At 42.6% G+C, this 72,089-nt stretch overlaps 2 protein-coding genes across 2 annotated transcripts; both read left to right on the top strand.

The window, feature by feature from the left end:
- Window positions 1–20,775: 20,775 nt before the first annotated feature.
- On the top strand, window positions 20,776–29,177 carry cyp26c1 (cytochrome P450, family 26, subfamily C, polypeptide 1). The gene is given in 8 exon segments (XM_082558048.1): window positions 20,776–21,024; window positions 21,759–21,899; window positions 21,902–22,116; window positions 23,400–23,624; window positions 23,773–24,048; window positions 24,172–24,330; window positions 25,149–25,556; window positions 27,474–29,177. Coding segments are annotated over 7 exon segments (1,647 nt in total). The 5' UTR covers window positions 20,776–21,024; window positions 21,759–21,880; the 3' UTR covers window positions 27,819–29,177.
- A 21,097-nt stretch (window positions 29,178–50,274) lies between these two features.
- On the top strand, window positions 50,275–54,340 carry LOC309721014 (uncharacterized protein). The gene is made up of 7 exons (XM_082558315.1): window positions 50,275–50,401; window positions 50,776–50,847; window positions 50,951–51,052; window positions 52,791–53,333; window positions 53,423–53,586; window positions 53,954–54,063; window positions 54,138–54,340. Exons 1-7 carry the CDS (start codon window positions 50,347–50,349, stop codon window positions 54,265–54,267), a joined length of 1,176 nt encoding a protein of 391 aa, XP_082414441.1. The 5' UTR covers window positions 50,275–50,346; the 3' UTR covers window positions 54,268–54,340.
- Window positions 54,341–72,089: the final 17,749 nt, after the last annotated feature.

Here is a 72,089-nt window from a genome sequence, read left to right as displayed (position 1 = left end):
GGTGTTTTTTGACCTAAAGGTGCAGTGGCGGCTGATTTTCTAAACGCCAGTTCTTCTGTGCTGTTTGTGGAACGTCGGGTTTTGCTGATGTAACGTCTGTAATGTAATGTTTGCACCTGTGGATGCTGATCCAGAGAGAGAGAGCCTGCACATGATGCTGGTGGAGGTATCTGTCAGCCACAAACACATCTCTGCCATCCATCACCCACAACATGTTTTCCAGTAAATTAGGAGTCTCTAAGGGTTCTTACTTTCTCATTAAATCAGCTTTTCTTGAGCTGGCCAAACTTCCTTCCTCCTCTTCTTTCATAGTGATGCCAACCCTCCCTCACCTAGCAGGGGAGAGCGCACACACATTCAAACACACACTCACGGCTTCCTTCTCCAATACAATTACCATGGAGGGGATTAAGGCGGGGCAGCTCCCCGTGTGTTTTGCTCTCTCATTGTTCTCGCCGTTTCCCTGCAGCTCATCTCATCTGTTTGTGTCAGTCTGAGCAGGGCTGGTGCTCCGTCCTACCTGACACCAGTTCATACAGTTAATCCAACTATCCAATTCATGTATTGATGGGACATCAGTCTGCTCCTGATGGAGGCTGTTTGATGATTAAATCTCCCATAGAGGCAGGAGGAGGCTCACTAAAAGTACAGTAAGTTTAACTGCATGCATTCCTAGATTTTGGGGTGGCTGTAGTTCAGGAGGTGGAGCAGGTCATCTGCTAATCTCCGGTCTGCATACCAGATAACCCTGTGCACGATACTAGCCCCAAGTTGCTCTCCGATGTATGTGTCGGAGTATGAATGTTAGATAGAAAGCACTTCTATAGAAAAAGCCTAGAAAATAAAGAGTGGGTGAATGAGGTGCTTTGAGTGCTCAGGTAGAGTAGAAGTCCATTTGTAGAGTGAATCATACGGTTTCAGCTTTTACTCCACAGAAATTCTCGGGAAAAGTCTGACTTTGACATCAACATCAAACCAAATGTTCCTGTAGCGTCTTTCCTGATCATTTCCTGAAAAAGGTGCAGAAATTACACGCAGTCATTCTGATGACGTCACTGCACATTTGTAAGCAAGAACATTCCCCTAACCCCGGGATCGTCCCGGATGTGGCTATGATTCGGTCCGATTGCAGCCCGTGATTCCACCGGGCGTGCTGCATCCTGTTTCAGAAGTTGCTCAAACTGGCGCTGCGTCATTTTTGAGGGGAAGCTGTTGTCATCTGTCGATCTGTACCGAAATCGGTTCTGCTAATGTGAGAAACTTTTCACGATTCCCATCCCTGTTACCTGTTACAGCCACCTGGCACCTCTAATTTATGATCCCATCAACATCATTTATATATTATTAAAAAACATTCAATTTCAAACAGCTGCAGACACAAACTGGTCGAGTGTAGGACCCTCAAACATACGGGTCAACTGGCTTGGGGCAACCGGTCTCCAAATACTCAGACTGCAATCGCTCGAAGGTCTGAAATTAACCCTTAAATGCTCACAGAGCACTTTTCTCTGAGTCAGTCTGCGCTGATGAGACTCACCTGCAGCTCATCAGTGATGCGACTCTGTTCAGGTGACTCACCTGAGCAGCTTGTGTTCTGGTTACATTCATACATGAAAGCAAGGTTTCAGTTTCTTTGAAGTTGTGGCTTGATACTGAAAATAAGTAGCTAATTTGGACCATTTCAAAGGTAACAGGGTTGTAAGTTCATCGCACACGGTTGGACTAATTTATTCATGCTGTCACCTCCAATAACTGTTTTCCCACAGTGAGTGTAGCACTTTAATAAATACACAAAACAAAAAAGACATTTTTACCATTTTATCAAAAAATTCCTCCATTCAAAGATTTTATTTAAATCCAAGAATTAAACTGATGATTTTATTCAGTTTCTCAGCACAGCAATCACAGCGTCCATGTTGGAAGATTTTATTGTGAAAGGTCAGAACAGGGAAAAAATATTTTTCACATTAGTAGCAAAATTCGGTTTCTGCTTGTTTTTTTTTTTTTTAAGTGTCGGTGTTAAACTGAAGCTTTCATTGGACTCGTGACTCCTGCTTCTGAGGCTGACGTGTCTCCAAAATATGTCAGAAGTATGCGGGCCGATGACGTGCCACTCACGGAAGAGGAGTTTGAATATCTGTAGGTTTGAACTTACAGGTGTGTGTCACAGAGCGACGCTGTGTTTAACCAGAAGACGGGTAGGAGCAGATAGGGTGGAGTTGACAGACGGTGTAATTACAGCTCTCAGATTTTACGTCCGCAGCAGAGGGACAGGATGGGACAGACACCTGAACACATACTGAGGCAAAAATACATTTATACAGCTTCTAGAAAACAAACACTTAAAACCGGACGGTACTGGTTACACAAATAAGGAGGTTTGGACGTTGCCTCTTTTAAACTGTTGAAACCTAAAAACATAAACACATGTACAAAAATGTTTTTAAAAAGCATTTTATTAAAAATAAAATGCCTTGAAGGCAGAAAAATGCCTCGTGTAAATGAGGCAATATTGGATTGTGCAGCGAAGCAATTTGCTGCTTATTCCAATAAGACTCAATAAACTCTTACCGTCCGTTTGTAATACTCTTCTACTACGTTATGAATTTAAAGTATGTTATTCGGTTAGGTTAACTGTATCTGAGCATCAGATTTGATCTGACGAGCAATGACACGACAAACGAGGCCTTATAAAATATTTAAATCAGGTTTAAAAACTTAAAACATCCAAATGTGTGAAAACAAAATTTCCATCAAGTTCACTTGAGGCCTGGACAACACGTAGGAGATGTTTAAAGGTCATTTTTCCAACAAATACTTGTATTTGCAAGTATCTTATTAGCATTTATTGGCTGCAATTATGGCTAGGTTGAAGCTGCAGTTCCACTAATGTCCACTGGAGGCTCCAGTAGCCTCATACAAATACTCTTCTGGCCTGTTTTTCTACTCTCACGAGTGTAGTTTTTTTTTAAAGGTGTGCTGTAACTGACACTCGGATTCAAACACCAGTGGACGAGCTATCTGCGGGTATGGTATGCATTAATAAAGAGCTGCCGGGTCATTGCCAAGGTGATTCTTGTAGAACAGTTTTACAGCAGGAAACACACACAGCTGTAGGGCAGGTAGCACGTTAGCTGATAGATGGAGGTCAGAGGTCAGCGGGGCAGGAATGAACAGTGTAGAGGTCTAGTCAGGTGTGTGTAGGTGTGGAGTTCAGATGTTTATTCAGTTTACACACACCTCGACATTCAGGTTGCTCATTGCTTGTACTGTATTCATTTTGGAAGTAAAATTTATGAATGAGACAGAGACAGAGCGTTACGACAGGTCGTCACGGATCTGTGACGTGAGCAGAGGTTTCTTGAAGGACTACAGCGACCACGTGTCACATTTGAAGCAGTTTGTCTGCATTCAGTTCAGTTTGAATCCACTCTGATTCTCTTTTCTACGTCACACCGTGCAACAGCTGAAGCAACGTTAGCTTAGTTTGTTAACAGAAGAGCATCACGAGTGAAAAAATGCAATTCCTCTGTCTTCGTCCACTTCGTGCATGTAGGGTCTACGACACAACGTCTGCGAGAGGCCAACGCTGTCCTGTTGCTCTGCAGTTTCGCTGCCAAAACGAGTTGGAGTTTCTAAAGTTGAACTGCTGAAAGTTGTTTTGCAAATGCAGGCGTAGCCCCCTGGTGGTGGGTTTAAGGTAAGGTAGCCTTCTTACCGTCTACGCTTCACGCAAGTGGAAAATATTTCAGCTTTTGTGAAAAATTTGCTCACTGCTTTGCCAAGCCATCCAACAGATTTGTGTTGAGTTGCAGTTCAGTCGGGGTGGAGGGACTGAGTGTGTGCTCGTGAACTCGTGTGTGTCGGGGGTGGAGCAGAGATAAGTCACCAGTGGCAGGTTGCTTCCTACAGTAAATGATAAATGGATTAGGGAGGAGAGGGAGGAGGGCACTGCTGAGAGAGAGAGGGGCAGTGAATTATGGTGAAGCGGCGAGTTGCAGAAAAGTTTAGGTGACGACTTTAAATCGCAGTTTTAATGATTACGTAAAGATAGCAGGTTTTACGTTAACCTTTACGATTGCAGACTGGTTTCAGTGCAGCAGCACTAATACTGAACATGATGATTTTATGGCTGCACAGTTCTTCCTCTTGCTGATTGGTCCCAAAGTAATTTGGAGGCATGACAATGAAACCACGGAAAGCAGCGACGCACTACAAGCTAAAATCCAAAAAAATCTGGACGCTGTGTAAAATGTAAATAAAAACAGAATGCAATAATATGTAAATGTAATAAATTCATGTTTTATTCACAATCAAACACAGAAGCCTGATCAAATGTTTAAAGGTTATATTAAAACTGTTTCAGTTTTCATGTGTGGGTATTTATGAAAAAGAGGCTTCATGAGGTTCAGCTAATTTAGCAGAACGTTAGCTAGCTCCCATCTAAAGCTGATAAAGAAGAAAACTGTACCGCACTGCTATGATGTCCACGTAAACAAATATGGAAAACTAAATACCAGGAATGTTTGGATCAGTGAAGGTGGGCCAGCTGACACATAATGACAGAAGACACAAACTAAAGGCGGTTTGAAATAATCACCATCTTTGGTTTACAACAAAAGTTATCTTCAAACAAAGTTATCTTCTGTCCGCTCTCATGTGTGCTGGTTTGTGACCATGTACATGTAAGTGGTGCTGTGCACTTGGTGGTACCAGTGAATTCAATGCCCTCTGCACAGATCCAAGTTCGAGTCATACTGTGATGAACTGAGGAGTAAAGGAAAGTCAGGCACAGGTTAAAGTCCAAAAAAACTTGGTTAATTTGTACAAATATTAAAATCTTTGGTCCGTAAAAGAGATCAAAGCAACAAACAATGTTACTAACTCAAACAAACTGACCTAAATGAGACAAAGAGGAAACTTAAATAGTGGCTGATCCGCCCACAAAGACACAAAAAGGGATAAAAAACACAAAAACCTGACTGAAACTAACTAACAAATTAAATTTCCCCCCCATGGTCCAGAGTTGTGGTATGACCCAATCTGAAGGTCTCCATATAGGCTTGCTCCGCCCCTTTTCCACCACCAGTGTAAACTAAAATGTGCGCACTTTTTTTATTACGTGATTGCATAAGTAAATTAATTCTAAACCAAAACCAAGGCTGTATTTCTCTGTAAATGAAATCCTGTATTTAAAGAAAGAAAAACACAAGTGTAGTGTTATGTGTAAGTCTATTGTCGCACTGATGTTTGGTAGATTATTACAATATGTGCGGCTGTAACTGCAGCCATCACACATACACATGACAAATGTTTACACACATCTGCAATCTTGTTATATTTTAGAAAAAGATCATAGTTTTGGTTAAACGACCAATGTTTCCTCCTTTTTTTTAAGCTGTTGTTTCATGGGTGGTCACTGCTACAAACACTGACCAGGGCTGGTTTAAATACAAATACAAGCTACCAACCTACCAATTGGTGGTTGGAACCATTGTACCTGCAGAGCCTGACCAGTTCTCAACAAGGGCTAATGCTGAGAGCTTCAGATGGCTCGAGATAAACGCCATCGTGAGGCAGGAAGAAGAAGATGAACACGGAGCAAACTTGAGCTGGGATGATCTGCTGTGACATTGTGAACATTGGCTGCAGTTAAAACAGAAAAGTGTCTCTGAACGCAGCTCCGTGCATTTCCACCACCACACCAGCGCAGCAGTACAATCATCTGCAAACTCGAGTGTTTTCTAACTTTATGAACTTTTAATATTGTCGCGTGAGACGTGTTTGACTTTGAGCGTTGAACTCAGGAGGAATTTAACAGATCCTCCTAACAGAGTCTGTGCCACATTTAACACACCTGTGTGTCTTTCTTTACACACACACACACACACACACACACACACACACACACACACACACACACACACACACGTTCCCACCCAAACTCAAACCACAGGGTAAATACTTACCTTGTGATTCACTGCGAACGTCATCTCAGCTTGTAAACTTAACTCACACACCTTAGCTGATCCAGCTCGGCACTGATTGGAGTCATTGTAGCCCGAGGACATGTCTTTGCCCTCAAAAGTGTGTGTGTGTGTAACAGGTGGTCCTACTGTGTGCCATGTGTGACTGCAGGGCTCGATGGACACTCTTCCCTCACAATAAAGGACACTTCCTCCTTCCTCTGTTTACTCCCTCATCAGAGTAAACAAAGAAAGCTGCCTCTAAACGCTCGCAGACGTAAGTAAGTGGAGTGGTCATTTCCCGCTGTCAGGTATGTCAGCCCCGAGGCCACGGCAGAGGTTCGGTGACACGGCGAGTTTGGTGGCAGAGATGTCCCCTGAGAGCCTTCGTCACAGCTCTGCTTGAGGACGGAGAGGCCAGACCACACAAGGAGCACGGTGAGGACACGCTCGGGATTTTTAACATTTCACATGAAGCCCTTTTCAAATCTTTCTCTGGACAGACTATGTTATTCTCATACTGAAGAAATGCGCAAGTTACAGCAGCACAAGCATCAGGAGGAAAGAGCACATTAGAGATTTTATAAAAAAATAGAAAGATAAACAGATAAATACAGAAATAATGTGCATGGATAAGAACAAGAGGCCAAAAAACTATACGAGTGTTATTTATATGCACAGAAAGTTGATATCAGGATGTGTCTGACCACTTGTTGTTGCTAAAAACACAAAATGACAGACACAATAGTTTGACTGTATTCTGATTTTTGTTTGTGTCACTTTTACTTTATTTACCTTTTGATTTAGAAATTTGTAGATAAAAAGCTCAAATTTCTTTAACTTTGGAACTGCAGACACACTGTACACAATAATAATTGATAAAAAAAGGTGTGCGTATTAGCTTCAAGGCCAGCACCACGCCGTTTTGCCTTCAGGGGTTTAGGGATTAACAGATTTAGATACAAGGGTGGATAATTTATCAGCTAATGCTAGCTTTGTTAGACATCACCCACAGGTTAGTGTAGCCCCGGGGGAAGCTTTGAAGTTAGTTTTAATCATCTTGCAACGAGTAGAAACATCAGCAACGTGTCTGCAGCACATCCTGCTTTATTAGCATTTTGCACGCCGTTAACGGACCACGGTTTACGAGATGAGCGCAGAGTTGTTTTCAATGTGACTTGAGATTAAGACCATAAACTAACCACGGGTTACTGAGGTCAGAGATCAAAGTAGAAATATGGCAATTTTTTCATAAACTTACATGGCAACCAGTGAAGTCGCCCCCTGGTGGCCATTAGAAAGGAAACAGATTTAAGGCACTTGTTTGGTGGCGCCACATTTCAGAAGGAGAGGCTCCGTCCATCTTTTATAACTGGCTGAGTGGGATCATCACATAGAAACCAACATTTGGGGGTTATTGCTTTTCTTCATTTTATTTTATTAAATAATAATATCTGTGACTTTATCTCATCAGTACTGGAGGACAGACTTCATTTACTCTTTGTTGGTACAGCTAGCTGCACATCAAGCCTCACTGTTTGTCTCCGAGCATGGACTGACTAATTTTTGGAGCCAGCCTCAAGTGGATGTTAAAGGAACTGCGGTTTGTGGATTTGCTGTTTAATGAACATTAGTGACTTGAAACTAGCTCAAACTGCTGTAGGCAGAAGTGAAAAGATCGGACATGCTGCAGTGCGGGATGCTGATACTTTAATAGTAATGGAAACCAAACATGCCCAAACAAGAAGAATGGAAACAAGGTGGGAGACACAGAGACGAGGTGTTCCCCAACTTCATCAACAGGAAATTACTGTTTCTTTTTTACTGTCATGATGAAATGAAGTTTTACTCAAACATGCAAAAAACCTGACAAAAGGTTCAGAGTTCTTAGAAACTTCTAGAAGTCCGATGTGCTAATGTTCAGGAGGTGAACCTTCTGGCTTCATCCTTATTACATAAAGACTTTCACTGTGTGTGTGTGTGTTCACGTGTGTGTGTGTAAAACATCCGACCAGCCGCCGCCGCCGCCTCCCCTCTCTGAAAACAGGCGTCTCTTTTATAAGCTCGAGTGGAGCAGAACAGTAGCCCTCGCTCCCGGCAGAGGTCACGACCTCTCGCCCTGGCCCGAACCCGATACCCCCGGCCTACCGGCTCGGCGGGGCGCTCCGCCTGAAAGATAAGGAAGTGGACCACCGGTAGTCCTGGTGCAGCCCCTCACCCCTGGGCTGCCCCGAGGGTCAAACCCAGTGCGCCTCACCTTACTCACCTTCCTCCCTCCCGTAGTCAGGGTTTCTACATTTCTCTATCGCAGATTCAATCTGTCCACTTTGCTGCATTTAACACCTTATTTTGGATAATTGTTTCAAAGCCGTTGAAACCAAAAAGCGATTACATTTCCACATCACCTCTGCTTTATACAAAACCATTAAATGTCATCATGAGACGCGAGAGCACGATCAGGTGGAAACAACAAGCACCACATTTTTCTGAGTACATCCTGAGCGATGGCTGCACAGCCAGTTACACATCAGCCAGATGTTTCCAAGCACTATGTGAAGTATGAACCATGATCATCATGTAAAACTGAGAATATTTAAAAGCTGCAAAGCAAATGTAGGTCTTTGTGTTTGACTTTGGACGGACTTTGTCATTACAGCCGTGCAAGATGCAATTACAAACCTGCACAGGTGTGTAGTTTAGATCAAAGTGACGGTCATTTCTGAAAATGTTTGTGTTCTGACACTTGGAGTGTAAGTAAAGGACACCAGGAGCACAGTGTCTACACTCCCAAACTACCATTACTGTTCATGTTGTGTTTTTTGGAGCCAGAATCATGATGTCTGCACGAAAGCATGGAGTGCTGAGGTACATTAACAATCACTAGCTTGGTTAGCAAGACCTTATGTGTTCAGCTGTACAGCTAATTTTGATCCAACCTGCTGACTAATGTCCAAATATAATATTTTACTCACCGAAAGTCATATAGAGAGACAGATAAATGCTCCAGGAGGCTCCGACAGCACAAACAGAGGTCCAGTTCAGGTACTGCAGTTAGCTACAGAGCTGCTGAACTACACCTCCATCTTTAAGCTTTAATAAAACTGTTTAATAAAACCGTGTGCTCAATATTTTCTGCTACTTTACGTACTAAACTCTCAGCGTTAGTCTTCATTTTAATGTTTTTTTCTGGGGCTAAAATGACACAACGCTCAGATTTCAAAGATTCAGACGCTCTCGGTGAAGTGAGAAGATGCAAGGAGGCAAACAGGTTCACAACATTTATTCTCCACCACACACACCAACAGCTTCCCCGGAGGGAGCTGCTGACGACAGGAGAGAACGGACACGGATTCGTCTCCTGCTGGAATCAAACGGCTTCGCTTATCTGCTTTAAATAATGCGACAGCATCCATGGGACGGATTCCAGACGCAGAATATTTTTACAGATCACAGCCCGATGTTGTGGCAAAACGTAAAAAGATGTCTTTGCTTGTGTTGCTCAGCCCCTCGTACATCCAAATTCAGACTGTTTAGTCCTTTAAAACTCGAAAATTGTTTCCAGATAAATCAAACACACGTAGGTGATATTTCCTGACTGAACAGCTGTGAGACTCGTGTTTGTGGACACGAGCAATATGTTGTTCTTCACGCACTGCAATTTAGAAGATCCAGTTTCTTCATGACCACTTTGATTTTCAGATATGTTAATTATCATTAAATAAATATTTGTTTTGTATTTACTAGATGAAATCTTCCATCTCTATGATCCATCTTCCTCAGACATCCATGTTTCTGTTGGTGTTTCTCTACAAGCTGCTTATTTGAGTTAAGATCTGCATGCTTCATAATCTTCACGACTGCACTTTGAAAATAAATCTACATGATGACATACGGGTGAACTCAAACACTGAGCGTCTGTAGACGACCTCGTTATCACCCCATCATGAACTTTTCCCCTTCTTCCCTCATTCATCTTCTCTCCACTCCAGGGAACGAGCGAAAACTTTCCCTCTCCTCCCTCCTGCTGTTCGGCTGCGCGTTGCAGTGTTGGGTTTCCAGGAAAGACGGTGTAAAATATCCGACCGCAGCTTCCGCTGTAAACCGACAGCTGCTCCGCTGACTGGCAGCTCTTTAACAGGACAGGAAGTCAGCGTCCACCAGGCTCCTGGTCCAGGTCATGGACCAAAAAGGCTTTTGAGACGAGGAGCTCTTTCGCTTCACGCCAAAAGATTCTTCATTTTCGCCAGCACTGTGATGTGGTGGTGCTGCTGGTGGTGAGAACCTAGAAAACATCCAACCTGAAGACCAGAGGAAGGTTAACGTGGTGCTAAACCTGCAGTTCCTCTTATGTCCTCTAGAAGCTCCAAAAGTGCACCAACCCTCTCATGTTAAATTGTTCAATTAGCAGCACAAATAAAACCCCTGATTTCTGTCATGGACCCTCGTGAGCTTGTGCTGTTTGCTTCTTAATGCAGATTTCTGACACATAACAAACCTGCCATGAAACTTATGTTTTGAGCACTAAACGTTCTAATTTTACTCATATATTCTTTAGATTTTGCTTCCCGAGTGAGCTCTTCCTTGTAGTCTGCTCGTTTTGTTTAATCATGTATGAATTTTACATTTCATGTTATTCAAAAACAGCAGCAGGAGTTAAAATGTTTATTCGGGTTCCAGCTCCCCGTGTCATACTTTTACTCGCACCAAGCATTAAGAATTGTTGAAACAACACCGTACGATGTATTAAGTGCTAAGATTTGTTGTCATTTGAGGCCAGACAAACAAGCGTGTCTACAAATGCCGTCAGATTGAGCTGCAGTTTAAAAATCAGCACAAGAGTCCGGAATATCCTCCTTTTGTTTCCCGTCCTTTGATGATGACGATGGAGCCGCAGAGCTGTTCGAAGTTCAAAGCGAGCAGGAGCGTGCCGGGACCCGTCTGTGTTGCAAGTGTCGGTTACATGTGGAGAATCAGCATGAAACTATAGCGAGGCAGATTAGTTTTATTCTGAATACCTTAATAATGATGTTAATAGAAACCGATAGCTCATGTCTGATTTCGCTGGCGAGTATCGCCAGTCACTTTGACCATCGTTGATCTCTGATATCCTTAGGCAGGACTTTAGCTCATCCTCAGCTGACCTGATTCTGAGTGGCTGTCCTTCGAAAACAAGCAGTTTGAACAGCAGGTGTGGGTCACTGTATTTCTGTGCCTGTAGTGACCATCGAGCAGGGGTGGACCTCTCCAGGCGTCAAGGGCCGGTGTCCTGCAGGTTTTAGACCTCACCCTGGGTCAACACACCTGAATCAAATGATTAGTTCATTACCAGGCCTCTGGAGAACTTCAAGACATGTTGAGGAGGTCATTAAGCCATTTGAATCAGCTGCGTTGGATCAAGGACACATTTAAACCTGCAGGACACCGGCCCTCGAGGCCTGGAGTTCCCCACCCCTGCCATAGAGGGATATATGCTCTTTGTGACATCATATACATCCGAGAGTGATGTTTAACACAAGCATCCACCTCTGGAACAGGAAATAGGTGGCAGAAAACAAGAAACCACCAGAACACATCAGAAGTTAATCCTATCAGTCCACTGAGGACAGCCTGACAAGGAAAGCTGCTTTGAGCAGATTCAGCCCATATTAGGGTTTTCCTTTTCTGAAAGCAATGCAGATGTTAGCTTTCATATTAATAATCTACGAGCTCTGCTGTCTGTGTAACCTCTTACATACTGTCTGATTTCATCCCATAAATTAAACATGACATGTTATTTTTTCCAAAGAGATTGGAGGTCGCAGAGACGACAGCGAGCCTGACTGAACACGTTCTCATATACGATGCTGTGCGTACTGTATAAATATGTGTGAGCAGGTCCTTATACAGAGTATGTGGTCCAACTGCAGATCAAAGATCTGTGAGGTAATGAGTGTAACAGGTATTAAACATTACAGTAACGCAGACGCAAACAACCACACGATGACATCAGCAGTTTCAGCTTTCACTCCTAATTACAACTTCTGATTATTTTGGCACAACGAGACTCAACATAATAAATGTCTCCTTCCGTTTCATCTAACGAAATACTGGAACATAATTATTGTGGCAAAGGGATCGTTTATAGTTTACTTGTCAGTTTCACTTGATTTACATTCACGAAGAAATTTAATGTAAAAAAATAAACGTTACATTTTTATTTTAAGACAAGTTTATCGACTGTGGTTTAGGATTAGCGTAGCACAAATACACCAAGGGTAAAAAAGTCAGTTTATTAATGAATGCAATAAATATTAAGTATCAATGTTTAATACTGATAACACTGAAATACTGATGTGTACATAATGTGTTTTTGCACTTCGGCCTTCGTTAAACCTTCTTTTGCTTCCAATGACAAACAAACCAAACTGTGTTGTAGTGTATGAAACTATGAACGTTACGTTACGGTAAAAATATCTGCAGCTCCAGCTGTTTGGAGCTCAGCATCCACTTCCTGATCTTTGAAGGACTCCGGTTCTGGAAGTGAAGTATATTTTTATTTTCTCTGATGATGTTTCAGGAAGTCCTTCTGTAAAGATTTTTAAAGCCTCGAGTCAAACTAACCTGCTACGAGGTGAAGCGTGAAAAGATCAGTGGAGGAAGTGCTCTTCCCATAATGCACTGCAAATCCACAGCGAACAACCTCCAGTTTATTAAAACATGTTCCTGCCTTGTAGTGTTGTACAACAGAAGTTATATGTGCTGTGATGAAACTTTGGTTATATTTTGCAGTGTGTGTGTGTGTGTGTGTGTGTGTGTCCCTGTGTGTGTGTGTGTGTCCCTGTGTGTGTGTGTGTGTCCCTGTGTGTGTGTACAGGCTCGTAGCTCGTACTCAGTCTACTCTGTATGATTGAAGCGCTGTGGCTCGTAATCAGAACAGGAATGGGATTTATAAATCTGGAACTGCACGGTTGAGCTCTGTTGGCCAACGCTAAGCCACACATGGAGCGTTCTCACTCAAATGTTTAAACATGTATGTGTGTGTGTGTGTGTGTGTGTGTGTCTCTCAGCCTCAGGTAGCACAAGGTGAGGCTGAAACACATTTTAGCACCTGTCAGAGTGCGTCGGCATCAAACCCAGGGAGACACCTCTGACCCTAAGAGGTATGCAGCTACGCCAATCTCTCACACACGAGTGCGTGCACACACACACACACACACACACACTTTACCTGCTGCTGACATCTACGTTCACCTGAATTATCTGCTGTGAGCGGCGTGCAGCAGTCGGGAGACTTTAAAGAACAACGTGGGGATTTCTCATGAAGAAGTTTTTTCAGTTACAAATGTGATTTAGTCGGTGAATAAAAGCAAACAAACTATGAGGACTCAGGAGGTTAAAAGGTCAGAGGTAATAACCCATATGGAAAAGATAAAATATATAAATATGTATATATATATATATATATATATATATATATATATATATATATATATATATATCTATTATAAATCTTATAAAGTTTGTATCTGTCTTGTGTGAAACTTGTATGAAAAGCATACAAGAGTGAAAACAGATTAAAGATCCCTTGAAAAATTATATAAATGAAAGTTGTATGTTTTGGATACTTCCTAAAACAATATATGAAAGTAATGAGAAAGTGGCCACTTTCATGAGTAAAGCCTTCAATGATTCAGTTTATGAAGCAGGCCACATCTGATATCTTTTATAAGTTTTTTCTATTTCTTTTCCGTATGGGGAGATGCACAAATCTGACAGCTGAACTGGTCGAAAGTTGTTCAGATTTCATTCTGTTTCCAGGTGACGTTAGGGTGTGCTCATCTATCTCTACGCTTTGAAATATGCACGTCTGAAACGTTGAATGCACGCGTTTCTGGGTTTCCTTGTCGGTGTCTGTGTGTTTAGCATGCTCCTACATGCCTCCCTCTGTCTCTACTTTCGTATTCTCTGCCAGGTAAAACATCTGGAAAGTTCTCTGTTAGATTCATGCATCCGATGTGTCCTCACTACTGGAAATGCTCCTCCAGGTTTGGGCGACAGGTGGCACCTGGGTGCTCACCGTGGACTCACTGAAAGCTTAGCTGGACACGATGCAGATCCAGCTGATCTGGACTTTTGGACCAGTCTAATGTCTAGAGCTGCAAATGTGCGATGCTGCTGTGGGACATCCGAGTCCCTGCCAAACCTGTGTGACTCGTTTGAAGACTTTGGACAGCTCGGCATGTGTTCCTCGTGTGTTTTTTACAGGTGAGAAAAATCCCAAAGTTACTTTGTCCTCCTTCATCCTGACAGCAGTCATCATATGTGGCATCATTGTGGTTCTTGTGATTCAGAGAGTCTCGACTTGGCCTAAACATCTGGGCCAACACTGGAGGATCAGGTGTGAGCATCATGCTGTGACTTAAACTCAGGCTTATCTTATCAGCTCATCAGTCCTCCGGCCTGCACAAACACACACTTCTATCCTCGGGATCTGTTCCAGCTTCTCTGTCTGTCACATTTAGCCATTTACAGCACGTCAGTAACAAACTTTACAACAATGACTCTCACTGAGAGGAACCGCTTCTCAAACGAACCCCGTCTGTTGTATTTTGGTTTGAAACCAGACCTGTGATCTGGACTATTGTGGATTAAAGAAGCCCGAGGCGCCGCCGGAGAAAAGGTCTCTGTTACAAAAGCTTTTAAAAGCTCAGGATTGGGATTAGTGGAATGGGCCTTTAACAGGATGAGACAACAGGGCAGGAAATGCATCTGAGAACGTGTGTTTGTGTCTCCGGAGAGAACAACGGTTGTGTCTCTTTTTTGCTGTTTCTTTTAATCCCACTGAGAAACAGATTCCCAAAGATGTTCAAATGGGGAACAGCTCTTATAAACGGTGGTTTATTGATTTACTTTTTACTGAATTGGTTTGTGACAGCCCCCTTTCACATATCAGACCGCTTCGACATGAATAAATGAATCCACCGTAGCTCCAGGACACACCACACCAAAACCACTTGAATCATTGGTTTCCTCCCGACGCCGCAGAGCTGTTGGTGTGTTTAGACGGTGGAAACGCCTCGACGTGGAAGAAAAATAAAGAAATCAGTAAAACTTTCAAAAATTCATTTGACTTGGCAAAGAATAAAAATACACATTTACGTAGGAACTATTTTGTTCCTGCTTTCTTGATCTACCATCTGCTTTTAAGTAACCGTGCCGTCATTTGAAGAAACAAAAAGAAATGTTAATATTTATTTATTTATTTATTTATTTATTTATTTATTTATTTATTTATGTGCACTTTGAGCTCCATAAGGTGTGTCAGTTGTTTCCATTATTTATAAAATTAGGTAGACAGTTTACTGTAAACCCATCAAGAATAAGGGGAAATATGTTCACTGGACACTTTATTAGGTACGCCCCAGGTTGGATCTCATTTTCCCTTCAGAGATGCTTTAATCATTTGTGGCACAGATTCAACAAGTCACTGGAAAAATTCCTCAGATATTTTCCTCCTTGTTGACATGACAGCATCACACAGTCGCTGCAGATTTGTCGGCTGCTTCCACGATGGGAATCTGTAATCTAGATGGACATCTGGTGACAGCGAACTCATCATCGTGTTGAAGAAACTGATGATGATGATCTGAGCTTTGTGACATCAGAAGATTGTGCAGTGCGGTCACAAAGGGATGGACACGGTCAGCAACAATACTCAGGAAGGCTGTGGAGTTTAAACGATACTCACATGGGACTGTAAGTATCCCCACATCATGACCACAAACTGCTGATCAGGACCATTTGTCCAATCTTCTGTTTTCCAGTTTCTGTGAGCCGCTCAGCTGCTCCTGTGCTCAGAGATGCTCTTCTGCATACTTTGGTTGGAACAAATGGTTATTTAAATTATCGTTGCCTTCCTATCAGCTCAAAGCAGCCTGGCTGCTCTCTTTGACCTGTGTATACTTGACCTTCCTCCGTAAACCTTTGAGATTTTCGTGTCACACGATTGTTGGTGTTTTCTGTATTCTTTGTGTAAATGTTGGGTCTTTACTTTGAGGCACCGGTTGTTGGGATTTGTCGCTATACAAATAAAACTAATTTGAATCGTCAGTTTCTGAAATATTCAGAGGCAAATAAGCGAGCCATGTCCAACACCACTTACATCACCTTCCCTCTTCATTCTGATGCTCAGCTCAACTTCAGGAAGTCATCTTCACCACTGAGTTGGTGCCGTGTGATTGGCTGATCAGATATTTGCTTGAACGAGCTACTGAACAGGTGCACCTAATAATGTGGCTGTGAGTGTATTTAGATTTGATCTGGAGATAAAATGTCCCTTTAAATTTCTGCAAAAACAAAGAAACAGGTGGTAGACGGCGGCGGGCAGTAAAACTGTGAGGCTGTGGGGTTTTTCTATGTTGGTCACGTGATTCACAAGAATTTGTGATTTTGAACTCGAGCCCTCACAAGCTTGATCCGTTTGGCTTCCACTGACTGTTGCAGGTTAGTTTGTTCACAAATAATTGGAGAGTGTATGTAGTAAAGATCAATGCAGTGCATTCAAATTCAGTCATATTTCAGGATCTCTTAATATTGAGAGTTTTTATTTTTTTCCAGCTCTAATTTGGTCCCATCTTTGTGACAGCACATATGAAAGAAAGATTCATTTCGATGTGAAACGTGAGCGTTGTGGGTTTGGGGCATTCCCCGGCAGTCGTGGATGTCTCAGATGTGTCTGGAGATTATGGCGCTTTGGATAACATGAAGCTGTTTAATTAACAAGTTCACACATGAAGGCAGAAAATGAAGCTCCAGTCTCCTTTCAGACAGGTTGTAGAGGTATTCTGGGGTTTTCGTTGTGTATCGATTGGTCGGCATGCTGATCAGCAGATGAGCACAAACCTGAGTTGCATGGCCACAGTTTGGCTTAGCAGCTGGGGAACCTCCAGTAGACCAGCTGTGATCAGCTGCTGGGTTTGAGGCTTACAGCTCTATCGTGGCTGCATATGGGCTTTTATTCTGTCTAAGTATCATCCAGAAGAACTTTCATTTCCGTGACTAGCAGGAGATGAGAGCTGCGTGTACACTATATCCACTCACAGCCTGAAGAGTTGCTTTCTTTGCCCCAAAATAAGATTTGAAAAAACTTTTTCCCTCCTTGTGACCTTTGAATAGAATGAAATCGTGATTTAAATTCATCTCTAAAAGTCTCTCATCTTCCTCTCCTATCCTCTGAGAACAAAGTTATCACACACTACAGGTTTCTGTTTCCTCCTTTGGAAGCATGGCTTCACTGCAAACTGCACAGAGATGGTTTTCTTGTATTCATGGAGCTCTGCGCTGTTACTCACTGGCCTTCAGTACAATATGAACCCGAAGCACGAGCAAAGCACAACAAACTGTTGAACTATTATCTTAAATATTTTGACTTTCTGGGATATTTTTTTCCTTTTTCAAGTAATTAACTATTTTATTTTTGGCAATTTGAACCATTTTGCAGGAGAAGCACTAACATTAACCCTCCTGCCATCCTTTAAAAAACTCACACCCATCACCCTAGGGACCATTCTCAGCCACGCCATAAAAAGACCATATATCCATATTTTATTCCACTTTAAATTAGCCAACCTTGTAAAACTACTTCTCCCTGAAATATTCATGTAAAGTTTTAATTATATTTTCGTTGTTTTAACCCTTCAAATCCCAGTGTTATTACATGAGCGCCCTGTGTTATAAGCCCCAAAAACCAAAAAACGAAACTAAATATTTCCACAAAAAACCAGTTGAAGTAATATGTGATTGTCATTATAAGTAGGCCTTTAGATGGACCAAAGATTGGCACCAACATACATTTTGACCTGCCATTATTTTTTTGCATTTTTTTTGCAATTTAAAAATTAAAACTTCAAGGCCCTGAGTCTTCATTGACATCCAAGAAAAGAAGAAAAAATAAAATCATATGATGATAATTTGGGGTTGAAAAATAGCGTTTATAATGGAAGTCAATGGGCAGAAAATGGTCCCCAGGGTGATGGGTGTGGGGATTTCTGCTGCTCAGCCATTTTAGGCTGATTTAAGGAATTCACACTGGAATATTAACATTGACAGGTAAAAACTATCCTGTGGCAAGTTTGGTTATATTCCACTGAACACAGTGGAAATGGCAGCCATTTAACACATAGCAGTGGCACAAAAAGGTCCCAAGAAGGCAGGAGGGTTAACCATTTCACAGTGCTTGTTTTCTGCTCTTTCAGTAGAAACTAAAGACAATGTGAGCTTGGCATGGTCGTGATGATGGCTGATGGGGAGCTTTGCCGTGAGCACTAAAGCTAAAATATTTTGCATGTTTTGTGGTCGTTTAGTGTTCATTTACCTTTGTGTCTGTGACACCAGGAGTGAACCGAGTTCAGTGTGAAAATAAAGATCTGCAAAGGGAACTTCAAGGTGTCTGCATTTCAATGAGGTTTCCTCTGCTGGGAAAAAAGGGTATAAGGTGATAAGGTAAAAACGTAAAAGGATTATTTGATCGCAAATCAACACATGAAAAATGACTAAAATTCAAATTTAAAAAGCCTCCACCTGATCGCAGATTTTTATGAATAAATTCCAGGTGGAAAGATGCGGTAGGAAATAAACAAAGTCAGGTCTGTTTTCTAATAAAGTCCTTTAAGGGTTGAAGGTTGAGGACTTTTTAAATGTTCATTTAATGAGGAGCATTTTGAATGATCTCATGAAGAGAACTTGGTCCTTCAAATGTTTCAGGGTAAATTTGTGTTACTGCAGCTCTGTGAAATATGGACTCTCAGGTCTGCAGCTCGGGTTAACACAGAGTGGTGGACGCTTGAAGTCCTTGGAATATTTGGATGTGTGATCTCTGAGAGCAGACTCACAGGTCCAGGACTCAGAGTGTTTCCCCCCTGGATGGTCACCCGTGGGTTAAATGCTCTTCTGTAAGAATAACAACTTATCAAAGAAGTGAATGAAGACGTCTTTCTAACTTTGCAGTGGTACTTTTTGAATGCACTGAAACACAAAACCTTGGAGTTCTTTTAACTTTTTGGGAGTTACCTTGCAGAGCTTCACCGGAAGAAGATTTTCAACCGCAGCAGAAAAAAAAGGATGCGTTTAGAGTGTGGGCGGGGCTGTGAGGTGGGGTTACGTCCCATCTTGTTGAGTGAGCATCTCCATGGCATCCACTGGAATCAAAACATAAACTCAGATCATCAGATTTCACTTGTCGTTCATCTGTCCAGCCCATTTTAACCCAGTGCACAACAACAAATACAATCCTGCGTGGAAAGCTGCACTGAGAGTGGAAAAACACTCCACGGGACACCTTTCAAATTTACAAAACATTTCATAATAATCTGCAGAAACTTTACTGGAACACGAGATGGTTTAAAACGATTATGATTTGTGTTTGTTTTATTTTTCTTTGATTTGTGTTTGATTTCAGAAATTAAAATCCAATCATTTTATTCCAAACCGTAAGTTCATGTCGGAGCTCTCCGGGGTTTCCCTCCCTCCCTGAGCCCAAATGCGACCAGGCTGTGCTTCTAAAGCGCTGAGTGGAATTCACACAGAACCGTCCTGTTAATTGTAGGTGTAAAAACCAGCAGCGAGGCCGTGTTTCCATCAGTCTGCCGGGGCGGAGCTCATCCACCTCTCCGCCTCAGTTTGGATAAAAGACACCAGCTAACAAACTCTCCAATCAGCACCAGTCAAATGTAAACGCAGCGCGAGGACACGCCAACAACAGCTGGAGATGATGTGCCCAGTTTTACAAAGGCAGGTTTAATGAGATAATCCCAGTTTTAATCCACCCCCAAAAAAGAAAGAAATTACAATTATAAATAAAATGAATTTTAAATAATGAGGAAATGTTTATGTGTGTTCAAAAGAAATGACAGCAGACTGGAGGTTTGGTGGATTGGCCCCGCTGTGACCCCACGAGGCTTTTTTTTGCATTAAAAAGTGCAGATTTTGCGCCGTTTTGCGCACACAGACTGCGACCAAATCCATCGTAAATCTAGACAGCAAGCTTCCAAAGTTTGTGTTTAAAATCGTGTTACCGGCTTCATTAATTTTTTAAGAAACGCCACCTTAAAATCACACGGATCCCGTTAACAGAGGCTTGAGTGGATGTGGTCAGAAATCCGTCTCAGTCTTTGTATTAATTGAAGGAATCTGCCCGGGAAATGAAAACTGCGCTGCTGGAGTGTCGAGGAGGGATTTGAAGTTCCCTGCTGAGGCCAAATTCAAAAACGAGGAAATATCCTGTTAAGATAAGATAAGATAAGATAACCTTTATTAGTCCCACACGTGGGAAATTTGTTTTGTCACAGCAGGAAGTGGACAGTGCAAAAGTTATGACGCAAAAATTAGAATACAATAAGAATAAATGAGGCTGTTGCTGTATTTCTGGCTCATAGATTTCGGGTGAGAGATTCTGTTTCCCCCTCTTTCTGGAGGAACAAGGATCAAAACTTATCGCTGAAATTTAAAGAAATGAATTCAAAAATATTGGGTTAAACTTTGGATCTTGCGCATTTAATGCCGGATTTCTTTGTTATTTGTTGGAAAATTTAAAGTCGAATGCAGTCGTGAATTTTTGCCTCTGATCCATTTTCTTCGCTCTGAATTTAAACGGAGCTCCTGTCTGAAACCTCTGCACAACTAATTGGACATACCTGCAGATTTCCCCTCCACTCGCTGCCACCCCCACCACACACACACACACACACACACACACACACACACACACACACACACACACACACACACACACACACACACACACAGACTGAGGACGCACTGCTGCGTCTCTCCAAACGTTTTCCTCTTTCTTGCTTCCCTCTCTCTCTGCAGCGCTGTGAATGAAACACCGAGCCCTTTTAACATATTCAAACCAACGTCACAATTGAAGGTGGATCACGCTGCTTTTTCTATAAAACCCCCTGCAGCCCGCTCACTGTGGAGGAGCAGGCATCGGTCTCTCTCAGAGGAGCCGAGAAAGAAACTTTCCCCCAAACCCTGAACGGATTTCTGTCACCGTGCGCTCAGAGGAAGCTGCTTGGAGGTAAGTTTGAATCTGAAAAGGACCGAACTCTCTAACGTCTTACTTCATTTACTGGGAAAATCAGAGCTAGAGAGCAATTTGCTGAACTTTTCCCCTCGCTCCGTACTGTAGTCAACTGTATTCAAATCCCTCTTTTATTCCTTCTGCCTCTTTTTAAAACCTGATTTATTGCCACTGCTCTATAAACTCTGTGCCGCCCGGGGGGTTAGGGTGGCTGAGCCCCCTCAACTGTACCTATAAAGGTGCATAACCTAATAGACAAGCTGGCGCACGCAAACCTGTAAAACTATTTGGAATACTTGACAGCTACTCCTCATTTTGAAGGAGCAGCGACAGCGGAATGAAGGGGAGTTTCCTCGCAGGAGAGGAGCACGTTTGTCATGTAGCTCGCCCAGAGTCAGAGTGTGAGTGTGTGCAGGCGCATCCATCCGCAATGATCGGCTTTTTATTTCTTTCAAAGGTGCGTCTGCCTGCGCAAACTCTTTAACATGCACGCAGCTTTAAAAATAATGTCAGGCTATAAGAGACGCACTCTACAGTTTGTTTTAATTGGAAAAAATGATCGCAGACGTGTGCGCCATCTCTGCATATTTCTGCGTAATGGTCGTCATTGTTTTGGTCTAACTAGCTGTAATAACTGTTTACATTGGCTCTCTCCGGAGATGAGCTGAATGAGTAATTTCTGGGGCAGCCGAGGGTAAACACACCCGGACCTTTTGTTTTTATTTGGGCAGCTTTTACAGGAGACCAGAGAAAAAAAAAGGAAAAAGGAGGAATAGAAAAAGAGTTCCGGACAGACGGACAGGGAGAAGCTTTACGCACAGCCCAGACAATTTCAGCGCGCAGACACAGGTGGATGCTGGGAAACGGACCAGCGCGGAGGAGATGTTGCCCCTGCCTCAGTTTGGAGTGCTGTCGGCCTTGGCCACCGCGCTCACTTCGCTTCTCTCCGCGGTCCTGCTGCTGGCACTGACCCGGCAGCTGTGGAGCCTCCGCTGGAGTCTGACTCGGGACAAAGAGAGCCGCCTGCCGCTGCCGAGAGGCTCCATGGGCTGGCCACTGGTCGGAGAGACTTTCCACTGGTTGTTCCAGGTGAGTAAGCTCGAGTTTTTGTTTATTTATTTTTAAGCCCCAAAATGCAGGTGTGTGTTTCCTTAGCTATGCTCATCTGTTATTGGCTTCTAATCCACGCGGGACTGCTGGAAGTTTGAATAATCACGGTGTCGATACTTTGTTAAGAAACGCGGGAAGTTTCGAGAAGCAGATTGTTGTGCGGGTTCAGTTCAGATGTTGATGCGACATGTGGGGACTTTATGCTCCGCGCGTAATTCTTTGTTATGGAGCAAAAACAGAATTCTGTTCAATTCTTCCACCTCGCTCCTTCCCTCTCTGTCTTCCCTACAGAAAAGAATTCACCTCTCATCCATCCTCTCCACATCCTTACAGCTCACGCGTATTTCCCCATCTCCAAATTTTCGCCTTCTTAAATCGCTCCCACCAACTCATTAGTTTTCACTTGTTAATATTATCTACATGCACTCCTGCCCTAAAGTTTAGGGTCACAAACTGTTAATCTAACCCGAGCGGGAGGAGTGAATGTAAGAGGCATTTCAGTAAAGTCGTTAAAATCTTTAATTTGTCAGCTTAATGCACTGCATCACTTGGTGAGCTGATGCAAGCATGACTGAAAAGGAGTAAAATGTATAAAGCTTACGGAATTTAAAAAAATATCTCTGCAAGCTGTTTGAATCGCGGAGTAAAATAAGCAGTTTACTTACAAAAAGTCTACATGTGAAGGTTTGGGCAGATCCACTGTCATCCCTCAGGCACATGCTGTTGAAAATGTTTTATAAAAGTATCTCAAGCTTTGTGCAAATGGATGGTCCATTAAATGTTCTTAGATCATTTATATTTAAAGAAATGTAGGTTATTATATTATGGAGCTGTTTTAATAGTCTGACCCACTTGAAGTCATATTGGACTGTATGTTGTTTATAATTAACCACAAACTATGTTACCTAATGTAAGTTTATCATGTTAAAAAGATTAACAGAGACAGCCTGTTTTTATGTAAAATAAAATGACAGATTAAAAAAGTAAAAGTAGCTGGTTTGACCAAAATGGTGCAAAAAGAAAGATTTTCCTCTGAAAAATGTTCTTGTTCTAAGAAATGAAGATATTACTGAGGAAAAAAACAAAACAAAAAGAAACCAAAACAAGTGACACAGCTGTGTGTATTACTCCCTGCACCAAAGGACAAAAACAGAGAGAGACTCCAAGTGTTTGTATAAAAAGTTGTTGCAGTTTTATTTGGCCTAAAAGTATTAATGAGTCATTGCTTCATGACAAAGTTTATATCTCTTTCTACCCTCCAGGGTTCAAACTTCCACATCTCGAGGCGAGAGCGTCACGGAAATGTGTTTAAGACCCACCTCCTGGGGAAGCCGGTCATCAGGGTGACGGGTGCAGAAAACATCCGCAAGATCCTGCTGGGGGAACACAGCCTGGTGTGCACCCAGTGGCCTCAGAGCACACGCATCATCCTGGGACCCAACACCCTGGTCAACTCCATCGGAGACCTCCACAAGAGGAAGCGAAAAGTAAGAAGGTGTAGCAGGAAGTTGAACTGACGTTTGGATTCACAAACTGTCTGTTCTGCTCCGGGTTTCACTAAAAGGTGTTGTCTGCTGGGCACAAGCTGTGAACTTTTCATGACCCCTTTCTCTCCATTTCCTTATGTCTTTCAAGATTCTGGCCAAAGTGTTTAGCCGGAGTGCTCTGGAGTCCTACCTGCCCCGGCTTCAGGACGTCATCAAATCTGAAATCGCCAAGTGGTGCTCAGAGCCGGGCGCCGTCGACGTGTACAGTGCAGCCAAGTCCCTGACGTTCCGCATCGCGGTCAGGGTCCTGTTGGGTCTGAAGCTGGAGGAGGAACGGATCGTTTACCTGGCTAAGATCTTCGAGCAGCTGATGAACAACCTCTTCTCTCTGCCAATAGATGCCCCGCTTAGTGGGTTACGCAAGGTGGGGGAGCTTAAAGACATTATGTGTAATCTACATGGATAACGTGGTATTAAAAGCCGATTAATGTCATTCATGTTGGCTTTCACATGAATTCTTTGCAATTTGTCAATCTTTTTCTGTCAGGGGATAAAAGCCAGAGAAATCCTGCACGCCCACATGGAGAAAATCATTGAAGAGAAGAGGGAGCGGCAGCACATGGACGAGGAATATAACGACGCCTTTGATTACATGTTGTCCAGCGCTAAGGAGAACGACCAGCAGCTCAGCATGCAGGAGCTCAAGGTACCAGAGTTAATGTCCACAGTGCGGGGAAGGATGTGCCAGCCTCACTTTCTGAAAGTCATGATAGGACAAGACAACACTGAGATGCAGATGTGCAGAGTGTGCACACACTGAGTGTTTTTGTGACCCACTCAGTCATATTTAACCACCACTTAGGCACAGTTTGTCAATGAGCAGGACACTCTGAAACCGGCTGGCGTCTAAAATACTGCTCCTGCACAGCACAGCGGCCGCTGCAATCTCAGGAAGTTTTTGTGATTTATGCTATCACTAAGCGATACTCGAACACCACTGTAGACATTAAAATTGATGCTAATGGTGAGAAATAAAAGGCTTTTTATGATTTTTGAAGCAATTACCAAAAGTAAAACATAAATCTGAGGCTATAAACAAACTAAAACCCAGTTTTGTGACTGAGCCTTCTGTGTTCAGCATGATGGTGGTGAATCTGTAGTCTCATTAGGTCGCTCGTTAGAAAACACCTTATATGGGAAATTTTAAAAGCTTCAGAATTTACCTGTAGGGGCAGTTACTGATTCATTTTTGGTTGTAATAAAAAACAGCCCGAGAAAAGAAGTCCATCAGTTCATACAGGTACATTTAATCATGCTAAAGATGTTTTTAATGGTCAACGCTGAGTGAAAACGATTGAGCCAGATAATTTGGTAAAAGGTCAGTCGTGCACCGATGGTACATTATTTGTGAGCAAGCTATTTGGCTCTCAGTTGACGTTCAGGGACCTCACGGGTCTGACTGTGAACCTGAGAGCAGTATGTTCAGGTGACATCCACCCAACCCATCCACCTCCCTTCTTGCAGGAAACAGCAGTGGAGCTGATCTTTGCTGCTCACTCCACCACAGCCAGCGCCTCCACATCACTGGTTCTGCAGCTTCTTCGCCACCCAGCAGTGGTGGACAAGGCCAGAGTTGAACTGGAGGCGGAAGACCTCGGCTATGAATCTCACAACAGCTGCATTCAATCTGGTGTCACCATGGAAACAGAGGAGGGCGCCACTGACGCAGAAACAACCTGCCTGCTAAACAGAGGGTGTCGGAATCAGAGAGACGAAGACGGTTTCCCGCGGTCGCAGTCTCATGTACCCTGGCTGAGCCTGGAGAAGCTCAGCCAGCTCCGCTACATCGACTGTGTCGTCAAAGAGGTCCTCCGCTTCCTTCCGCCAGTCTCTGGCGGTTACCGAACAGCTCTGCAGACGTTTGAACTAGATGTAAGTTTGAGTCTCTGGTAGGAAGATTTTACTTATTTGTATAGTTTTACAAAGAACTCAATATATTTTTATCAAATACAAAGGAATTTAAATCTTATTCATCCCAAAGGGATCATCTCCATGTCTCTGCTCCTGGAACTGACAAGGGCTGTGCGGGAAATTTATGAATGCTCAACTAAAAATACGCCAACGAGCGATTGGCTCGATTAATTGCTGATACATGATATAGAACTGTCAAATTTCCAACTAAAATACATTTAGATAACAGTCTATAACATTTAGTCCAAGCAGTATGGGTGGAGATGTGGTGTATGCAACAGGTTTGGGCTACAGTCAGCAACTGGTGCTCGCTGATATATGTGCCCCAGTAAATGTCATCAGCAACTCTCTATACTAGCTTGACACAACAAAAACTGAAGGAAGCACCGTTCTGGTGGTATTTAACAATTGTGCTTTGCAAGCTAATTATTTACATAGTTAACATGTCAAGGAGGCAGCAAACAAAACCCCAAAACAATCAGTTGCACAAAAAAACCCCCCCTATTGATAGACTTAGCCAATAATAGCTAATAATAGCTAATAGCCGATAGCCATCCAGTTGGTAACTACAGTATGCTTAGACAATATTTTTTGAACCTTAACCAGTACAGATGAACATATAGTTTTATCCAGTAGGTTTGGGCCAAATGTTAAATGTTCTAACTGGCTACCAGCCGCTGACGGCCCCATAAAATGTCTGTATATGTTTTAGCTTGAAACAACGAAAGTAACGTTTCTGTTTTACAAGCTCAGAGTTCAGTCCTCAATGAGGCAGACCATTAAATTAGCAAAAAAAAAAAAATCACAAACTGGGTTTTGTCCGGCAAGTCGTCAATAGCACAAAGACTTGCCCAGTAGCCAAAGCTTAATAAATAATAACAGCTGGTACAAATTCTTGGACACTTTTCATACTTCTGTTGGAGTAATACAATAACACAATGACCTTTTGGGAGGGTTTTTGTTGTTTACCAATCCTGTCCGTCTAAACCCAGCTGCCTGTAGCCATTATCTTCTTTACCGTAGAAGCAAAGCTAAAGTTTGACATGTGTCGAACGCCTCCTTGTGGACACTCAGTGAGTCTGAGGGTGATTTAATCCATCGCAGAATCGAATTGCTCTCAGAGAACTTCATGCTGGAGGCAGAGCGAACCTTGCGTCTATTGAATTTTGATTTTGGCTCTTTGTTCGGAGGCGTGGCTGTCTACGCTTTGACGGCCCCTCCTGGGAAACTGCTTTTAAAAACCCCTCCCTGCCCTCAGTGTGCCCCCAATTTGCTGCCTTCATTGAAAAAGGACAAGTGACGTTTAAAGCGATAGCAGAGGAATTTCCACCGTACTATTATAGAGCGCGTGATGCTAATTATTTCTCACGGTATTAACTTGTATAGGCACGACGTAATTGTGCTCCTGCAAATGTCTTTATGCCTGTTCGGTCAAGTGAGTGCTTCTGGAACCTAAACAAGGAAATCCTAACTCTGCAGAAATAACTGGGATTAGTTTATAGAGAAGTCTGGATTAGCAGGATAATGAGTGACTGACTGAATGAATGAAGCTGAAAACCAAATGAATGAAGAAGTTTTCAACACGCTAAAGCCTCCAGCTTTCTATGTCAGGCAGAAACTAAAAGGTCAACATCATAAGACTCTTGAATTAATTTGTATTTTTCACTTGTGAGTCTTTGATTTTGAGAATTATAATAATAATTAAAAATCATCCAAACAATAAAATTTTGACTTTTTCAATTTCAACATTTTCTCTGCATTGTTTTGTAAACCTTTGCCGACAGTGGCTATATTACCAAGGTCCAGAAACTGTTTTTGAACCCTGAGTCAGAGTTTATATCACTATCATCAAAATGAAATGCCTTTCTTATTCTGCAGGGCTACCAGATCCCAAAAGGTTGGAGTGTAATGTACAGTATCCGGGACACCCATGAGACTGCAGCAGTCTTCCAGAGCCCGGAGCTGTTTGACCCGGAACGGTTCAGCCCAGATCGGGATGAGTGCCGGTCGGCTCGGTTCAGCTACGTGCCGTTCGGTGGCGGAGTGCGGAGCTGCGTAGGGAAAGAACTGGCTCAGATCATCCTAAAGACTCTCGCTGTGGAGCTGATTGGGACTTGCAAATGGACCCTTGCTACAGAGAACTTCCCCAAGATGCAAACAGTGCCAATAGTGCACCCAGTAAACGGGCTGCACGTGCATTTTTCCTACAACTACCAGCTTTAGAGAAAAAAACAGACAAATAGACACTGAGAAACTCAACCAGGGAGGCAGTTTGACCTTTCCTGCTTCTGGGAACTCTCTAGGAAAAGAGAAAATGACCTCGCCAGTCCTGATGGTGCAGTTTAGGCCCCCTTTCATCTGCATGGACATGGGTGGGTGGGGGGTTACTTCATTTCTTCAGTGGTCTGACCCAAACCTAAGAAACGACTTTCTGTTGTAGCACAAGCACATTTTAACCATGTTACATGTTTCCCAGCATTTACTTACTTTTACACACATTTTAAGTTATTAAAATATGAAAATTTGCAGCATTTTTCCTGCTAGTTTTCAAACAGGAGATTAAGTTTTGCTGTCATGAGTGGACCGCATGTCACTAGCAATAGTTTCTATCCAGAGGACAAACAGTTATTCAGGGACTCTTAAACCCTCCCTTCACGCTACTTTAATAATCTTTTACCAGTATATTTTCTATATATCCAGTTTCAGGGATGTTTCTTTCCACTCAAATCCAGTGAAACAAACACGTGGCGTCATGATTTTCTGCTGCCTGTCTTTCCTGTTGCACTCTGCCTTGGCATCTTCGCCTTTCTGCACTCCTTCCTGATAAAATAAGCTTTTTACATCATCACTATGGACATATCCAAGTGCTACGTACTGTATATCTGCTAGCTTATATTTAGAACTTTGCCTTTGTTCACTTCTTAGGACTTCATGTTGCCTCTGAAGTGCCTCTGAGCATGGCACTGGCTGCGAGGCAGCTCCACGTGGAGAAACAAGCTTTGAAATGTGACAGTTTGATTAAGGCTGAAATGTGATTTTCTGTAATAGAACCATATCTGAATGCTCATAATGGACACTGGAGAGACCGGATGTGTGAGGCTGAACCGACAACCAGGAACTACCCGAACATAAAGTTCATTTTATACGAATGTTATCTATCCTTAACAGTGCTATTATATGTGTATCAAATGAAGTAGCATTATGAATAAGCTGTATTTAAAATGCCGATGTATCATATCTGTTGTACTTTTATCTGTAACAATTTATAGATAGAGACACTAACTAGTAAAGCCCATAACACCTTTATCACTGCTAGAACATAGAAATATTTTATTGTTTAGAGCGGCATATACTGAGAGTAAAGTTATACTTTTTATTATTGTTTTTACTGGTCTAATTCTAGGACTGTCTAATAGATGCGCTGTGAAATCTGAGGTGTGGATGGATTTGTGGAAGGAGATAGCACTTTCTTTGCTTTAAGGAGTCTGTGTAAATTTGTCCTGTTTGTGCGTTCATTGAGTGTATCACATGTAGCTGCTGTACAGTTGATGTAAAGAGTAAATTAGAAGATGCTAAACTAAATTTGTCACAGTTTGTCACATCCTGTGTCTGAGAAGAGGCCAAGAAAGCAGAGGTTTGACCCAACACGACTGTAGCTTATTCAACGTAAACTTCAAAGTAAAACTAAAGAAAAAAACATTCAATTAGACTTCTTTACAAATTTGAGCATCCAAATGGTGTTGGTATTTATGCTAATCAAGGTTGAGATGTCTACATTGTGATCGTGAGTCTTCATAAAGTGTGTTTGAAATGTGATCCCTATTACGACCTTTCTAAAACCCTCAAATATAGCCCTTCACTACTTGTTTTTTAAATTATAAATAAGAAAACTAAAACTAGCAGAGAAGGTAACTAAAAGTAAATGCAATTTTTGAAAGAAAAAAAAAATAAAAGCAAGAAAACTCACTCTGGAGACATCCTTCAGCCAACGTAGAGGTCCCAGATACTGCAGTTCCTCTAATGGCCACTCGAGGCTCACTTAAAAAAGTGAGTCCATCCCATTAAAGGCCATTTTACACCCAGTGGGCAGTGCCTCGTGATCGGCAGCATACGACACAGCTGTTGCTAGTCGGCTTCTGCTGGTCGTCCACCTCTTGACTTTTGTAACCTGGTGTGTGATGTCACTGCTGCTGCAGCTGTAAACAGTGTGTTTTAATGATTTATCAGTACAGCAGGTCAGAGATTCACAGATTATACAGAAGGAGATGTTGCAACAGTTTAAAAACGCAGGACAGTTATAACTTCTTCTCCTGTATCTGAACTGATGTGGCGGTTTTTGCCTATCGTCAGGACACCTATCGTCCAGGAGAATACAGCAGAATACCTGCGCTGTAACGTTAGCATAAATGGATCTGTGTGATGTTAGTGGTAGTGCAAGAAGAGACCAATGTGGCGAGCATACCAGGCCCTTAATAGCAGGCTGTAGCTTCCAGGTCTAAAAAGTGGTCAATGCAAATGTCCCTGAGATCTGCATTGTTTTTAATGGTCACCAGGGGGCGACATCTGTGGTTGCAAGAAAGACCTTTGGCCCTATGGAAGTTCATGGGTAAATGATGCTCTGCCTAAAGTTGTGCATTATTAGTAATGCTTCTTGTTTCAGTTACTGAATAATTAATCATAGACTGCTATACAAACACAGCTGTTTATTTTAATCAGAGAAGTCGCCTCCTGCTGGTAATTACAGGGAGCGTCGACTGAGCCATACCAGCTTCACATTTCATACCTGGAAACTATGTCCATCTGTGAAAAACATTTGAGGCAGTGAAAACTCGGCTAAAGTCCAGAATTCTGATTTTTTACATTTTTATGTTGACTGAAATTTTAAAAGTTCTAGATTAAGTTTGGTTTTCACTTCTGTTCAAACTGTTAAACTTTATTTCAGTTTCCACGAAATCATTCATGAAACCGTGAACTCATCATCATATTCCTAAACCTGGACAAAGTCATGTAACCCAAACAGTTGCTGCACACCATTCCACTTGCGTGAGTTGTATAATGCTTGACAGTCAGGATGTGTTGCATTGTCTTGTGTTTTGCTGCATCCCCACTCTGGTTCCCATGCACCCTCCCATCAGCTGACCGGTCACTGACCTGTGCAGCCGGTGGCACTGGCGTGAACCCTGGTTCAAAACGTCGCCAAGTTCACAGTGACCGAGCGTCCATCAGATAACGACCTTGGCAGGACTACGGGGTCCTGCAGCGGACACAAATAGGCCAGGCTGTTTGTGTCCCATTAATTTTCTGCCACATTGCTTCACTCTGTTCTCGGCCTGTCAGCGAGGGTAGTCAGGTGGTTGCTGGAAATGCCTGATGGGCACCGCAAAGTGACCTCAGGGGTGATCTCACTTTCATGTTTTAGTGCATGAGATGAAGATATGAAGCGGAAAATATTGAACTACCAAGTGTTTCTACAGTTTAAGTAGCTGAAGGGTGAGAGGGAGTTTCAAATCATCCAACCAAGGAATTCTGAGGTGGGAGAGTCGCAGTTATAAAACAAAATGACAGAATTTAATGTCTCTATATAAAGACTTACATGCCGATATAACCCAACTAGTTCTGAATATATTGTATAGGAAGTTTTATATTTTTGGTCAAAGCCTTTATAATATTCACTGGTTTGAGGGATTTTAAGTTCTTGAATTTATCACAACACTGGTATCCAATTTGTCTTTTTGGAATAACCAAACTGGAGCTGCAGATACTCCTTTTTTGTCCCCTCACCTACCAATCTGTTGAACTGGTCCAGTCATACAAAGAGACTGGAAACCTGCACTCACTGGGGATAAATATGTATCAGCCAACTAGTTGGCGAGTGGTAGTTGGAGGTTTCTGGGAACAATTGCAAAGATGATGCTGCACCAAAAACCTTTTGGTGATTGCTTTGGTCATTAGCAGATTGTTGGACGCAGAGTTCCCTTCAAACACTCGCTCACTAACGACCAAGAAGTAGTGAAAGAACTTTTTCCTCCAAAATAAAAGTTGTGCCTTACTGCTGAAACCACTGCCACAGAGAGAGTGTTTGGAGACAAGTTTCAATTTCAATTTTTAAATTTAATTTAATTTACACAGCACCAAATCACAACAATAGTCGCCTCAAGGCGCTTTATATTGCAAGGTAGACCCTACAATAATAGATACTGAGAAAAACCAACAATCATATGACCCCCTATGAGCAAGCACTTTGGTGACAGTGGGAAGGAAAAACTCCCTTTCAACAGGAACAAGCTTCCGGCAGAACCAGGCCCAGGGAGGGGCAGGGCCATCTGCTGTAACTGGTTGGGGTGAGAGAAGGAAGACAAGTTTGTGTCTTCCAATCTGCTACTAACCAAAGCAGTAAGAAGGAGGTTTCCTCTGTAGCATCATATAATTCTTTGAGACCAGTTTCACTCAGCACCTGGCAGTAAACTCTCACCAGTGCAATACAGATTTTTCTCTAGGACACTAATTACCACCGGGTCTCTACGCCTGTGTGACTGATGCCTAAGAAACAGCAGAAATCAAACGTTTTCTGTCAGCCAATAATGTGGAACTATGACTACACACTTCTCACACATGCATATCTGGTGTCTCAGTAATGTGGTTTACAAGTGAAAGATTCCTGCTTTGATCCCAGGAGCAGACACACAAATCCCTTTAGGGTTGCATGAGGAAGGGCATCCAGCTTAAAAACTCAGATCAAAACATTGCTACACCCACTGTGGTTACCCCCCTGTGAATAAGGGAGCGGCTTTGGCTTTTCATGTGCATTTCTCTGTCATCGCCAGCTTGTCTTCAAATGGTCAGAATGCAGCAGGTTCTTGACCAGAGTCTGCTCCATGTTCATATTTTATATCCACACTTTTGAATCTGTGGCACCTAAACTGTGGGACAGCCTTCCTCAGTCCTTCAGGCCAGCTGAGTAAGTCCTTCATCATTTCTTAGGTCAAATCTCATTTTTTATTTGTTAGCTTAATTTGTAATTTGTTTGTTACTGTGTAACAAAATTCTTTATAAAGTAATTTTAGGAGGAGATTTCTCGCTGCCAAAGGGAGTTCGTTCCCCCACAGTCATTGTAAGCGCCAGACGTCTGCTTTGTATTTTATTTACGATTGAGTTCATGTTTGTTTTATTATTCATAGATTCATTACATAAGTGCAGTAGTAGCATGAAACCCTGTGTGAGAGGGAAGGGGAGGAGCATGGACAGAGAGGTTAGGAGTCTCACGGTTTTCTGACCGTGTACGCAGCTAGTATTGGATAACTGCTATTTTTTGGAATTTTCATGCCTTTTTTTTTGGAAGGAGTTCATTGTTACACCCTCAGTTTGTAATAAATAAAACAGTCTTCAAACCATAATGCAACTGGAAGCATTTCTTTTGGAAACCAGGAACACGCGTCAGCCATAGACTCCCCTTTTTTGAACTTGGTTTATTGGAAATTACCCTACATTTAGTCAGAAAACCTTCTTGCTCCTTTTTTGGGAAAAGGAATACTGAAAAGGATCATGTTTAGCAACGCCGTGCACTGTGGATTGAAGGCAATAGCCTACTTGGAGGAAGAATCACGGTAAGCAGTGAAAACAAGCTTTGCTACTGTGGAAATTTGTCATAATGCATGAGAGTGATGAAGAACTAGTGTGTGGAAAAAGAGAACCAAAAATGACAGAAAAGGCTGTCGAGGAAAAGCTGCACAGGTTGACCCAGTCTAGAAAGGCTAAGCTAGGCCACCTAACTAGCCAAGCTAATCAGCTCGAACGGCTAATGGAAGATGATGCTAACGTGAATGCTGTTAAGCAGAAATTGCGTTTAGACTACCAAGATTCATTTGGAGAACTGTGTAAGATAAATGATAGTTTGAGAGTATTAATGCATGAGGAAGAATTTGAAAAGGACCAAAGTTCTTGGTATGAACCTAATGCTAGTCGTATTCGTGGATTTATGCAACATGTGGAAACGTGGGTTAAAGCAGCTGAGGAGCGCACAGAACAAGCTAGACAGTGTGATGCAGACATCCAGCCTTCCGACAGTGTTTCTGTGATGTCCGCTGCATTAAGCAGTAAAAGCAGGAGGCGCAGGTCAGCCGTTGGGAGCCAAGTGTCCACTGCTTCCTCAGCACGCCTCAAAGCTGAAATGGAGAGAGCCACATTGCTCGCACAAGCAACTGCTCTCAAACAAAAACAAGAGCTTGAACGACAGGAAACTGAGTTGAAAGCAAAAAGAGAGCAGCTAGATCTGCAAACTGCTATTGCCGCCTCTGATGCTAAAATAAAGGTATTAGAGAATTTTGAAAATGAGCGCTCGTCACATGTGAGTCCTGCATACCCAACGACTATTGATTCTGGATTCATACCATTACCTGTAAGTCAAACTCCAGTCACCAACACAGAAAATGGATATGGGGAATTCATGCCTTTACAAAATCACCCTATTGGTACGCAGCAGTCTAGAGTGGATTTTGCAGCAGATGAGCAAGCAGTTGAAACGCTCTGTACTGTTATGACACGCCAGAATAATATAACAGAGCTGATGGTGAAACAACAAAAAATGATGACATTGCCACCTTTAGACATCCCTACCTTCAGTGGTGATCCTCTAGATTACAATACATTTGTAAGCGCCTTTGAGCACGGAGTAGAGTCTCGCACTGAAAGTCCTAAGGACCGCCTCTACTTCTTAGAGCAGTTCACTAATGGACAGCCGAAAGAGCTAATAAAGAGCTGCCTTCATATGAAGCCAGATGTAGGCTATCACAAGGCTAAACAGCTCCTTAAAGAGCATTTTGGAAATGACTACAAAGTTGCTGTAGCCTACATGAACAAGGTCTCAAACTGGGCACCTATCAAGCCAGAAGATGCAGAAGCTTTAAATGCGTTTTCACTCTTTCTGACAGCTTGCTGTAACACCATGGCTGAAGTGAGTTACATGGAGGAACTTGATAACGTCGCAAGCCTGAAAGCCATTGTAGCAAAACTTCCATACAAGTTACGTGAAAGGTGGAGATCTGTTGTGTGTGGTATGCAAGAGCGAGGCGACAGACGAGTCAAGTTCAATGATTTGGTGGAGTTTATTAATAAACAAGCCAAAATTGCACTTCACCCTGTTTTTGGTGACATAAAGGATAGCACCACTGCTAAACCATTCACCATTAAACAAAACAGTAACAAGGATCAGAAAAGGGTTGTAATGAAGAAGTCATTCACCACCAGTGCCATACCATTGGACATTCAGGAGAAAGACACAAAGCCAATGGAAAACACAAATTATGTGAAACCCACTCCACAGGCATGTCTGTTCTGTAACGGTGGGCACATCATAGACCTGTGTGGTAAGTTTAAGGGCAAGCCACACAACGAAAAGTTGGAATTTTTGAAAGGCAAAGGACTGTGTTTTAGCTGTTTGAAGCAAGGTCACATGAGCAAACTTTGTAAGAGAAAGGTGAGCTGTGAGGTATGTTCTCTTGCTCATCATACATTGTTGCATATCAAGAAAAGGGACACAGACGCTGACACAGAGAAGAAAACTAAGAACAGTGAAAGTCAAACAATCTTAAGTGCCTTTGTCTGTGCAGAGTCTGAGGATTGTGGGCCAACTGGGGCCGGGGAAGATGACTGCACACTTGCAATAGTTCCTGTACAGGTCAAGGCCAAAAAGGGAAGTGTAGTAGTGCAGACTTACGCCTTCTTGGACCCAGGAAGCTCTGCCACATTCTGTACAGAGACATTAATGGACAAATTGAAGATCACTGGAAGGAAAACTGACATACTACTGAAAACTATGAATGAAGAGAAACCTGTCTGTACTCATGTAGTGTCAGGCTTGGAGGTCAGTAGTTTATCTGGTGACGACTTTATTGATCTGCCAGATGTCTTCACACAAAGGACAATACCTGTAGGAAAAGAAAACATACCCCTACAGAAAGATCTCGAAAAGTGGCCTTACCTTAAAGAAGTAAAACTGCCTCGAATTGAGACTGACATTGGATTGCTTATAGGAGCAAATGTACCTAAAGCAATGGAGCCATGGGAGGTTGTAAGCAGTGTAGGTAATGGACCGTATGCTGTAAGAACCAAGCTAGGTTGGACTGTGAATGGACCTTTGAGAGAAACTGGCTGTCATGCAGACAAGAGAAACCCAGCCAAGGCTAATGCAAACCGCATATCAGTGAGCCGTTTAGAGAACCTGTGGCTTCAACAGTTCATGGTGGATTTTCCAGAGGGAAGAAAACATGATGAAGTGGAAATGTCAAGAGAGGACCATCAGTTTATGGACATGGCCATGGAATCTGCAAAACTGATGGATGGCCACTATACAATATGTCTACCTCTGAAGAACAGATTGGTCAACATGCCAAATAATCGCTCAGTCGCTGAACAACGAGCACGTAACTTGAGGCTTAAATTTCTCAGGAATGACTGCTTCCGACAAGAGTACACAGACTTCATGGAAGACCTTCTTAAAAAGGGCTATGCAGTACAACTGTCAAATGATGAACTGGCGCACAAAGAAGGAAAAGTGTGGTATATACCCCATCACGCCGTGTACCACCCTGTGAAGCAGAAATTAAGAGTTGTGTTCGACTGTGCAGCATCCTATCAGGGCACATCCCTGAATGATCAACTTCTTCAGGGTCCAGATTTGACCAGCAGTCTCATTGGTGTTGTCATACGATTTAGACAGGAACCTGTTGCAATTATGGCAGACGTTGAAGCAATGTTTCACCAGGTGAAGGTGCCTGACGGTGACTCTGACTTACTTAGGTTCCTCTGGTGGACAGGTGGCGACTGCAATCAAGCTTTGACTGAGCACAAGATGACTGTGCATTTGTTTGGGGCCACATCCTCACCCAGTTGTGCCAATTTCGCTTTGAGGAAGTGTGCTGAAGACCAGAGTAGGCAGTTCAGAGCTGAAGTTGTTCAAACAGTATTGCAGAACTTTTACGTTGATGACTGTCTCAAGTCTGTCGCTACGGAGGAGGCAGCTATATCAATGTGTCAAGATCTAATGAAAATCTGTGCCAACGGAGGCTTCCGTCTCAACAAATGGGTGAGCAACCGAAGGAAGGTGCTTGACTCCATCCCAAAGTCTGAACTGGCAGCAGAAATGAAAAGCCTGGACCTGGATCATGGCAAACTTCCACTTGAGAGGGCCCTTGGTCTCAATTGGTGTGTTGAGTCAGACACATTCAGATTTAAGATCAACATCAAAGATCGCCCATTCACAAGAAGAGGACTTCTTTCTGTCATTGGATCAGTGTATGACCCATTAGGCATTTTGGCGCCAGCAGTCTTGCCAGCAAAGATTATCCTGCAGGAATTGTGCAGATTGAAGATCGGGTGGGATGACGACTTACCTGAGCACATAAAGAGGCGGTGGACTGACTGGTTAACCAGCCTTCCTGCTTTGGAACACTTCTCAGTTGCAAGATGTTTCAAGCCCAAAGATTTTGGAAATGATGTATTTGCACAACTACATCACTTTGCAGATGCAAGTGAGGATGCATATGGCTCAGTCAGCTACCTACTCATGCGTAACACGAGCAATGAGACACAATGTGCATTTATGATGGGCAAGTCCAGAGTGGCGCCTCTCAGGCCTCCTACCATACCCCGTCTGGAATTGACTGCTGCTACAGTAGCCATTAGGATGGATAGTGTCCTGAGAAGAGAGCTACAACTGAACCTTGCAGAATCAGTTTTTTGGACAGACAGTACGGTGGTGCTCCAGTATCTCCGGAATGAGACCACGCGTTTTCGTACGTTTGTGGCAAACAGAGTTGCAGCTATTCTGAAAGGCTCTGATGTGGAACAGTGGAAACACATCAGCACAGACAAGAATCCTGCTGACTGCGCCTCAAGAGGGCAAAGAGTAGATGAATTTATGAAGAACAGAACGTGGGTGTCTGGGCCAGATTTTCTTCGCAGTCCAGTAGAGTTTTGGCCTAACACTCCATTGAATTGTCCGGAAATCACTTCTGGTGATCCTGAGATCAAGAAGGCCACAGTAAACAAAATAGAGGTGGAAGAAAATGTTGCTCCATTCAAGAGACTGATAAATTACTTCTCATCATGGACAAAGTTGAAAAGAGCGGTGGCGTGGTTCCTGAAACTTAAAGCCTTACTTTGGAGTCTCTGTCAAAAACGTAAAGAGCTATGCGTAACCAGTGTGGAGAATAGCTTTGACAATGATCGACAGCTGAGGCAAAGTCAGATTGACAGTTTCAGGACAAGCTTTAAGCCTACACAAATTTCAGTGGAAGACCTGAATCAAGCAGAGCTCGATATAATCAGATTTTGCCAAAAGGAGAAATTCTCGGAAGAGGTTTCAGCTCTTCACAAGGGACAAAGTGTGAAGCGCAACAGCCATTTATACAAACTGAACCCTGTACTACAGGAAGATCTGTTGAGAGTTGGTGGAAGATTGAGCTGGGCAGCTATGCCGGAAATCGCTAAGCAGCCTATTATCCTGTCTAGAGACTTTCACATTTCTGACTTAGTCCTCCAACAGATACATGAAGAAACTGGGCATGGAGGGCGCAATCACATGCTCTCTGAATTGCGACAGAAGTTTTGGATCCCAAGTGCCAACACAGCCATTAGAAAGATCATCGCAAAGTGTGTGACATGTCGTCGCTTGCATGGGAGAATTGGGAAACAACTGATGGCTGATCTTCCACAAGAGCGAGTGTTGCCAGATGATCCACCCTTCACCCGGGTTGGTGTAGACTACTTCGGCCCATTCGAAGTAAGACGTGGAAGAACCATCTTAAAAAGATACGGTGTTATATTCACTTGTTTAGCGGTTCGTGCAGTACACATAGAGCTGGCCTCATCATTAGACACAGATTCATGCATAAATGCAATCCGGCGCTTCATAGCACGGAGAGGACAAGTGAAGGCGATTCGCTCAGATAATGGGACAAATTTTGTTGCTGCCAATCGTGAGCTGAAGGAAGCAATCGCTGACTGGAACACTTCACCGTTTCAGCATCTATTTCAACAGCATGGAATTAAGTGGACATTTAACCCTCCCACTGCTTCACATCATGGGAGAGGTTGATAAGATCAATACGAAAAGTGCTGAATTCTACTGTGAGAGAACAAGTTCTGGAAGAAGAATGCCTTCATACAGTCTTATGTGAGGCAGAGTCGATCATCAACAGCCGACCAATCACCAGGGCATCAAGCGACCCAAATGATTTGGAGGCTCTGACACCTAATCATCTTTTGTTGTTGAAAACAAAATCTTCATTGCCTCCAGGATTGTTTGACCAGAATGACCTCTACTCACGACGTAGATGGAAACAGGTGCAATATATGTCCAATCTATTTTGGAAGAGATGGACTAAAGAATACCTACCTCAACTTCAGGAACGTCAGCGGTGGGCCACAGCATCAAGAAACTTTGCAGAAGGAGATGTTGTTCTTCTTGTGGACGACTGTGCACCACGAAATTCATGGATTATGGGAAAGATCATCAAAACAGTTCCAGACAAGAAGGGTCTCGTTCGCCGAGTACGGATAAAGACAAAGACTAATGTTTTGGACAGACCCATCACCAAGATTTGTCTGCTTGTGGAATCTGAATGGGCTAGTGGTAAAGACTAAGCCCCTACGATGAGCCATGTGCTAGCAACCTCTGGCTCTTTCCTTCTTTCTCTCTTTCCTTCTTTTCTTTCTTATTCTTTTTCACCTGTTCTTTTGGAAATGGACAGAAACCAGCCTTAATATACTTTGCAAAGCTGATTGGCAAAGTATTGGACAATTCATTTGTCTATAAATAATATTTTGTCATGTGTTTAAACATTGGATATGTCTAAACGTGGTTCATATTAAGTTTGTAAAGTTAAAAAATGTGGTAATTGTTCTAAGGCAATACATTATTAGAACAATTAGGGGCCGGTAATGTAAGCGCCAGACGTCTGCTTTGTATTTTATTTACGATTGAGTTCATGTTTGTTTTATTATTCATAGATTCATTACATAAGTGCAGTAGTAGCATGAAACCCTGTGTGAGAGGGAAGGGGAGGAGCATGGACAGAGAGGTTAGGAGTCTCACGGTTTTCTGACCGTGTACGCAGCTAGTATTGGATAACTGCTATTTTTTGGAATTTTCATGCCTTTTTTTTTGGAAGGAGTTCATTGTTACACCCTCAGTTTGTAATAAATAAAACAGTCTTCAAACCATAATGCAACTGGAAGCATTTCTTTTGGAAACCAGGAACACGCGTCAGCCATAGACTCCCCTTTTTTGAACTTGGTTTATTGGAAATTACCCTACAGTCATCATGTGGACATTGTTGGGTTTGTACTACAGTAGGGTGTGAAACTTACAAAATGAAGCACCTGGTCCGAACTGAAACTATAAATGACATTGAACTGAAGTTATAAATCTGGAGTCCGTGAAATATAATTGACAAGGTTTATAAATATAATTTTCAGGAGGATGAGAATTGCCAACTGGCAGGGGAGCCTCCAGAATTTCTTCATAGGGGTGGCCATCTGGGGGTCACTAAAAGTATCGGGGTGGCACACCAAAAACAGAATTTTTAGTTCCATTATGCTGCTGTAAAACACAGGTTACTGAGGGGTTCGGCAAATTATTGGGGGGGGGTGGCCAGTGGGTAGTCACTCTGACAACTAAGACCATTATTACCCATCACTATCAGCTTCTTATTGGGGGTTTACTTACCCACAGAGGGCACATATAAGGGCCACTGAGATTAAAGTGTTGAAGCTCTTTTCATCTTCTTGCTCAAAAACATTCTTGTCTTTCTTTGTGAAGGCTTCAGAAGATTTTGTTTGCAGAAAAAATAAAGATAAAGATAAAGCATGACATAACTCTGAAGTTCAGTCGCACTGCTGACTCACCACGTGCATCAGCGTCTTCTCTTAATGCATCCTATGAAATCTTTTCCGCCTCCTCTGAGCTATAAAAATCTTTCTGCTGCAGAATTTTTAGTCTCAGTGCTTCCTCAGCCTTCTCCTCCTCCTTTTTTTCATTGGTGTGCGTTCTGGTTCAAAGGCAGTTCTTGGGCAAGATAAGGGACACCCATTTGCGAAATGAGGGGGAAAACGGGGTCAGATGTTGACTTGGATAGAGTGATTGGTGGCCAAGATCAGCTCCTCACATGTGTTTTCTTTAAGTCTATTTTAATCTCTGCTGCTGCTGCTGTCACAGAAAAAACCACAATGCAACATGCAAACTCGGTGGTTTGGTGTACATTGCCATTGATGTGCTGAGTCAGTTTCCACAGACTCTGCAGGCTCTATTGTGTGACTTTGGGAATAAAAAAGGACTGAAGTTAGAATCTGGCCACTGCAGAAGATCACCAGGAGTTCATCCATCCTGAGCCAGTTCAGAAATGTGACTGTTTTAAAGTTGTTGTAAAAATATCCATCCAGTGTATACGACATTTTCTTCTTTAGTTTAAAGACTGCTACACAAACAAGTCTTCAACTGGCAGGGAGTTTGTTCCATCCTTGCAGGAGAACACTCTGCAGGTGGAGGAGAGCCATAGGAGAGGTGGAGAATAAACTTAGCCTGGGTGTCTATTGTCTTGTGCAGTCTGGGAGATGATTGAATGTTAGGGTGGGTACAGTTTCCTCCTCCGGGTCCTGTGGGGCTGGGCGGTCCTGCTGCCGTAGGCCCTGGTCTGGATGGGCCTGGGCTCCCTTGCCTTGGTGGGTGCCGAAGGACGGGGGTGCCTACAGGGGTCAGCGGGGGAGCTGGCCCCAGGGAGGGGCATCTTGCTCCTCCCTTCTTTTCCTCCCCATCCCCGGCTGCCTCCCTCTTCCCGCTCCAACACACCCACCCACACAAGTAGGGCCTGTCCCCTTCTGGCCACCTGTGCCTCAATTTTATTCCACAACATAGACATCCACATTACTCACACTCTCATAACACATACATATAGGGCCTTGAGGGTGGGCACGTTAATGGCGTCCAGTGGACGGTCTGTGTATTCAACCCCACCTTTGGCACCGGTGCCCACCTCTCAATTTCAAATCCATGTAGACATTGAGGGTTCTCGGGAGGGGCCGTGCTAACACCTGCTGCCCTCTGGCAGCAGCACCATGCTCTCCCTTGTTTTAAATGCACCTTAGAACAACACACAGCAACACTACACATGAGCGAGAGGAGGGAGGTTTGGGGTCTTCACACACCCCTGTTCTCTGCTGACCATTGGGGCGGGGGGGCTGGGAGGAGGTGTTGGCTGTCTGATTCGGATCTGGGATGCGGGGCCTCCCTGCTGCTGCGGAGCCTGGGGCGGTCTGCTTGCCTCCACCCCGGGGGAAAGGGTAACATCTCCTGGGTGTAGGTGCCGTTTCCCCCTCCAGGGGCGAGGGTACCTGGACCTGGCGTATAGAGTCTGTTTGGAGAGTGTGATTGTGTGTACAGTGTCCATGTATGTCTATCTCTACATTGGGTGAGTGCTGAGTATTTGTATATGTGTGCATGAGGGTGGGAATGCATGTTTGTGTCTGTGTCTATATGTCAGGTTGGGTCTTACACTCCACCTCTCTGGGAACTCCCAGGCCCTCCAAAGGCCTATCTCCCCTCACCACACTCCCTGTCGGTAACTGATGCCCTCAGGGGTCGGTGCGTTGGTGGTTCTTGGTGTCCGGGGCTGGGCCCTCAGGTATGTACCAGCTCACTCCCGGTGACTACTTGGCGGGGCCTGGTGCCTGTTGCTCAGTCAGGCCTCTTCCGGGGCAAAGGGGGCCCTCGGGTCTCCGGCCTCTGGGCCTGCGGCTCGGTTTACTCTGGCACAGCTGGCTGCCGGCACTGCAGCCCCCTCTTGCTTCTGCTCTGTGGCTACTGGGTGACCCTTCATCTGGGGCTCTCCTCAGCTCTTCCCAGGAGGGTGGCACGGATGCCCCTCCGGTGGTCCTCCTTGGGCTCTCGCACTCTGGGGCCTCTGGATGTCTGGGGCCTGGATCTCCTCCATGCCTGCTTCATGCCCTGGGGGACGGGGCTATGGCTTTCTACACCCTCTTGCAGACCATTACATGGGGAAACCTTTTGAATACAAGCGCGCTGATCCACACAGGTGCACACGGGTGTTCACTGTCCATAGACATAAACTACACCTTTATTGGCTGCCATTTCCAAGCACATTGTGCGCTGTCGGTCCTGCTTGCTACACAACAACATTCAATATTTAGTATTTACTGCTGTTTACACTTAGCTAGATTAACATGGTGGTGTTGTGTTTAGTATGTTGCTCTGTTTTTGCTTGTTTTCTCTTCTTTCTCTTTTTAAGTGCCCTTTCTCACTGTCCCTCTTCCCTTCTGTTTTTCTTTTCCTTCATCTTTCGTTCTCCCTTTCCTATCCCTCAGTCATGTCTGTCCTGTCTGTAACAACTGAAAATAAAATAAAATAAATAATAACAACAAATGGATGATCAAATGGACCAATACGGCAAGGCCGTGATGATCCATTTGGCAAAGTAAATCCATTGGGTCTCCTTGTTGGTCTTCAGACAACAATTCTGACAGCTAAAGAACCAAATGGGACAGGCAAAAAACAACAACAAGTCTTTAATTGGTACAGGTATACCTTTATATGAACCCATATGTTAGTATGATGGCAACAAAATTGACTTGATACTTCATTAAATACAGCTAGCTGGCCAAACCCCCGTATCTAGCAACAACAATGCGTTGTTGTTTTTAACTGGAATCCCATTGAACTTCATGCATTGTTAGTGGATGTGAATGGCTCTACATTGCTAGGAAGCAAAACCAACCTGTTTTTCCAGCTACTACCACTATTGGAATGCAGTCAAACTGAGAAACACTGCAAGTACAAGAAACGCAGCATTGGTTGAACTTATGACTTATAATTCATCTGTCTTAGCAGGTAAACTAGTACTAGCAAACAGCCGTATAACTGAGCAAACGGTAAAAATCCAACAGATTAATTCGACCTGCTGATGTTTGCTTGTTTTAGGAACTTAAACAGATTACTACTGTAGTAGTTAGCTGGTTAGCGATGGCTGTTTTTGGTCCTCATGTGTTAGCTGCATTTGAGTGTGTGTCCTTTGGCCACTCGTTTGTTAATGTTGGCAGTTGGTGGAGTTTATTTCCAAGCTAACATTAGCTAGTGTTGCCTTAGTGGTTCTGTAGGGAGGAGACTGAATCAATCAGTCCACGGGCTGATAGAGGAAACTGAGAAGGTCAGAGGTTCTAAGTTGGGTCACACACTGGCAACAAAAAGGGTATTTAAAGCATAAGAATTCTCCCGTAGTGCACCTTTAAGACAGTGTTTTAATAACTAATTAAATACACAGTGGCCATTTTCCTTTTTGGGGATCAGCTGTTTATTTTTGTGTACTTTTTATCAGTGTAGTGCGCTTTTTCTGAAGTGGAGCTGGAACCAGTTTACAGCTTCCATCATCAGCTCATTAGCGCAATGAAGATCTTGACCATGAAATATTCAGAAATATTTTTCCTCATTTCCTCATTTCCTCGCCCGTACCCGACCTCCTCACCTCTCTGGACCCGTGCTGCCCGTGTTCTGGTTGAGAGTAAAATGTACACATCGATAACAATTTCTCTAAATGGCTGTTTCAGGTCATTGGGGGAGCACTTAATTATTATAATGAGGTAAAAGAGAGGTCTTTAGAGAAAAATTAACCCACAGGCCCAGCTCAGTGGTGCGTTACAGCGATCCGCTAAACTAGACAAATAAAGTCAGGTCTGGTTTATTTATGGTGAGCTTTTGAGAAGGAAAAAATGCACCTAACTGAGCGATAAAGTGCTTAAATTAGCTTTTTTAAAAACAAACTAACATCATTATAATGGTATGCCCTCGTTATATCTAGCAGGATATTTATTCTCAATCTTGTGAGGGAAGATAATAAAAACAGTAAAGTGGAAAAAAGGTTAAAGTGACACAGCAAACCTGATCTACTCAGCAGGTTAACAAGTTCGTGCAAGGTGCAGACTTGTGCTTCAGTTTCCTGTCTCAAGACATACCACAGTCCGTGCTGCATGTCTTCTGTAGGGCAGTTAATAGTCTGGCGTGGCAGCGTTGAAAATGATTGGATGTTGCAACGCAGCTAATTTGAGCTAACTTTCTCTATTTTTGACTCTGTGGTTCTGCATTCCCTCAAAGTTAAGCTCGGCCAAAAAACTATTTAGCTGCATTTCAAACTCACCAAAACTGAATCTGCGGAAGAAATCAACTCCCGAAAAACTGTTCTTAGATTATCTTTTTTTTTTCTGCCACCATTCGTGGAGAAACTATGTTTTGAAAGTATTTTTAATATATTTTAACGTCCTCTTGTCCCATTTTTGTGCAGCTGAGCTGACCTTAAGGCGAAAGAAGTGAGGAAAATGTGGTATTTTGGAGGAAGCAATGCTGTGTGGATAGCTCTTAAAGGTTAGAAGTTGAGACTTAAGGTGAATCTTTGCAGGCAGAGCAGCTGAAGGAAATGCAGACAGCTAACCAGTCTGTGGAGGATATGAAGGAGGAGGAGGAAGAGCGGGTATGGACATACAGGAGATAATTATTGGCTGTGTCAGACAACATCTGTTATGTCAGCATTCCAGCCGTCAGCCTCGAGGAGGACGAGCTGAAAAAGCGCCTGCAGAGCTCAGCGTTGTTCGGAGGCACCGAGAAGCTTGCGTTCAGTCGAAGCCTTTACACTCACAGGGTCACAAGTTCAAACTCCCCTCTGCCCCACTGCAGTGTCTTTGACCGAGACCGACTCCCCTCAGGCTGACCGTGACCTCTGACCTGGTGCACTAGCAAAAGGAAACTTCCTTTCCTTCAGCTCGATCTGTATCATCAACTTGACATACAGTTGCCTCAAATGTCATTTTCCTGCAATAAAGTGAGTCGATTGTCACAAGTGCATCATTCTGTTGAAGCATACTGTGACCTAAAGGACAAACACCAGCAGGATTCAGATATTTTCTTATATTTTGGAACTTTGTAAAGTATTGCATCATTTAATTCAGTTTATTAGCCCCTGAGGAAATTATGTGGTCACATAAGTCTGAATTCAGTCCAGTTTTATTTATATAGCACCAAATCACAGTCACCTCAAGGTGCTTTTGTATTGTAAGGTAAAGACCCTACAATATTACAGCCCCCTATGAGCAGGCACTTGGTGACAAGGAAAATCTCCCCCCTGGTTGGAGGTAAGGGGAGGAAAACAGAGTGCATAAAATATAAAAGATGGCTGTGATGACTGCATTTTGAACCTTTTTTTTAACCATATTTAGGTGGGAGGGCGATGTGCTCGTGACGTGTTCACACCGAGCATGTAGCTAAGTTTGTGCTGAGTAATGCAAATACGCCGGGTCTGTGCAAGCTCAAAAATACACTTCAGTAAAGAATTTGCTTCATTCTGTGTTTGTTAAAGTCAAGCAGGTGAGACTCTGTCCCAGAAAAATGCTGCAAAACGCCTCGACTAATGTGGATCAAAGGTCCACTTCAGTTATTCAGAGTGGAAACATCGCTAACTTTAGCTTTAAAATCCCAAACACATCATTAACAAAAAAAACACATCAATCAAAGAGTTTTAAAGACAAGGATCTTTATGGAAGCTATCCATAAAGGCCCAAAATATTTTAGTATTAGGCTGTAAAAATGTTTATTTCTCCCTAAAGCTGGATATTTTAACATGGGAGTCTATGGGGAATGCCTCTAGTGGAAACCAGAGGAACTGCATCTTTTTTGCTCTGGTGGTTGATGCATCAACACGCCAATGAGCAAAAACGATGATTTTTATCAAATCGAAGACTTCTGAAAGCAGCAGAAGTCATGCAACATTGCACGATGCAGCAGGTGTGTTGCCCTTAAGGGGTCATAAAACAAGTGAGAATAGGAAGGAGGAGGGCAGACAAGAAGAAAGGAACAAATGGGAAAAAGAAAGAAAGCGCAAACTGATGAAAGATGGAAAGAGGTAAAGGAGGAGGGGAAGAGAAGGGACTGTACTGAAGTAAAAACAGGCGGTAAACCAACTGACAGATTTACATGTTGTCTGAGAGATTGATGATATGGAGCAACATACCAGCGATGTTCATTTCCAAATCTTTGTGGGTTTTTCTTTAGCTATTTAAAAATGTCTAAGGAATCCAGAGAAACACAGCACACACACACACTAACCATCATATTCTTTTTTTCTTTGCAACAACCCAGCATCACAGCAGAATTTATCATAGATGAACTGCTAGTTTCACAATAAAGGCTCTAAATCGGTGAGATACGCACATTTTTGGTCCCATGTTTTCAGCTCACACTGGTTCTAATCTCAGGGTCAACAATATTTTAAGAGTTTGGCAACAAAATGTGTTTTACAACATGTTCCATTTTCTTATTGGTCACTAGCTGAATGAATATGGCCTTAGATTAGTTAGTTATTATAAAGACTCCTTCAGGTCTCAGAAGACTAATGTTCATGTAGACTGGACTCATAAGAATGAAGCTAAACAGAGGAAAAATAATTCCATCAGCTAAGAAAAAACAGACTGCATAAAGAGACTGACATAGCCCCACTGTGGTTTTAAACGCATGCATTTTCAAACCTAGCATTTTGGTCTCTATTACATTAGGATTTTGGAACAAGAGAGCTTAGAGGATGAGAGGGTGGAGCACCAAGTTATCAGATAATGTTAGGTTGGTGCAGGTGCATCACAGACACTGACAATTAGTGTTCAGTAACATCCAACTAAAACGCTCAAATCTGATTCAGCAAAACTGGAGCTCAGACTTCTTGAACAATGCAAACTTTCAGCCTTAATACAATTAAAACAGGTACGTAACAGGTTTTAACAGGTTTGACGATGAAGGAAATTATCTGTAGGATAATCTCATCTGCTGTAAAGATGACATTCGAGCACGGGGTGACTCAATGACAGAACCTCCGCTGGACATTAGAGGAAGTGCAGTTTTTGATATTGAATAGACGGATAAGGATTTATGGTATTACCTTGATTATGCACACGTAATACAGCCATTCAGAGCGTAGATGAATCAAAACAAGCGTCCATGTGTGGACGGACCAGCTGATTATGGTTGTTGCATTCAGCTGCTGTCAGAAATTCTCCACCGGCGATGGTTTGTGTGAAATGAGAATGGTGGACACAGTAAAGTATTTTGTAATGCTGTGATATCACAAAAACTTACAAGGAGATATTTTACGACACACAAGAGATGATAGAATATCTCACAAGCACTTCGAGATTGTGAAACAAGATCCCTGAGTGAAAGCGTATCGCTTTATAATGTCTTCTTGATGCTAAATGGGACAATAATCTATCCAGTGATCGCCATGCGCTGACTCACAAGAAGTAATGTTTGAGACCATATACTTATCAGGTCGATTTTCCAATACATAGGTTGCTTTTTACAGGCGCCCCCTGCTGGCCATAAGAAAGAATGCATTTCAAACATGTCGGCTTCAGGTGTCACAGCTCAGTTTGTATATGACCAGTGTATACAAGCTCCTGCATGAAGCAGGAAGTTCTGAGTGCCAACGTTTATGAAGGAAAAATGTAACTAATGACGATAGCAGGGTTCATTGTGAGTGGACGATATACGGGAGCTGAATGGGAGCCTATTAGAGTCAGAAGCTGATCCGAGAAGCTGCATAAACATAAATGATGAGCTTTTTAAAATTTTACAGCATTGTACCAGACGACTCACAGACCGGTCTGTGAGTTGTCTGGTACCGGGCCGCCAGAGTTGAGGCTCGGGTGTGAAATTTATGGTTTTCAGGGTTTTTATCATTATTTTTTAAATCATTTTTATCAATAACTTGGTTTCCCTGGGTCTTTTCCTGTGTGTTATGAATAAATCTTCTTTTTTTGGTACCAGTACTGGTTTCATTTTGTTGTATTTATTCGCGACACCTTAAAGGCCGGTCCGTGAAAATATTGTCGGACATAAACCGGTCCGTGACACAAAAAAGGTTGGGGAACGCTGCTTTAGAGTTCTTCTTTGGACATTGCTTTTCCACTTAATTTCTAATCTTTGTCAGTATGTGGGGAAGCGGTCAGGAGAGAGGCCCAGCAGTAAGCGTCTGAAGCCATGTATAAAGCACGGTAGGGGCTATGTCATGGTTTTGGGTTTTCAAGCTTGTCAGACGTTTACCACCTCCGTTTTTTGCCTTATTTCCATGTATGTTTGCACATGTGTCAACAAACTGCTGCACCTATTTCCAGTCTTCTTGGAAAAAGAAAAAGAAAAGACGTGTGGCTGGAGATCTGATCACAGTAGTGTATATCATAGGAAGAAAGCTCCAGAACAACACTACATACTACTGGAAATGTGCCTTTTATGGGGGAATTTTCCTGCCGTTTAACCGACTGCTTGTCTGCTACATACCACAGCACAGTTCAAGAGTTCAGTTAATTCATGAACTCTGTCAGGGCACCACACCCAGCAGCGGCACATGAAAGCCTCCTGTACGTGTTTGTGCTGTTGTGTCCTCATGCATTTGTGATTCTACAGTATGTTTGGAAGTTTGTCTGCACATGAACCCGCGTTAAAGCGCTCACATGGTCTGTGCACACAGGTGTTTTCACTTATTCTGCTTGATTAGACCTCTATGTGGGCGTGGGCAGGCCGTGACTGACAGTTAAGTGACTCTTTGGTTAATTGTGTTGCACCTTTCAAATGAATAAAACCTTTGGGAGTCTTTGTACTAGCAGCTGTGTCACGCACAGCTCGGATGCAGAGCGGGAACTGGCTGCTTTTCAAAAATCACACTTCGAACTATGATTAACAGATTTTCAGCAAATCATGTTATAACTTCAAATGTGCAAATACATCAGCCTTAGTAATAAGTCACAGGGTAACCAAGAAACAGGAAGTGGAGTTAGTAAGGAAGGAGGCGTCAAAGAAGTGACTTTTACAGAGGAAGCGGTTTAACAGAAGTGTTAATATTCTGTACTTTAAAAGGAAACAAGTCTCTTCAGCCATTTCCAGACCAAAGGCCTGATCTCTGTCCTCTGTCTAATGACTAATGACACATTACCTCTGAAACAGTAAACTAACAGACAGCTCCTTTGAAATTTATAGTTTTGAAACTACCAATCACAATCCACTCATTCCAGCTTAGACTCCTGTCTCGATTTAATTACTTAAATGAACTCAGACGTATGTGGAGAGGGCGTGGCTGTTTATTGGATGTGCTCTGTGCTCAGCCCCTCCCTCCAGGATGGTGACCATGGCGTCTATTTTAGTGTATTAGAAATGATTTACAGTAGTTCCTTTAACGTCCACACGAGGCAGACTCTTGTTTCTGCTCATTAAACCACTGCAATTCACTGAAACTATGATACATCCTGTGATAATGAAGTTATATATAATCCTAATAGTACTGGTTACATTCGGTGCTATTGTGGTGAATTGGGTTTTTTCAGTCTTATTCTTACATGATTATTATAACTATTTTAACTTTAAAAGGGGTTACAGGAGATTTGTTACCAACTCAAAACTGAACCAGAAACTCACTGAAATACAGCAATGACAGTGCATCATTGGTCCGCATGGTGCAGCAACAGGAGGATACACTGAGATCCTTCCGTCTTTTGGAGGAACAGTTGACACATAACTAATGTAATAAACAGCTTTAGCAGCAGCACCTAAACTGAGGTGTGAAATTAAAACCTACAAAAGCAGAAGTTGAACATAACAACCTAACACCATCTGAATAATGTAAGTTACAGTTCATTTGAGACTCTAAGCAAGAAGAAGATGGAATCCAAAGCAATGACTGTTACCTATAATGCTAATGTTTATGCATCTGCAGGTAAGATGTTTTTCCATCTAACTGAAGGTTATAGAAAAATTAAACTCATGTTATTAAGTATTGTACAGGAGTCAAAGCTAAAACCCTGTAATTCAATGATGTGTCTGCACATAACAGAACATGTAATGGGTTTATAGCATGGTGACTGCCAGTTCTGGATTCTAAAGGAAACAAATAAAAAATTCTTTCTCTGTAAATATGTTTCTGGGAAATATATTTGATGACTTTTTCCTCATTAAGCAGAGGAACCGTGTTTGGGACATCACACAGGGACAAGCTAGCAGATGCAAAGAGTTGTTACAGTTTTTACACTCTGACATAATTTAATATGAAGTTTAATTTCATTCTTTTGAATTTAATCTTTGCTATTTCAGATGAAGTTGATCAAGAGGATGTTTATGTTAACTCTGCAGTTCCCACTGTGGAGAAACACAAGCCCACGTCAGGTAGATTGTGACTAATACATGCAGTGTGTTCATAAAGTCTAAACAATACTAAAGTACTTATAAGTAATATGAATATGAATGGTGTTTCTTATTTTTCTGTCAGATAAGAAGCGTCCCTTCATCATTCCTGATGATGTTCGACCTTTTTTACCGTTGGCGGTGTGTTGGGTGATACTTTTAATAATCTTGTTCCTTCGTATCCACTGTGAGTATAACTCAGCTCAGTGATGTATAAGCAAAGGATTAGAAAATGTACACGTACGTCGTCAGTTTATTAGGCACACCGGTTCAACTGCTTGTTAATAGAAATATTTGATCAGCTCAGTGCATTCAGGCAATTACACGTGCGCACAGACTCTCTAGGGTTTACACAGTGTAAGCTGAGAAAGATCAAATATCCAGTGAGCTTCAGTTCTTTGGATGAAAACGCCTTGCTGAGGTCAGACATCAGATGTGAATGCTTCAAGCTGACAGGAAGTTAACTGTAACACAAATAACCACTTGTCACAACCACGGTATGTGTAACCCGTGTGTGTGTGTCAGATGTGAAATGACATGACAGAAAACAGTGCGGCTCAGAGAAATTTGGTGTCTGCACTGAAAAACAAGTAAATAAAATTAAACAATAAAAGATGCAAATAAATTCAGGATCTCGGATTTCGTTAATTTGTAATTCCAAACAGAAATTCACAGGTCAACTTTTAAGCTCATATGCACTAAAATTATATTAACTGGCATCTATAATTGTGTTCAGCAGCCTCAGCTAAATATAGCAGCACACATTAAACTGAATTTGAAAGCAAAACCTTCACAATTTCACAAAGAAGTGATGAGCTGTGTGTGTAGTGCGCCATCACAGACAGACATGCACACACACTCACAATTAAAAAGACATGTTCTGGTGAAATTCATTTCAGCTGCTATGCATAAGAGCATCACTGAACATGTAACACGTTGAACCTTGAAGCAGATAGAAGACATTCAGATGATACTGTCTGAGTTTGGCAACATGAAAGCAGAGATTCATCCTGCGTCATATTAACAGTTCTGCTCTGCTGGTGGGGTGATGTGTGGGGGATATTGTCTTGGCACACTTTGGGATCTTAAGTGCCGACTGTCATAGAGGGCCGTGGTGGGCAAGAGTTTCACCCAAACACAGGAAGGAGAGGTGGGAGAAATAACCTTAGAGGTAGCTTTATTAGCTGTGGTGATCAACTAAAGATGAATACAAAGAAACACTAAAAGAAACAAGCAAAAGATAAACTAGAAACTAAAACTCTTCCAAACAAGGAACTCGTGACTTGGCATAAACGAGAGAAAACGGAACACATGAGAACACACAGCTAATGTGGACGACACGACAGGACTTACACAGAGGATAACGGGGGGATGGGAAACACAGCTGGAGCTAATCAGACACAACGAGAACTGGAGGAAGAAAAACTAACCACGCTGAACGCAGGACAAGGGATTTTCAAAATAAAATAGGAAAATTGAGAAGCACACTAAGACATAGACTGATTACAGGGAACATTATGTTTGTATGTGTATAAATTCACTCTTACCTTTTTCCATAATATAGAGTTAGTGTAGGATTAGAGTTAGGATATTACCTATGATTATTTAAACAACATAGACATATATAAGCTGAACAGTGAAAAGGATGTGAGTGATTACATTTTACTACTAAAATACTCTGGCTTCCTCCCACAGTCCAAAGAAATGCAATTAGTGGGGATGGTTAATTGGAAACTCTAAATTCCCCATAAGAGTGAATTTGGGTGCGTGTGAGTGCGAATGGTTGTCTGTGTCTATGTGTTGGCACTGCGACAGAACTTTCTTAGTAATGCACTACAAAAGTAGTCTTTAAGCTATAGTTCTTATTGTATGTACAGTATATTTCATTATGATAGGCAAACACTTTACTTCTTTTTACATTCTAGTTACCTCTGTCATTTCTGCCAAACTGAATCACAACCTCCAGGAAGTAATCAGTCTCAATGAACACTGGAAGCAGGACCGGGATGATCTGAATGTCCAGATATACAACATGAGAGAAGCTCAATCTTCGTTGGGGGACAACTTCAGAAACCTGAAAGATGAAAACGATCAACTGAAGAGAAAAATTCAGAAGCTAAGCGCAGAGAAGCAGTCCATAAGTGAAGAAGTTCAGCGGCTGAAAGCAGAGAAGCAGTCCATGAGTGAAGAAGTTCAGCGACTGAAAGCAGAGAAGCAGTCCATGAGTGAAGAAGTTCAGCGGCTGAAAGCAGAGAAGCAGTCCATGAGTGAAGAAGTTCAGCGACTGAAAGCAGAGAAGCAGTCCATGAGTGAAGAAGTTCAGCGGCTGAAAGCAGAGAAGCAGCGACTGAACAAAACATATGAATACACTACTGCAATCCCAACGGTGACAATGTGGAACACAACGAGTGATATAACTGTTCATAACAGTTCTATTTCATGGATGTGGATGTCCCACTATCGCCGAAGTATGACAACCTTTCCTACTTCTCCTGCAAATATGGCTAATTCTATCATAATACATTAATGCGGTATGATAGCTGGTCTCTTGTTTCAGGGAGGCAGCTTGAGCCTTGTCAGAGAGGATGGCTCCAATTCAAGTCCAGCTGCTACGTGACCAGTAACCATGACTCTCTGGATCAGAAGACCTGGGAAGGAGCTCGAGATGACTGCAGAGGAAGGAATTCAGAATTGGTGGTTATAGAAAGTCCAGAGGAACAGGTAAGACCTGGAACTTTGAGACCTCCAACATGCATACTGGTTAAATGAACCACTTTAACTGGCTTGAATGAATGCAGACCTCAAATGCTTGGTCCTAATAAGCTTTTTTCTGCCTCTTGTATTTGTGATATTGTTTTGGTCAATAATCACTTAATAATGTCATAAATCTGTGTAGGACTGATCAATAAATCAACATTTTCTCCCACAATGAGGAGCTTACCAAAATTCCTAATAATACCACAAGATACTTGAACTTGAGACAGCAGTTCATCCCAAAATTGAACAAGAGTGAAATCTTAAGTTGGGTGTATTATAGATTAAAGGCTGTCAGTCATAAACATATCTGATCTCTTTCTGTGATACTCAGGACTTCGTCTATAGCAGCTTAATTCGGTTGGGAGCCAGTGACTACTGGACTGGCTTGAGGGTCAAAAGTGGCAGCTGGAACTGGGTTGATGGACGTAATCTGACTGACCAGTAAGACATATTTCTTAATCCAAAGAATTATGAGATATATCCGTCATGATCTAACCAGCGTATTGTTTTTCCAGCTACTGGATACAACCACCAGCTGACAACGAGGGCTGTGTGATTTCTGTCAGAGGGACCAGTGGGTGGAAAGCTGTGAGCTGTGACATCAAAAATTCTTGGATATGTGAACAGGGCGCTCTGTCTGGTTAAATATTTCTCCTAAACCAGAGCATATAAGGGTATTTATTCTATATAAGGCAATACTGATTGACTCAAACATACTGCACAGAAATATGAAGATATATGCTTTGATATTTAATCTTAATATATGAAAGATGATTTGAATCCTTTATAGAAACTGTACTCTGTCTATTAATAAAACATGATTTTTATTTCATAAGTATATGCTAATAAATGGTTTGAATTATATACATGTAACTGTATTTTTTCCTGATTGCCATTTAATGGCACTTGGAGGATAATGCCTGATGACTTGCGTTTGTGCTTTCAGCCTATATTCGTTATTCCTTGAAGATTTCTCAGGCAGAGACACTGAACAATCTGTGAGGAATACCAGTTTAATCCCGTTTACCTGTGAATAAGGCTAGATCTGCAAGGTCATAATAGAATGGGAGAGAGAGTTTTGCAAGAGACACTTTTTTTTTTCGTTTTTGGAATTTTGAGGCATTTTAAGTTGGCAGATTAATCTGTTTCTTAAAATAAATAATTCTCATATTTTGTTCCTCTTCTTTGTCTTGGTTTTGTCTTTTTGATTGTGTAACACCACAGACACACAATATATCTTGATTTTTAGACTTCCTGTCACTCTGCTATTAAAAAACCAAGGCATTTGAAGAAAAGGCCAAAATTAGGTAGCATCTCAAAGCATAATTAGGAACCTTTGAAATAGAGTAGAGACTGATGATGCATGCATCGTGGATCACAACAGGGCCACAAACACCATAAAAGACCGCGACTCTCTGGTTTAGAAGACCTGGGAAGGAGCTCGAGATGACTGCAGAGGTAGGAATTCAGAATTGGCTGTTATAGAAAGTCCAGAGGAACAGGTAAGACCTGGAACTTGGTTCACAAGTATCCAATCACAATGTTAATGTAATCCTAAACAGATACAGGCTAGGTAAAGCAAATCAGTCTGATCATAATAGAGGAAACATTCACATCTCTGTGGAAATATGTCCCATATATGTTTATGGGCAGAGGTTCCCAAAGTGTGGGGCCCGCCCCTTAGGGGGAGGCACAGAGCCATTGCAAGGGGGGCGCGGTATGAAAAGAAAGAGGGGGAAAAAAAAAAGTTCGGACACTGCTAGCATAATTGACAGGTTTTTGACGGGGCGTCCACACAAACGCAAAGCAGGAGATGAAGCATCGCCAAATATGTTTCCAAACCAACTTCCTTCCAAGCCAAAGACTAGAAAATATGGTGACGCAAATCTTCCTTTGGCTTCACCTGCACAAGTGCCGAGGTAAGTCTCCTCAGCAAATTGGTTTTCCCTGTGTCGGGAGCAGCGTTGGGCTCTCCAAATCACAGACAAACAGTATCCTACATCCGACAAAACAGTATTTTGTCTCTATCTGCCATTCTGCAATTCATCTCCTGTAAACAATAACGTGGCGCACAGCGTGACGTGAAAAAAGGCACATACCTTTGACGTTGCGTGACGAACTCTGTATTCCTCGTCCACACGTAAACGCAAAAAAGGAGTTTTAAAAAATCTCAGTTTTTGGTGATTCGAAACACCGTTTACGTGGACGAAAGGCCCAAACGCATAGAAACAGCTGCGTGTTCAAAAATACCCGTGTAGGTATGGACGTAGCATAAAAGAGTTAGTAGTGTATTTTATTACTACCTGTAACTTATTGCAGGTTAATTGTATTTGCTTAATTTTCCGGGGCGGGAACATTTTTCTTATAAAAGAAAGGGGGGCCTAGCAAAAAGAGTTTGGGAACCACTGTTTTAGTGTAACTTTTAAATTGCTAATGGAGAAAGGGGCAGATCATTTAGATGAAGGTCACGTAAAGCACTGAGGTTGTACTCAGTGCGGTAGGCCTAATAAAACATTACACACACCTGCCATTGCAAACTCAAACCATCTACTGCATGACTGGGTTTGAATCTCAGGGTAAGCAGTCTAAGTAAAACTACCTGGACCTATTTATCCCCAACCACTGCCTTTACATCAGGGGTCGGTAACCCTGGGCACAAAGGGTTAACTGAAGGCACGACACGCAGTGAATTAATCTGAGAAGGGGCATTAAAAAATAAATGGCCAGGCCAGCGGTGCACATCGCAAATTAGCTGTGCGCCTTTTTTGACGTCACACTGTGCGCCACGTTATTGTTTCTCTGAAATCAATTTCTACAATGACGGACTTAGACAAAATACTGTTACTGTTAATTTTACTCTCTGCAGTGTTTAAATACTTACATATAGACACACACAGTTACTGTCCTCCACACATAGGACTCAGTTCTGCTTCTATGCGCCATCTTTGTTTACCCTTTCCCACCCAGGCTTCCAGACTTCTGATTGGCCAACATTTCTACATTTTTAAGAATATATCGCCACCTGTTGTTTTGGCATGTTCCTGGCAGCGTTTTTCTTCGTTTTTGGCGTTTATGTGTGGACGGGATTTTTAAAAAAAAACAAAAACGGAAAATCTCAGTTTTCAAAAATACCCGTGTACATGTGGACGTAGCCTTAGCTAACGACCCCAACTACCAGATTCAACTTGTAATTGGCTAAAAATAACTTAGCCTACCGGTGAGAGGGACGTTGCTAGCTGGCAGTTGAAATTTCCACATTCCGACACTTCAAAAGCTTTAGGAGCTGTCCGCTCAGCACAGCATCAGCACCGCGGAAATACACAGACACATCCGTAGACTCGAGACAGCATTCACAATGCTTTTTCGGGGCTTTCAGGTGTTTGGACCAATGTTTTCTTTTCTGATCAAACCAGAAAGCTTTAATGAGCAGCTGGATTTGCCTTGCATTAACTGGCTGGACACAGAGGACATCGAAATGCAGCTGATTGAAATGAAAACCTCGACTCTGTGGGGTCAAAGTTTGCAGAACTACGAACGAAGCTGGTATCCATAGTTGAGCATGTTCATGGAGCTGCATTTTCACCTGCTGGACATCACTACCTGACAGGTTTAACTGTCTTCAGAACATTGCAGAGGCCTTATTGACAGTATTTGGCTCTACATATCTGTGTGAGCATATTTTCTCTCACATGAGTCCTCAGGTAGCCGTCTGAATGCTGGACACTCGGAGACCTGTGTCTCTGAGTGGGAGACCAGAGATCATATTAACATGTGTGTCTCTGTATTAACAAACATGCCATATTGGCCCAGTTTATTCTTCTTATCATTGTTGTTCACTGCTAATAATGAGCGTTATTAAATTTATTGCTAATGCAATCATATGGCACATTGGCTTCTGAGGAAATTTTAGATGGCACTCATCAGAAAGGTTGCCGACCCCTACTTTAGATCTTCCAAGGAATATTGTGTTTTCCCAAACCAGTTGTGGTCCGTGATCTTGATCCGTTCCTGGGTTTGACAGATCTGTAATGTCTCACCTCAGAGGCAGCCAAGAAGGACCTTAGTTAGATGCTTCTTGACTTTGTTATTGAAATGTAATGTTATTTTAATATTCATGTGAGGGGAAAGAGTAGAAACCAAGATATACTGAATGTCTATAAAATTCCAATGTAATAAAGAAACCACAGCATGATATTAAAAAATGTACTGCAGTGGTCTACTGTCTGCTGCTCCATTGTCCTACTCTTACTGTGAGCAAGCCAAAGTTCAGCCATTGACCTCATGAACGACTCCACCTTCATTTAAGGACTATAATCTGTAGTCCTTTTCACATCTGTCTTAAACTGGTTTTCCTGGTCTGGGTCTTAAGGGCAGTAGTCTAGACAAAGATGCAAAGATGAAATTAAAAACCATTCCGTCTTTCAATCTCACGTTTCATTAATCCCCCCAAATGACCTCAAGTCTTTGAACTCCTTTACTTGAGCTGAGTTGATGATGGAGATCTGACTGAATAGTACGACATACTTCTTAATTGAAATAATTATAAACTCTATCTTCCATGATCTAACCACTATACTGTTTTCTCAGCTCAGGATGCAATCACCTGCTGATAACCAGCACTGTGTGATTTCTGTCAAAGAAACCAAAGCGTGGAAAGCTGTGAGCTGAAACCCGAGAATGTAACAGGATTTATTCCACATACGTCAACGCACACCATCCATCCTTCTTCTGCTTATCCTTATCAGAGTCGTGGGGGGGCTGGAGTTGGAGCCTATCCTAGCTACCATAGGTCAGATGGTAGCTGGGAAGCATTACTTGTCTTTCTTTTGCAGCAACTAGTTATTAAACTACTGTTATTAAACTAGTTCTTTAACTAGTTTCCTCAGCTTGTTGCTACTGATACTGCTGCTGCAACAGAGTCCATGGAAACCTTTTTTTAATGCACTGGTGATATCAAGGAAATCATTGAATAAAGGCTCAAATGGATTTCCTGTATCCGTGTGCACACATGTTCAAACTCTCCTATAGGGAGAAAGCATGTGTGTGTTCTCAGCAATGAAAACAAAGAATCAGCTCTGCTTCTTAACCTGCACTTTACTGTGTTTGTGTAAACACACAGAGGAAGAGATAATACACTGTTATAGACCGGGAAGATGAAAATAGGCTGGGTTGTTCACTGGTAGTTGCATGTGTGCTGATGCAGGTACTCAAGACTGTTTTCAGCTTTGTGCATGTCTCTCCTTGCAGTTCACATGACGCCTTTCATAGGAGCTGTCCTGTACACATGAAGAGTATGTGTGGATAAACAGAAAAGGGAAACTGATGGGAGACCAGCATGTCCTATTATACTAACAGATTATAGGTTTTCTCATTGGCCAACGTGTGTTTGATGTAGATGAATTATGTCTGGTTTGATAAAACAGTACAGGCTCCAGATTAGCATCTATGAGAAACCAGTTAACCAGCTGTTTTGCTACTAATATTCCATTTTCATTAATTGTCACACTATTAATTAGTAACCAGTCCCCATCTTATCTTAATGACCTTGTAGTACCATATCACCCCATTAGAGCACTTTGCTCTCACACTGCAGGCTTACTTTAGTTACGCTGCAACAGGCCTAAGCTGCTGGGGATCTTCTGATGATGCACTCACAGGGACTCGTCTGCTTTTTTAGGTTTTCTGTGTATTATTTTACTTTTATTACAATTTAAAGCAACTTCATGTGACTGTTGTTGTGATTTGGTGATATATATGAAACTGAATTAAATTATCACCAGCTTAGCTGTTGCCTCAGTAACAAACTGTCCTATGACAGCACTCCAGTGTTTACTCCATGTCCCTGAAATCATACTTTAGTTCCATTCACCAGTTCAGTCTTTGTTAAGAGTGGCTAGAAATTTGGTAACATAAGTTCCACTTTTTGTTGTACTGGTAGAACTAAAAAACTTACTAGTCTGTCTAGTAAGCAACTTGTGAGCCTTTTTAAAAATGAATTTTTCAACGAGCATGTTAGCGAGAAAAGCCTTGATGTTGGAAAGGGGCTGTGAGCTCCGGTCATGTCTGGTTTGATTAAACAAGTGGAGGCTCCACATTTCACAAACATACTGATACAACATTTATACAGTTAGTATACTTGTGTGCAGCTGCTTTAGCTGCTTTCAGAGCTCATGAGAAGCCTGGTAGGTAGGTGATGTCTTTACTACTTGCTTTCCCACCTCTGCAAGACACAGAAAAACACATCACTGTCCTGGTTAGTCAGCGTGGACTAAAGGAAGTCAGACCTGTGTGTTGTGTTTTAGAGACTGATACACAGCTTCATGTGAAAATGCATTTAAACACACACACACACACACACACACACACACACACACACACACACACACACACACACACACACACACACACACACACACACACACACAGAAGGTCACGGTGGGGTCCGTGGCTGCAGCTGCATTCCTGCACCGAGGTCTGTGTTGATACGTGCGTCGACGCGCTGCGCGGCTGTCTGGACTCCCGGCCTGCGAATCCAAACACGGAAGGGTCAGGACCTCGCTGTATTTGTTTAACGGTGCGATAGGTGTCACCGTGGCGGGGTTACAGCGAAACAGCGCCAGGCATAACTGGCTCCGGAATGACAACAAACACCAGCCGTGTGTTGTTCCGGCTAATTTGCTGGTGTTTTCTTTAAAGCCTGGGCTTAGCCGGCAACACAGGCCGTTTAACTCGATCAGTGTTCCGCTTTTTTTATCCCATTTTATTTCACACAAAACAAGCTGTTGTTGCCTTCCCTCTCCAGAACTTAACCCGGCCCAGCCCTGCCCGGTTCTGTTTCTACAACCTTTCATTGGCTTTAAATTGTTGTGATTGGCAGTGATATTCCAGCCGCCAACAAAGAGACCGCATGATAACAAAAAAGGACATGAACTCAGAAACCACCCAAACAATGTTAACGGGCTTTAATGTAAATTTGATTTATTCAGTCTGATTTCTCTTGTCTCACACAACAAGCGCACAAATTGCACTCGGTTATTGTTTATTACCGTGACAGACCAACAACACCATGAGGAAATGTTAATATTCACCCAACATAACTTGACAGGTGCATGAAAGATGGCAAAAAGCCTGGCAGTTCTGATCAGTTTACAGTTACTTGCAGACTGTAAATATGTGTTAACACACTGATATTGTTGCTGTTTCATGTCGTTGTTCAATTTTAACAATTAATGTATCACAGAAACTACAATATATGCAAAACAACACAAGCATACATTTAGTAATATAAATTTGGGGCTTTTATGGAAGAAGCTGTAAGTATTGAACTTGTGTATCCAATCTTTAAGTGATTACATATGAACGGTGCTTCCTGCATTGATTAGGGCTGTTGTGATTTTAACATATTTTAATGTTTTGTATCTTGTTCTATTTAATCTCAACAAGCCCCTAAAAACCTTACGATGTAACCACAGCCCATGTAGCAGTATATTAATGACTAACCTTATATTGTGGATGGATGGTAAATGGACTGGTTCTTATATATCGCTTTCCTACTGTGACTGAGCACTCAAAGCGATTTATACAACTAATTCATTCACCCAATCGCTCGTAAGTGCTCTAGCTAACATTCATTGCAAGATGAGGTTAGTATCTTGCCCAAAGATATTTGGCATGCAGACTAGAGCAGACTGGGATCGAACCACCGACATTATGTTTAGTGGCTGACCTGCTCTGCCACAAGAGTTAAGGCCACCCCATCCATCTGAAATGTTCTCAGTTCTGTCCTGACTGAAGTTTGGCCCGTTTACAGCATCCTGCCATGCGATTGCATTTGTCCCTAACCATCAGGAACCCTCATGTTAACTTTTATAGAGTGGAAAAAAGTAGTGCTGTACATTTGAATTTTTCAGAAATCTCTCAGTCAGAACATGCTATATCATGTTTAGGTGGAAACTAGCGAGCTAACTTCCTGTTAACTTCTAACTCTGTTAAATGTATTAAATCCTGTTTTCATGGATGTCTGGATGTTAAACTTAATTGTTACACCTGGTAAAGCAGCAACGCTGATCATTTTATTAAAGATGAAAGAATTTATTCAGTTTTTAACTCTCAGTGATGCTGCAGTGTTTGTTTGACTTTGGGACCTGAAACGGAGTTTGGACCTGGAAACAGCAAATGACGTCAGACTTAAAGACCGGATAGGGTTAGTTAGTTATTTATTGTTAACAGTTTGGGGTTTGGGTAAGTGAGGAGGTGTCGAGGGGACTGGAGACTTTTTGGCTACTCACATACAATTGACCTTAGTGGAAAACGTCATGAGGCCATGGAAAAGAGAAGTTTACTGCTCTTTTTTCCCCCATAAAAAATAAACTTTGTGCAGGTTTGTTAATTAAAAAAAAAAACTCAAAATGAGATTGTGCATCCATACTGTCACTTAAGTGCGCATGCACTCACACTGTCCACAAATCAGATATTGTGAACTAAAATACACAACGAGACCTGTTACACTTACATTTAAAAGAATCAGTTCAATTTCACTTTAATTCAGTTTTTTTTATATCTTGTCAAATCACAACAATCATCACATGAAGGCGCAAATCAATCCTTTATGAGTCATAAACCTACAGATAAGCTACATAACAAGTTTAAGGATAAACAAACAACTTTAAACCACATGAACACATAATTATAACCATACATGGATAGTACGCTCGAAGAGAAACGTAGCCACAGTTAGGTAGTGCAAAAACACCAGCAGGTGCACGAAGGTGCACGAGGGGATCACCGAAATCACCGCATGCAGAGAGTGACTGTGAATATCTCCAGCATGTTTCCATTTCTTTTGTTTTTCTGAGTGAAGTTGTGGTTTAAAACTACAACATATGGACAGTAGGCCACCTCTACGTTACACCTGTGTGAGCTGCTCAGCCATGGAAACTGGAAATGGAAGCTCCCAGCATACAGTTTTTGTGCTGATGGTAATGTTCATGGTTTGGTGTTCTGTAGTTATTGGTGACTCTTATACTGTATCAGCACTCAGCAACCTGGCTCTGTAGCTCTGTGTGGTCTGCCACTTCATGGCTGAGTTGCTGTGGTTCCTAAACACTTCCCCTTTGACATAATACCACTTACAGCTGATTATGGGATATCTAGGGGGAAGAAATTTCACAAGCTAACGTGGTGCCTTACTGGTTGTATGTTATTACAGAGCTCTTGGGTGTAAAGGCAGACTGCATGGCTAAATGCTTGACTTTATACACCTGTGGCAATGGGCCTGAAAACACCTGAATTAAAATAATTACTTTTGTTCATGTAGTGTAGCTGCACACACTGGTGAACGACCTGATTTCAGTGCCAATGAAACACGAGGGGTAATTCCCAAAGTCTGACCTGCATAGGCTTGCTCTATGCAGAAGCACTAAACTATCATTACAGAGTAAGTATCTCGAGCTGCAGTAACTTATTGCCGATGTGGGTGTTTAACTTTGCTCATTACCAAACTGTATGACTTAATTTAACGTATAGTTGTGGAGGTGTATCAGTAGAATTCAGCCGACCCCTTTGACCCTGAGGCGTGTCCATTACGACGTGTTGTTGACCGGACTACAACATCTTACATGCATCGCTCTGTGTGTTCTTCGTGTTGCTTCATGCAGGCCACGAACCAGGATCAATGAACTCACCACACACCAGAACCATCGGGATGTGGTCAAGTAGCCAAAATTGTGTAGGAAGGTTTCAGACTTCCTGATGTGACCCCGAAGTATCTGCAGCAATAACAGGAGCTGTTGGCTAAATAATGGTTAAGGTTCTCCATTTTTTATGAAAGGAAAGGAGATAATGCCATCCCATAATTCAAAGCAGAACAATTAACACAACTGACAAGTGACGCAGGTCATGTAAATGTTAATTAACAGTCTGTTTTGATTTTCGTGCCGTAACCTGCCGATATGTTTTGAACCTTCAATTGCAGCTTGTAAAATCAAAGCCAAAGGCGAGCTCTGAACATTATGCTCCTGCAATAAAAACAGCTTTTTATGAAGTTATGTGAAGAAAATAAAAAAGTCATATAAATCAAATTATGAGCTACATACAACAAAATAATGAAAGTGATTTTGAGGCTCAGGAGTTCATTTAACGTCAGTCATGGAAAGTCTGGATGAAGGCAGGATCATCTCTCCCACCAGAGGAGAAAATATGAGTGAACAGGATGAGAAACTAATCACAGGATGACAAACATATCATTTTACTTCATAGGCTACTCATTACTTTTTATTTAAAATCGCAGCCTCTATGATGTAAGGTATCATTTTCACCAGTCGTTTTCTCTTTTAATCACCTACATGAAACAACCCAGCAGGAAGTGACGTGCGGATGCACATTTTGCAGCTGATCCTCAGATTTTTATCTCTCCACAGCAGACTCACATCAACAACATCAGCTGTCACCATAAGTAGTGAGGAGGAGACTGTGTGGTGTGTGGTCCTCCTTGTCTAGATTTTCGTGGAAGACACAACTGATCTGCAAACACTCGCTGTGCAGAGTGCGATCCAAATGGAGACTGTTTACTTTCAAAGTAAAAGTTGGGACATTTAAAGCGTGCTGGTTTCAGCAGCAGGACAAAGCTTTTACTTTGAAGGTGAACAGTCTCTGTTCAGTCTCTGTAGTGTTTGCAGATGAGTTGGTGTCTTTCATGCAAACAGCAGGTGACCACGACCATCAGCTACTGACCGAAGAAATTAAACGAGGTTTCTGGTGCAGCACGCTCTGATTTCACAGCTGCTTGGGGAATATGTATTTTCAGCAGGTGAAGCTGCTTTAGGGCCTACAGCTGACACCTGCTCTGACATCTCTGATTAGCTGCGTGGGCAAACATGAGACATCTTCAGTGCAGTAAACGGAGTCCTGGATGATTTAGAAACATGTGACCTGTTCTTAACCTGCCGCCTGTTTGTACCCGGCTGATTCAGACCGACTTTTTTTTACAGTGTATCTGTCTGTCCCTGCTGTACAAGCAGAGCAGGCTGTCGGTGTGTCTTTGTGTCAGTGTTGTTGCAGAGTGCAGTGACCTGCAGTTACACTCTCTCTGTTCCCGTTAGGGTAAATATCCCTCTATTAGCAACAAGTGGTCTGAAAGCTCCGATTCTCTCTGAGCTGCTGGAAGCTTTTACAGAGTTAGACAAGAGAGGAAAAGCAGCAGCTCTGCCAGATTAACCCTCACTGCAAATCACTCGCATCTATTTGATCCACTTTGAGAACAACAGCACATTCACATTTTTACATTCTGCTTTAGGTTTTTGAAAAGTATTTCTCCAGTTTTAAGCAACATGTGTCAAATCGATCTTTGTCAAAACATGAAAGACAACCAAACTCATTGGTTTTTGAACATTTTGACACCGTTTTGTCCACCACCACAAGTTCAAGGCACACTTGCCTGAGGGCTGACAGCCTGACTATTCTTCAAACCTCGGATTCAGGGTTATGTGGTTTCCATCCAGTTTGAAAGCCATCATGTTCAGTTTTTGGAGACAGAAATGACCATATTTGGATGAGAAGGTGAAGTGGTACCTACGTCAGACTAAACATAAAACTTCTTGGATGGTGTGTGAGTTAACAATAAGAATTAAATGCAACCATATTAGTTTTCAGACTGTTGCATTAAAAATGTTCAGCAACGCATGAAGCTCGAGTGAGAGCCCATCAGTTATAATATCCACACTCCTTATAATTATAACTCTAAACCTTAATAACATTTAAAAGACTGAATTTGTGTACACCCCCACCCCACAGACGTCATAAAGACCAAACAGTTTTCTGTATCAGGCTGTAAACTTTTTCATTTCTGCTGGAAAGTCTTTGAAGACTGACTCACTGTCTGCACCCCTAGTGGACATGAGAGGAAGTGCAGGTTTTGGTAGCTCGGTGTTGGCGTCATTTTGCAGCTTGTTTGGAAAAATACTGATGAGATTAAGCTGCGGTAACTTTTCTGTAGTAATTCTTTCTAGTCCACTTGAATCAGAGCACAATGATGTCATCTCTTTATAGATGAGTCAGCACAGTCACAGAAAATTGGCAGAACATAAACACAAAGCCTCACAGTCACCGGCAAAGTGGAGAGCAAAGTCCAGAGTCCAGAGTCCCACAGCTCTGGAAAACCTCCTGTGTTGTACCAGTGCCAAAGACTTCACGCCCCAAGGACCTCAACAGCTACAGGCCGGTGGCTCTGACATCCCACCTGATGAAGACCCTGGAGCGGTTGGTCCTGGCTCAGCTTCGGCGCCTAACAAGCTCATCACTGGACCCACTTCAGTTTGCCTACCAGCCTGGCATTGGAGCGGATGATGCCGTCATTCACCTCCTACATCGTTCCCTCGCTCACCTGGAGACCGCTGGAAGCACTGTGAGAATCATGTTCTTTGATTTCTCCAGTGCCTTCAACACTATTCTTCCCTCGGTTCTGAAGGACAAGCTGGAGAACTCTGGAGTGGACCATCACCTCACTACCTCGATCCTGGACTACCTCACCGATCGACCACAGTATGTGAGGACTCAGGGCTGTGTGTCGGACAGGGTCGTCTGCAGTACGGGGGCCCCACAGGGAACGGTTCTGGCTCCGTTCCTCTTCACCATCTACACTGCAGACTTCTCCCACAATTCCACCCAGTGCTTCCTGCAGAAGTTCTCTGATGACTCTGCAATAGTCGGCCTCATCACTGATGGGGACGACAAGGAGTACAGAGGACTGACTCAAGACTTTGTGGACTGGTGCCAGCTGAACTACCTCCAGATCAACGCCAGTAAAACCAAGGAGCTGGTGGTAGACTTCCGCAGGCACAAGCATTCTCCACTGCAACCACTGAACATCCAAGGTATGGACATTGAGGCTGTGGACAGCTACAGGTACCTTGGTGTTCATCTGAACAACAGACTGGACTGGACTCATAACTCAGACGCCCTCTACAGGAAAGCGCAGAGCAGGCTGTACCTGCTGCGGAGACTCAGGTCGTTTGGGGTGGAGGGCCCACTCCTGAAGACCTTCTATGACTCTGTGGTGGCTTCTGCTATCTTTTATGGTGTGGTCTGCTGGGGCGGCAGCATCTCTGCTGGGGACAGGAAGAGACTGAACAGGGTGATCCGAAGGGCCAGCTCTGTTCTAGGATGCCCTCTGGACCCAGTGGAGGTGGTGAGTGACAGGAGAACGGCGGCTAAGCTGTCATCCCTGTTGGACAACATCTCCCACCCCATGCAGCAGACTGTGACAGCACTGAGCAGCTCCTTCAGTGGGAGACTGCGGCACCCACGGTGTGGGACGGAGAGATTTCGCAGGTCTTTCCTCCCCACTGCTGTCAGACTCCACAACAAAGACTTTAACTGAACAAACACACACATCCACACATGTGCAATAACACTAAGTGCAATAATCTTTTCTGGCATCGTTGTATTTTTACTCAGTTGTATATAGCATTCGTATTCTATTTTTATCTTATTGTATATTTTTATTCTATTTTATTCTACTGTATATAGTATATTATTTTATTCTATTCTGTACAGCTGTGTACTGTATTTATTCTTATTGTATTCTAATTTTTGCGTCATAACTTTTGCACTGTCCACTTCCTGCTGTGACAAAACAAATTTCCCACGTGTGGGACTAATAAAGGTTATCTTATCTTATCTTATCTACAATGTGCTTTTTTAGCTCAATTTTTGCGACGTTGTAACAATATCTGCTGTCCCATCATTAAGAATAAAAGGACGACGTCTCCTTCACATCTTTCATCACATCATGACACTCGATGTGGAGGACAGGCGATCAGGACACCAGCTCACTTTTTGAAGGAACGACTTGATTTTGACTTGATTTTCTTTTTATAAACTTATTGGTTTATTGTGAGTTGACTGATGGTTGAATGTCAAGAAGAAACGTTGTTGCTCTGTTAACACCTAATGGGAACAAAGAAGCTGATGCTAACAACCCAAGTTTGACAGAATGGCAGGATCCAGAGTTATTAGCTGCTACAGCTGCTTTACTGGGATTTACTGCGACCGGATCAGCATTTTTCTATAGGAAAGGGCAACATGAGCTCTCTTTCTGTCGAGCTAGCCGGGTCACTAGCGTAAACTGATGAGCATTGTTATGTTTCGGTTTCCAGTTAAAGGAATCTAAACAAAGATGCTGACATGATGAAAACCTGCCTAGTTTTAAAGAGAAATGAAACAAGCTAAAAATTAAAGTGAAGAACCACTCTACATAATCAAATGTGTGAGGAGCTGCCTTAAAACGGTACTTTCAAACCACTTTTAAACACATACTTGATTCACTGACTCACATGTACATTTTTTTTATGAATCATATATGCGTCTTTGCTAACATTAAGCATGCAAACACACTGAGATGGCATGATCAGGATGAGATGATCGAAGGCAACCCTAAGGTGAGTATCTTGTACGAGGGTACTTTGACTTGAGTTGGGGATCGAACCACAAACCGTCTCATTCGTAGCTTCTGCCAAACAAATATATGATGATGATAAAACTCACTGATTAAATCCACCTTTATTCCCAAAGCTTATTTCACTTGTAAGGTTGTTTTCATTTAGGATTTACTGTGAAAAATGTTGAAAAAGAGAAGAGAGTGAGACTGAAAGGAGCGGGAAAAGGAAAAGTTGCTGACCCGCTGCTGAACCTCAGAGCAATAATGAGTAATGACCCTGCAGAACGAGTGTGTGTGTGAGAGTGTTGAACGGCTTATCAGTGCAGTCATGCTTGTTTTAGATCTTATCGCTGTTTTCAGGGTTCATGTGTTTAGCAGTTAATCGTCTTTATGGGTCGTGGTGCAGCTGAGCTCTAAAAACAATCGCTGACTGCTGGGATATTTTTAGATCATTTGGCAGTTTCGATTTCCGTCTTCAAGCTAGAAAATTGATTCTAGTTGTTCAGGAGACAAGTTTGCTCAACCTTTTATAATTGACACACATTAGCGAACGCAGTCATCTCATAGATTAAGTAGCCTTTGGCTCAGTAGCACGCCCACAGGAGAAGCCAGAAGTTCAAGGCACACCTGCACAAAATGCCAGTCCTTCTTTGGACTGAACTGTTGGACTAAGGCACTTTTGACGGGCCATTTGCCACATCTGGACCTAACATGATATCTGCAAGTGTGCCACTGCTCCACTGCCATTTACCTTGCCTCAGTCACCTTATCAAGCACTTTGGGACAGTCTAGCACATGGTTTTGCTGCCTCTGGTTCAAATCCAGCACTCGTTAGAGGAAAGCCACGTTCTCAGACAGCATGTTTGGTTCCCATGTGCCTCTTTACCTCACTTGGCACGGAGCTGAGAGCATGTCTACTCTTCAAACCTCAGACTCAGGGGGAACGGTGCAGTTTTGGTTCGTGCGCTCCACGAGCCGGCCGAGGGTGCATGGATGTTTATCCATAAGTCTGCTTGTGTTTTGTGGACCTGGAGGTGGTATTCGACTCCTCTGAGTGGTTTGCTCCACAATGATGAGTAGTTCTCCTTATTAAACTTCTGTCTATAAATCAGGTCCTTTTCTGTCATCCCTCACTCAAACCCTACCATCATACTAAATCTCCCTCTGACGGGTGTTTTAAAGAATATTGGGTGAGTTAATGAGTGCATTTTTGTTGCATACTTTTGCAGAATATTGTAATAATAATGTTTGTTTTTTATAACATCTGATGACACACTTATACGCAGTTTGGAAAACACTGCTTTAGGTGTGTGTGTGTGTGTGTGTGTGTGTGTGTGTGTGTGTGTGTGTGTGAGTGAGTCATAAATCCTGCTGTTTGACAGCAAACACACTGCAGGGTCACCAGGAAAACACACAAACACACAGGTGGTCTGTAGCTGCTGAGAAGCTTGTGGAGGACACGCGTGTACTTGTATTCCTAGCATCGTGGGGACACACGTCTCGCTAAACACTCACATTGTGGGGACACGGTTTATGGATGCAGTCTGCTAACCACATATATATTTTATACTACAAAGCAGGTTTAACATAACCAGGCTATGCTTGTGTCTGGCTCACCTAAACCTACAACCCCACTCAGAGATAAGGAACAGTGTTTATCAACTGTATTTCTTATCGAAAGCTTTCTGCTGCAGGCTCTGTGCACGGTCATATTAAAATGGGTTTTTGACACATTATTCCACAATTTAGCACCACGATTTCAATCAAAGGAATTAAAAAACAGGTGATACAGACCATTAAAAATATAAAAACATGAAACATTGGTGCAGTGAATAAGACAAAAAAGTAATTCTTAATACAAGATCTTGTGAATTTTGATCATCACATTCGCTGTCTGCGCTGCTGTTTATTGCAAACCAGGCAGCTGATCTATAAAAAGCTTCTCAGTGAGGTCGCACAGACCTTCAGCTTGATTAAGACATGCAAATCATTAGCTTGTAGGGGCTATCCCATCTTTAAGGGAGGACGTATGAACCCTGCTTCCGTGTCCAAAATGCTCTGTGTTTATTAGGCTGTTGTGTTTTAAACATGTTTTTAACCTGCTAACTTCTAACTCCGTTAAACTTCATAAATCCTGTTTTCATGGATGCCTGGATGTTAAACTTAATTGTTACACCTGGTAAAGCAGCAACACTGATCATTTTATTACAGATGAAAGAAGTTTGTAACTCAGTGATGCTGCAGTGTTCGTTTGACTTTGGGACCTGAAACGGAGTTTGGACCCGCAAACAGCGAATAACGTCAGACTTAAAGACCGGATTGTTGCTTTAAATACTCTTTCCTAACTTTAATTTAGCTAGAAGTAATTTAGAAGTTGCCAAAATACCTAGAGTGGTGGATTAGTGTCCACAGCAACACATTTCAGCAGCTGTTTTTGTCTTTTTTCAAAGAGAGGAAGTCAATCTGGGTGAAAGGTCAAATCATCAGAAGCACCGGGGAGGCTAAATAAATGAAAACAGTATTGGAGGTGCTAAACAGATGATTATTTTCACAGTGTTCCAGGAGGCTGTGTGTAGTTTACACAGACTTTGAATCCAGTTTCTCTTCTGCTTCTTTTTAATTAGCCATACACGCTCACATGCGAGCCGCGCCCTGCTAGCTGCAGCGCTTTGTTTATGTTAGCGAGGAGCTCATCTTCAGACGAGTTCGCCGCACGGTCTGCGGGTTCAAGCAAGTTCAACTACAATCCAGCATCTACGCTTCAGACATGCACTCACACATACAGGCCTGTGATTAAAGAGCACGCACAAGCTGACCTGTGAGACGAAACGGAGCCTTTTCTTTAACGTCGACCGAACCAGCAGAAAATTGCTTTTTGTGGATCGATATCTCACAGATTATAACTCCACACGCACGCACAGGCAACATGCCTCTCCGCCCCTCAACAGTGGAACCAAAACGAAGCGATTAGAGTTTCAACTCTTCACCTCACCGTCGAACCGCCGCTAGATCTGCCACCGGGCGTAATTACAGGTGGGGAGGAGACGCCCGATCAGCCTGCTTGCGTCAGAGACGACTCTGCCTTCACCTCACGGCAATGTGCGTGCCAACACACACACATGCGCACGTTCAACAAGAAGAGGTGTATAGTGGCAACCACAAAGAATTAAATATGTACAAACAACACAGGAGGAGGAGGAGGAGCAGAAAGTTCAGGTATGTGCAGGTACACGGTCTGACACACTTAAACGCGACCTCAGAAAAAGGCTCTTTGAAGCTCACTCAAAAATGTGAGCGGCATTTTGAGGAACTGATGAACGGGACAAAACGTCTTCGCCCGCAGGCAAAAGAAATTCTCACACACATTCACTGATTTATGTGGATCTGACAGCTCCAGAGAAGCAGGTCAGCAGAAGGTGGGACTGGCTGATTCTCCAACAGATCATGCACCTTTGTTTCATAAATTCCTGTTTTTAAATTCTTCCAAAATAACAAAATCATGCTATCAACAGAACGCGACGGCACTGCTCTGACTTTAAGTCCTAAACATCTGTGTATTGTGTTTGAGAGATATGAGTGTTTACAATTTTGGCTCCTATTAGGTAAATTTGGACTTTGAGCACCCCTTATATAACAGTTCCATAGAGGAGACTGTGGTAGGTTATATATGGGATGAGATGAGCCTCCTAGGTCACTTGTTTCAAAAGGTAGGTTCCACCCAGTGACCTTTGACCTGATTTACTTGCTATGTGATTTACAGCATTCAGCAGGAACAGAAATACAAAAATTATCCTCCGAGAGTGGATTTCACCTGAACAGGTGAAATTTCGGTTCCTATTCAGAATATCAGGTAAAGTACTCATGAAGTTTTATCAGAAAAGTCGTTGGACCTCCATGGGGCCAAATCAGCTTCATATCATTCAAATCCTCAGATAAATTATTTCCTTGGGAACAAAACATATCGTGATTCTAATTGATCGGGTTAATTGATCCCGATTATGGGCGTCTCATTGAAGGCCTGGTTTCCAGATTT

This window comes from Aulonocara stuartgranti (assembly GCF_965226115.1).
Source record: "Aulonocara stuartgranti genome assembly, chromosome: 13".
NCBI lineage: Eukaryota > Metazoa > Chordata > Actinopteri > Cichliformes > Cichlidae > Aulonocara > Aulonocara stuartgranti.
The sequence above is the reverse complement of the archived record's forward strand: the minus strand, read 5'-3'. Positions and strand labels throughout refer to the sequence as shown.

Excerpts from the sequence above, each read along its gene's own strand:
- LOC309721014 (XM_082558315.1), top strand. The coding sequence starts at position 50,347 with ATGGAATCCAAAGCAATGACTGTTACCTATAATGCTAATGTTTATGCA. Across the intron at positions 50,848-50,950 it reads GAAACACAAGCCCACGTCAG|ATAAGAAGCGTCCCTTCATC; the intron begins GTAGATTGTGAC and ends TTTTTCTGTCAG. Across the intron at positions 54,064-54,137 it reads GGACGTAATCTGACTGACCA|CTACTGGATACAACCACCAG; the intron begins GTAAGACATATT and ends TTGTTTTTCCAG.